This window comes from Phyllobates terribilis, unplaced genomic scaffold (genome assembly GCF_046119375.1).
Source record: "Phyllobates terribilis strain yellow unplaced genomic scaffold, ASM4611937v1 Scaffold_827__1_contigs__length_625462, whole genome shotgun sequence".
NCBI lineage: Eukaryota > Metazoa > Chordata > Amphibia > Anura > Dendrobatidae > Phyllobates > Phyllobates terribilis.
This window is the reverse complement of record NW_027363587.1, coordinates 1-59570: the sequence shown is the minus strand read 5'-3', so window position 1 is coordinate 59570 and position 59570 is coordinate 1. Positions and strand designations below refer to the sequence as shown.

Genomic DNA, 59570 nt, shown 5'->3' with positions numbered 1-59570 from the left:
TCTGGAGTATAATACAGGAGGTAACTCAGGATCAGTAATGTAATGTATGTACCCAGTGACTGCACAAGTAGAATAGTGAGTGCAGCTCTGGGGTATAATACAGGATGTAACTCAGGATCAGTAATGTAATGTATGTACACAGTGACTGCACCAGCAGAATAGTGAGTGCAGCTCTGGGGTATAATACAGGATATAACTCAGGATCAGTAATGTAATGTAATGTATGTACACAGTGACTGCACCAGCAGAATAGTGAGTGCAGCTCTGGGGTATAATACAGGAGGTAACTCAGGATCAGTAATGTAATGTATGTACACAGTGACTGCACCAGCAGAATAGTGAGTGCAGCTCTGGGGTATAATACAGGAGGTAACTCAGGATCAGTAATGTAATGTATGTACACAGTGACTGCACCAGCAGAATAGTGAGCGCAGCTCTGGAGTATAATACAGGATGTAACTCAGGATCAGTAATGTAATGTATGTATACAGTGACTGCTCCAGCAGAATAGTGAGTGCAGCTCTGGAGTATAATACAGGAGGTAACTCAGGATCAGTAATGTAATGTATGTACACAGTGACTGCACAAGTAGAATAGTGAGTGCAGCTCTGGGGTATAATACAGGATGTAACTCAGGATCAGTAATGTAATGTATGTACACAGTGACTGCACCAGCAGAATAGTGAGTGCAGCTCTGGGGTATAATACAGGATATAACTCAGGATCAGTAATGTAATGTATGTACCCAGTGACTGCACCAGCAGAATAGTGAGTGCAGCTCTGGGGTATAATACAGGAGGTAACTCAGGATCAGTAATGTAATGTATGTACACAGTGACTGCACCAGCAGAATAGTGAGTGCAGCTCTGGAGTATAATACAGGATGTAACTCAGGATCAGTAATGTAATGTATGTACACAGTGACTGCACCAGCAGAATAGTGAGTGCAGCTCTGGAGTATAATACAGGATGTAACTCAGGATCAGTAATGTAATGTATGTACACAGTGACTGCACCAGCAGAATAGTGAGTGCAGCTCTGGAGTATAATACAGGATGTAACTCAGGATCAGTAATGTAATGTATGTACACAGTGACTGCACCAGCAGAATAGTGAGTGCAGCTCTGGAGTATAATACAGGAGGTAACTCAGGATCAGTAATGTAATGTATGTACACAGTGACTGCACCAGCAGAATAGTGAGCGCAGCTCTGGAGTATAATACAGAATGTAACTCAGGATCAATAATGTAATGTATGTACACAGTGACTGCACCAGCAGAATAGTGAGTGCAGCTCTGGAGTATAATACAGGATGTAACTCAGGATCAGTAATGTAATGTATGTACACAGTGTCTGCACCAGCAGAATAGTGAGTGCAGCTCTGGAGTATAATACAGGATATACACCCATATCCACACACATACAGTAGATCAGACTTACACCAAGTACATAACACCCATCATCCCCTCCGCGTCCCTTATTTCTGACTATTGGGGATGTAGTCCTGCGTTGCAGCTTGTGTCGGCCCTGTGGCCCCCCGCTGTAGGACCCCAGGTTGTACACATCTTTCGGTGTTCGTAGCTTATTAACCAGTGATATCCTGGCAGCCATTGTCTGAGGGATTATGGGGGACAGAAGACCCCGCTGCTTTCGGCAGCCACATAAAGCCTGAGATCGCTGCGGCTCGACGCTCCATGAAGCCTCCGCAGACATTCCAGGGCGGCAGCAATGAGGGGGATTTCGTGCCCCCCACTGGTGCTGGGACTGCCGGAGACCACCGATTCCCAGGCCCCGAGCAGCAGGTAGCGCCCCCTCCCCACAGCCGCCTTTCATAACATTACATTAAGTGTGGAGATGTCAGGTGTCCGCAGTGTGTGAGGAGACTTAAGAAGCAGTGCATTGTGGGGGATGGAGATGCTGTATACTGGGGAAATCACAACATCTCCCACAATGCACTGCAGTCAGAGGTGCCAGACACAAAGTCTGACTGCAGCTCTGGATGTGACTGGAGGGACGGCCACTCCTCCTGTCCTCCCTGTCAGGAACATATTAATGTCAGGGACATATTAACAGAATATTAGCCCCCTCTCCCATGCCCTCTGCTGTAGTGTTTGTCCAGAGATGACAATTATACAGTGTCTTAATGCAAATTATCACCACCGAGCTGTCCCACTCTGCTCAGCACAAAAGCCCCAATTAGCACACGCCTGAGAAATAGCTTATGCAAACAATGCCAGCCAAGGAGTGTTATAACTTCGTTAGGAAGCAAGCATCTTGTCTCTGAAAGATGCAGGAGGTAATTAAAACGCAGGCTTGCACTAATTTGCGTGTAACCGTGAGGCTGCTTCCCGAGCCTCAAAGGGAAATTTGCAGACGCGCTGACTCCAATGTGAACTATGAAATATTGTGAGTTCCATACGTCCGACAGTAACGGGAGCCATATGTGTAGTGACCAAATCAGCCCAGGAACGTATTGTTAGTTTTCCAGGGCTGGAACCAAAATCAGGGAGCTGTAGCGCAAAAACACCATTATGGCAGACTGCAGCTATGTGATGTGTGATATCTAAATAAAGATAAAATCATAAGGGAAATAATGGCGTAGTTAGCAAGCTTCTGCGATCAACGAGCAATGACAGAAGTTAGCGGTTTTAATAAAAATGTACAGGCTGGAGACCAGCCCACATGATGTCACCACAAGGGGCGTGTGGCCAGATCTCACCCATGGACAGTACAGACTCACTCATTGCCAGGGGGGTATAAGGATTATAAGCAACAGGTCCTGTTCAATAACAGCATAATCTGGGGAGCCCCTCCTCCAACTATATTGAATAGTCTCCGCGATCGTATAGTGCAAGTTGTCTTCTTTTATCCTGTTTTATTTGTGTAACTGCCTATGTATTTTAATGTCCCCTTTGTAACATCCTTGTATATATTTTTCCTAGACACGGCCTCCCTTTTGGATTAAATATAAAGTTTAATAGTTCTGTTTCTTTTGTTCTGTAATCGTTCCCTTTCCCGAAGCCATAGGCGTCCAGCCAGGCCTGTATTATATTTTAAACTTGGCCGGTGGTGGCAGAGAGTATTAATAATTGTGCTATCGTGAAGCTGACAGTGACCGCACGGAGGGCGTTAAACACGGATTCCAGGCTTTGGAATCGCCGAGGTGTGACGCCATACGCTCACCGATACCTACGTAGAGAGTAGTCTGGATCGCGTGCTCGTGACTCCGGACGAAAGGCGGACGGCGTGACCGCAATGGCGAGATATTGCATTATCTCCCTGGTGTCGTCCGTCTGTGTGTGTTGGAATTCCTGATACTTCCCCCCCCCCCCCCCACGCCGTCCACTCCTCTACTCTTATCCACACTTCCCCGCACCATCCACTCCTCTCCGCGCTGTGTCCTCCTCCCCCACTCCTCACCGTGGCGTCCACTCTTCCACTCTTATCCACTCCTCCCTGCGCCGTCCACTCCTCCTGTCTTCCCTGTGGCGTCCACTCCTCCACTTTTATCCACACTTCCCGTCGCTGTCCACTCCTCCCCGCGCCATCTATTACTCGTGTCTTCGCCGTGGCGTCCACTCCTCCACTCTTATCCACTCCTCCCCGAGCCCTCCACTCCTCCTGTCTTCCCTGTGGCGTCCACTCCACCACCCTTATCCACTCCTCCCCCACGCTGTCCACTCCTCCCCGCGCCGTCCACGCTTCCCGTGGCTGTTCACGCCTAGTCTTCCCCACGCTGTCCACTCCTCCTGTCTTCCCTGTGGCGTCCACTCCTCCACTCTTATCCACTCCTCCCCGCGCCGTCCATTCCTCTCGTCTTCCCTGTGGCATCCACTCCTCCCCGTGCCCTCCACTCCTCCTCCATGCCGTCCACTCCTCCACTCTTATCCACTCCTCCCCCACGCCGTCCACTCCTCCCGTCTTCCCTGTGGCATCCACTCCTCCACTCTTATCCACTCCTCCCCCACGCCGTCCACTCCTCTCCCATGCCATCCACTCCTCCTGTCTTCCCTGTGGCATCCACTCCTATCCACTCCTCCCCGTGCCCTCCACTCCTCCTGTCTTCCCTGTGGCGTCCACTCCTCCACTCTTATCCACTCCTCCCCCACGCCGTCCACTCCTCCTGTCTTCCCTGTGGCATCCACTCCTCCACTCTTATCCACTCCTCCCCGACCCGTCCACTCCTCCAGTCTTCCCAGTGGCGTCCACTCCTCCACTCTTATCCACTCCTCCCCGTGCCCTCCACTCCTCCCCCATGCCGTCCACTCCTCCCGTCTATCCAGTGGCGTCCACTCCTCCCCCACGCCGTCCACTCCTCCACTCTTATCCACGCTTCCCGTGGCTGTTCACGCCTCTCGTCTTCCCCACGCCGTCTACTCCTCCACTCTTATCCACTCCTCCAGTCTTCCGTGGGGCCACTCCTCCACTCTTATCCACGCTTCCCGTGGCTCTTCACGCCTCTCGTCTTCCCCACGCCGTCCACTCCTCCCCCGCGCCGTCCACTCCTCCACTCTTATCCACGCTTCCCGTGGCTCTTCACGCCTCTTGTCTTCCCCACGCCGTCCACTCCAACCCCGCGCCGTCCACTCCTCCACTCTTATCCACTCCTCCAGTCTTCCGTGGGGCCACTCCTCCACTCTTATCCACGCTTCCCGTGGCTCTTCACGCCTCTCGTCTTCCCCACGCCGTCCACTCCTCCCCCGCGCCGTCCACTCCTCCACTCTTATCCACGCTTCCCGTGGCTCTTCACGCCTCTCGTCTTCCCCACGCCGTCCACTCCTCCCCCGCACCGTCCACTCCTCCACTCTTATCCACGCTTCCCGTGGCTCTTCACGCCTCTCGTCTTCCCCACGCCGTCCACTCCTCCCCAGCGCCGTCCACTCCTCCACTCTTATCCACGCTTCCCGTGGCTCTTCACGCCTCTTGTCTTCCCCACGCCGTCCACTCCTCCGTTCCCACAATTTCAACACCTTGCAATTTCATAAAAAAAAAAAAAGAAATCTCAGAAATCCTTTGATTCGAAGCGTTAGGGATCCGGTGCCGCCTAATGACGGGAAATAGCTGACCTGCTGTGGGAGATATCAAAGTGGAGAAGAGTGGTCTTTTTAGATGGGTGACCCCGCAGCAGCAGCACTGCCGCCTCCCCCCGTAATATGTGCTGCTTCCTCCACGTCTGAATTAGCGCAGGTTCTGCTGCCGTCGGCAAAAGTGAAGCCGATGCCTGGAAATCATGAGACGGTAATGAGAAAATGCAGAGCCGGTGAGTGAGACTACTGCCGGGGGTGGGCCGGTACCCCCCCAGGGAGAGGCGACTACTGCCGGGGAGGGGCGACTGCTGCCGGGGAGGGCCCGTACCCCCCCAGGGAGGGGCGACTACTGCCGGGGAGGGCCCGTACCCCCCCCAGGGAGGGGCGACTACTGCCGGGGAGGGCCCGTACCCCCCCCAGGGAGGGGCGACTACTGCTGGGGAGGGGCGACTACTGCTGGGGAGGGGCGACTACTGCCGGGGAGGGCCCGTACCACCTCAGGGCGGGGCGACTGCTGCCCCGGAGGGGCGACTACTGCCAGGGAGGGGCGGTACCCCCCCAGGGAGGGGCGACTGCTGCCCCGGAGAGGGGCGACTGCTGCCCCGGAGAGGGGCGACTACTGCCGGAGAGGGGCGACTACTGCCGGAGAGGGGCGACTACTGCCGGAGAGGGGCGACTACTGCCGGAGAGGGGCGACTACTGCCGGAGAGGGCCCGTACCCCCCCAGGGAGGGGCGACTACTGCCGGGGAGGGCCCGTACCCCCCCAGGGAGGGGCGACTACTGCCGGGGAGGGCCCGTACCCCCCCCAGGGAGGGGCGACTACTGCTGGGGAGGGCCCGTACCCCCCCCAGGGAGGGGCGACTACTGCTGGGGAGGGGCGACTACTGCCAGGGAGGGTCCGTACCCCCTCAGGGCGGGGCGACTGCTGCCCCGGAGGGGCGACTACTGCCAGGGAGGGGCGACTACTGCCAGGGAGGGGCAACTGCTGCCCCGGAGAGGGGCGACTACTGCCGGAGAGGGGCGACTACTACCAGGGAGGGGCGACTACTACCAGGGAGGGGCGGTACCCCCCCAGGGCGGGGCAACTGCTGCCCCGGAGAGGGGCGACTACTGCCGGAGAGGGGCGACTACTGCCAGGGAGGGGCGGTACCCCCCCAGGGCGGGGCAACTGCTGCCCCGGAGAGGGGCGACTACTGCCGGAGAGGGGCGACTACTGCCGGAGAGGGGCGACTACTGCTGGAGAGGGGCGACTACTGCCGGGGAGGGGCGACTACTGCCGGAGAGGGGCGACTACTGCCGGAGAGGGGCGACTACTGCCGGAGAGGGGCGACTACTGCCGGGGAGGGGCGACTACTGCTGGAGAGGGGCGACTACTGCCGGGGAGGGGCGACTACTGCCGGAGAGGGGCGACTACTGCCGGAGAGGGGCGACTACTGCCGGAGAGGGGCGACTACTGCCGGAGAGGGGCGACTACTGCTGGAGAGGGGCGACTACTGCCGGGGAGGGGCGACTACTGCCGGAGAGGGCCCGTACCCCCCCCAGGGAGGGGTGCAATCACGTGATCTGAAATTCTAGAATGAAGAATTGAGAAACAAAAAATGTATAAAATAAAAAAAGTTTTTTTTTTTTTTTTTTTATATCTCAGATTAAACATATAAATATAGAAAATATGGGGGAGGGGCACAGCCCGGGGGCGGAGGAGGGGGTCGCTGGCCGGGGCGGGGGGCACACACTGATGTCACCAATAAACACAACTCCTGATGGCGGTACACTTTATTACAGCTGGGTGGCGCTCACTGCGTGTGGGCGGAGTCCACTTCGGGTGCCGCCGCCTCCTCCAGGCCGCGGGAATCACAACCTGCAAAGAGTGAGAGGACTGTTAGCACAGCCATCATCTTCCCCTCCCCCAGAGGACTGGGCCCCGAAGACGGCTTACTGGGAGTGTAGGGGAGGGGCGCGGACTACCAGGGGGGCGCTGACACCTTCCATTAGACGTGGTCATGCTTACAGGGGTCTTGGGGCCCTTTGCTACCTCTGTTATGGCTTCCATCTCTTGGGGGTCTGTTGGAGCCAGGACCCCCATGGTCTTCTGAATGCTGTCAGTGACTAGACATATGCGTCACATTTTGTGACTGTCCTTGTCCTGCTCACGGAGCTGAGGGTCCGTCACAATGTGTCAGTGCACAGACCTCTGAACATTTCCATTCACTGACAGCAAACAGATCCTGAGCGCGGAGAGGATCAAAGCCCATAAGAGAGGGGACGACTGGCCAGAGGGTGTACCGGCGCCACCCCCCACCCCGGCGGAGCCCGATATGTGCCGGCGCCACGCCCCCCCGGCGGAGCCCGATGTGTGCCGGCGCCACCCCCCACCCCGGCGGAGCCCGATGTGTGCCGGCGCCACCCCCCACCCCGGCGGAGCCCGATGTGTGCCGGCGCCACCCCCCCACCCCGGCGGAGCCCGATGTGTGCCGGCGCCACCCCCCACCCCGGCGGAGCCCGATATGTGCCGGCACCACGCCCCCCCGGCGGAGCCCGATGTGTACCGGCGCCACCCCCTACCCCGGCGGAGCCCGATATGTGCCGGCGCCACGCCCCCCCGGCGGAGCCCGATGTGTGCCGGCGCCACCCCCCCACCCCGGCGGAGACCGATGTGTGCCGGCGCCACCCCCCCACCCCGGCGGAGCGCAATGTGTGCCGGCGCCACCCCCCACCCCGGCGGAGCCCGATGCCACCCAGCTCCTCTGCTCACCGTCTACCCTGATGGAAGGAGAGGTCGCCCTGCAGCACCTGCGCCCTCTTCTGGAGGAAGATCACCTGTGCGGAAAACCATATTAATGATCGGAGGGGCCAGCAGGGAGGAGGAGGGGGTCCGCACGAGGGCCAGCAGGGAGGAGGTGCCACACAATGCCGATCTCTGATCAGATTCAGGAGGGGTCCGTTCACATCGTATGTCCCCCAGCCGCCCCTGCTTGTCCAGTGTCTGTACAGTGCTCATTCTGCAGACCTACATTACAGGGGCTCCGCTGAGCTGTGGGGTCCGCGCATCAGCTCGTTGACCGTTTCCAGCAGCAGCACAAATGGTAAGCAGCCTGTAAATCTAGTGGTTGGAGGGGAAATTTCTTATGGGGTCCTCCACGGAGGGAGCGCAGGCGTCGGCCCCTTCCTTCCCTCTCGGAGGGAGCGCGGGCGTCGGCCCCTTCCTTCCCTCTCGGAGGGAGCGCAGGCGTCGGCCCCTTCCTTCCCTCTCGGAGGGAGCGCAGGCGTCGGCCCCTTCCTTCCCTCTCGGAGGGAGCGCAGGCGTCGGCCCCTTCCTTCCCTCTCGGAGGGAGCGCAGGCGTCGGCCCCTTCTTTCTCGGAGGGAGCGCCGGCGTCGGCCCCTTCCTTCCCTCTCGGAGGGAGCGCGGGCGTCGGCCCCTTCCTTCCCTCTCGGAGGGTGCGCAGGCGTCGGCCCCTTCTTTCTCGGAGGGAGCGCCGGCCCCTTCCTTCCCTCTCGGAGGGAGCGCGGGCGTCGGCCCCTTCCTTCCCTCTCGGAGGGAGCGCGGGCGTCGGCCCCTTCCTTCCCTCTCGGAGGGAGCGCAGGCGTCGGCCCCTTCCTTCCCTCTCGGAGGGAGCGCAGGCGTCGGCCCCTTCCTTCCCTCTCGGAGGGTGCGCAGGCGTCGGCCCCTTCTTTCTCGGAGGGAGCGCCGGCGTCGGCCCCTTCCTTCCCTCTCGGAGGGAGCGCGGGCGTCGGCCCCTTCCTTCCCTCTCGGAGGGTGCGCAGGCGTCGGCCCCTTCTTTCTCGGAGGGAGCGCCGGCGTCGGCCCCTTCCTTCCCTCTCGGAGGGAGCGCGGGCGTCGGCCCCTTCCTTCCCTCTCGGAGGGAGCGCGGGCGTCGGCCCCTTCCTTCCCTCTCGGAGGGAGCGCGGGCGTCGGCCCCTTCCTTCCCTCTCGGAGGGAGCGCGGGCGTCGGCCCCTTCCTTCCCTCTCGGAGGGAGCGCGGGCGTCGGCCCCTTCCTTCCCTCTCGGAGGGAGCGCGGGCGTCGGCCCCTTCCTTCCCTCTCGGAGGGAGCGCGGGCGTCGGCCCCTTCCTTCCCTCTCGGAGGGAGCGCGGGCGTCGGCCCCTTCCTTCCCTCTCGGAGGGAGCGCGGGCGTCGGCCGCTTCCCTCCCTCTCGGAAGGAGCGCAGGCGTCGGCCCCTTCCTTCCCTCTCGGAAGGAGCGCAGGCGTCGGCCCCTTCCTTCCCTCTCGGAGGGAGCGCAGGCGTCGGCCCCTTCTTTCTTGGAGGGAGCGCAGGCGTCGGCCCCTTCCTTCCCTCTCGGAGGGTGCGCAGGCGTCGGCCCCTTCTTTCTCGGAGGGAGCGCCGGCGTCGGCCCCTTCCTTCCCTCTCGGAGGGAGCGCGGGCGTCGGCCCCTTCCTTCCCTCTCGGAGGGAGCGCGGGCGTCGGCCCCTTCCTTCCCTCTCGGAGGGAGCGCGGGCGTCGGCCCCTTCCTTCCCTCTCGGAGGGAGCGCGGGCGTCGGCCCCTTCCTTCCCTCTCGGAGGGAGCGCGGGCGTCGGCCCCTTCCTTCCCTCTCGGAGGGAGCGCGGGCGTCGGCCCCTTCCTTCCCTCTCGGAGGGAGCGCGGGCGTCGGCCCCTTCCTTCCCTCTCGGAGGGAGCGCGGGCGTCGGCCCCTTCCTTCCCTCTCGGAGGGAGCGCGGGCGTCGGCCCCTTCCTTCCCTCTCGGAGGGAGCGCGGGCGTCGGCCCCTTCCTTCCCTCTCGGAGGGAGCGCGGGCGTCGGCCCCTTCCTTCCCTCTCGGAGGGAGCGCGGGCGTCGGCCCCTTCCTTCCCTCTCGGAGGGAGCGCGGGCGTCGGCCGCTTCCTTCCCTCTCGGAAGGAGCGCAGGCGTCGGCCCCTTCCTTCCCTCTCGGAGGGAGCGCAGGCGTCGGCCCCTTCTTTCTTGGAGGGAGCGCAGGCGTCGGCCCCTTCCTTCCCTCTCGGAGGGTGCGCAGGCGTCGGCCCCTTCTTTCTCGGAGGGAGCGCCGGCGTCGGCCCCTTCCTTCCCTCTCGGAGGGAGCGCCGGCGTCGGCCCCTTCCTTCCCTCTCGGAGGGAGCGCCGGCGTCGGCCCCTTCCTTCCCTCTCGGAGGGAGCGCAGGCGTCGGCCCCTTCTTTCTCGGAGGGAGCGCCGGCGTCGGCCCCTGTCATCCCTCTCGGAGGGAGCGCAGGCGTCGGCCCCTTCTTTCTCGGAGGGAGCGCCGGCGTCGGCCCCTTTCTTCCCTCTCGGAGGTAGCGCCGGCGTCGGCCCCTTTCTTCCCTCTCGGAGGTAGCGCAGGCGTCGGCCCCTTTCTTCCCTCTCGGAGGTAGCGCCGGCGTCGGCCCCTTCCTTCCCTCTCGGAGGGAGCGCAGGCGTCGGCCCCTTCCTTCCCTCTCGGAGGGAGCGCAGGCGTCGGCCCCTTCTTTCTCGGAGGTAGCGCCGGCGTCGGCCCCTTCCTTCCCTCTCGGAGGGAGCGCAGGCGTCGGCCCCTTCCTTCCCTCTCGGAGGAAGCGCAGGCGTCGGCCCCTTCCTTCTCGGAGGGAGCGCAGGCGTCGGCCCCTGTCTTCCCTCTCGGAGGGAGCGCAGGCGTCGGCCTCGCGGATCGCAGGGATCTATGACCCGTTACCTGGGACTTCAGAGAGCTGATGGTGTCCTCCAGCTCGTGGCGCAGGGCGGCCGGCATCAGGCCACAGATCCTCAGCTCGTACTCCCGACGGATGTGAGTGATCTGTGAGAGAAATGGTGGAGGGTGAGTTCACTGCGAGGAAACAGTCAGCATGGCAGTCATTGTCGTATCAGCCCCTCCCCCGGTCATGGACCACTCCGAGACCAAGGTAGGAAAATGAAGACCCCTTCATATAGGACTACAACGGAGCAGAATGTGGGGGGGTCATCTGGTCGGCAGATGTCCAGAGGATGAGAGCGGCCAGGAGCGAGCGGAGCACGAAGATCCTCTCACCCCACGGCAAATGATGGGGGGGATGATCCGAAGACAGACGGGGATACACACCCACAGAGCGCAGGGAAAGGAATCGCTGCGGCTACCATCATATCCATGTGCCATGCAGCTCTGGAGGTGACTGGAGGGTGAGCCTTGATGTAACAGCAGAATAGTGAGTGCAGCTCTGGAGGATGAACCGTGATGTAAAAGCAGAATAGAGAGTACAGCTCTGGAGGATGAACCGTGATGTAACAGCAGAATAGTGAGTACAGCTCTGGAGGATGAGCAGAGATGCAGAGCTCCCTGGTACAGATGTGTAGTTTCCAGCGCTCGCGGTCTGTGCTGTAATATCGGATATTCGCGGCCTGAGACCTGGATGTGACTGATCTCTGAAGCCCCCAGTGACGGAGGCATTCACCCCCCTCTTCGCTCTGGTGCAGCAGGACAAGAGCTTGCAATCTGAGCTGCCTGGTATAACGGACGTAAAGCAGTAGGAAATTGGGAAGTGGCAACCCTACTTAAAATGCAAGCAGCTCCTTTTGGAAGTGAAAGACCCCCGCAGTATCAACGAGGCTGTCAACGAGGCTTGCGTGTAGACAAAGAGTTATAGATTGGACTGGTAATTGAAACAGGAAAAGCCTTTTCAGAGGGTTGGACAACAAGAGAGACATGTGGTTACACATAGAGACAGACGTGGAAAAGCCCCTTCAGTCACAGGATACATTGGTAGACATACGTCTGGGGTCAAAGAAAATTATGATTATAGGAGTTTGTATAGATCCGATAGACATACAATTATGTGAAAGCATGCATCTTCTTCCCTGATTCATCCTGAAGATGAAAATGTAACAGATGCCTATAAGCCCCAAATCCATAGTGCCCAGATAACTGACACCAGACATGTCATGTTTGGTCTCTGGGGAAAGGTAAAATCCTGATTAAAACATCAATCCGAATTATGATCTTGGTTACTGTAGTGAGATGCACATCAGGTGTAAGCAGGAATCCCATCACTGAACGTCTCCAATCAAAGACGATTGGAGAGAACAGCGGCGGGCGCTGATTTGGCGGGGGGGGAGAAGGACGCTGACTAGGCGGGGGCGGTGCGCGCTGACTAGGCGGGGGCGGCCCTAAGCTGACAACCCTGGGAATGTTCCTGACTACACCCCGGTGATGATTGGCGCACGGTGGCCGCAGCCAGGGATGATAGGATGTGTCAGTGGCTGTGGTCCTCCTGCGGGTGGGAGATGGCGGCGGGGGTCTCACCTGCTCCTGCAGCTCCAGCTCCTTGTCCTGAAGATTCTTCTCCAAGAACCGCAGCCGCGTGCAGTAACCGCTGCCCTCGTCCTGCAGGAGCTGCAACACAGCACATGAGACATAACAACCGACTGTGAGACATGCACCAACCAACTGCGAGATGCAGAATAAACGGCCTACGAGAAACGCAACAACTGACGGCGAGACGCGCAACAACGGACCGTGAGCCCTGTAACAACCAACTGTGAGAAGCGCAACACAACACACGAGACATGTAACAATCGACTGCGAGATGTGCAACAAGTGATCGCGAGACAGGCAACAACAGACGGAGAGACACGCACTAACAACCAACTCTGCTGGTTGACCCTAGGGGGACGGGAACCGGTAACCACATCTCGCAGGAGCTGCAACACAACACACGAGACGCCCAACAAGCGGGCGGCCAGACGCCCAACAAGCGGGCGGCCAGACGCCCAACAAGCGGGCGGCCAGACGCCCAACAAGCGGGCGGCCAGACGCCCAACAAGCGGGCGGCCAGACGCCCAACAAGCGGGCGGCCAGACGCCCAACAAGCGGGCGGCCAGACGCCCAACAAGCGACTCTGCGGTCCGGGGTCTCGGCTGGCCAGCAATCACCACGTGCTGGGTTCTCAGCCCTAGGACTTGCACAAATCCGTGCGGTCACATAAAAGTACACCCCTAATGTCACCATATAAGACTCTAGGAGTCCGCGGGCCCCTCCTGGGGGTTCATGCAGAGGACCCCACAGTGTGAGAGCGTCCTGCACCGCCTGGTATAAGCTGATCCATGCGGCGGCCCCTCGCACGCGGCGGCCACATTCCTGCTGCCGGGAATCTTTCCTTTCGTGGTGTGTATACATGAAGCAGGAGGCTCAGGATGAGTGGAGCGCAGGGTCCCTCCCATGGTGACATAAAACCTGTGATCATCATCAGTGTGTGGAGTGCGGAGCAGACACCGCAGACCCTGCTGCCCCCAATCTCTTCCACAAGCTCTGCCAGGCAGCTTCCCACCGCCCTCAGGGGTCCGGCGTTATGGACAGCCATTCTGAGCCCTGACAGGAGGAGGACGGCTGCCCGCCAGGTCAGGAAGCGCTGAGGGGGGCACAAACTTATCCCAAGGACTGAACTGTGATGTCATCGCTCTAAAGATTACAGCTGCGGATATGACACGGGCTCGGCACCCGAGCACAAAACAATCAGCAGAGGACGGGTAAGATTGTACTTAGCAGCCGGCGGACCTTCTGATCTGTACAATCTAGTCTGTGCAATCTGACCCGCACCGCGTCATCAGCGCAACGGGACCCCGCACCGCGTCATCAGCGCAACGGGACCCCGCACCGCGTCATCAGCGCAACGGGACCCCGCACCGCGTCATCAGCGCAACGGGACCCCGCACCGCGTCATCAGCGCAACGGCACCCCGCACCGCGTCATCAGCGCAACGGCACCCCGCACCGCGTCATCAGCGCAACGGCACCCCGCACCGCGTCATCAGCGCAACGGCACCCCGCACCGCGTCATCAGCGCAACGGCACCCCGCACCGCGTCATCAGCGCAACGGCACCCCGCACCGCGTCATCAGCGCAACGGCACCCCGCACCGCGTCATCAGCGCAACGGCACCCCGCACCGCGTCATCAGCGCAACGGCACCCCGCACCGCGTCATCAGCGCAACGGCACCCCGCACCGCGTCATCAGCGCAACGGCACCCCGCACCGCGTCATCAGCGCAACGGGACCCCGCACCGCGTCATCAGCGCAACGGGACCCCGCACCGCGTCATCAGCGCAACGGCACCCCGCACCGCGTCATCAGCGCAACGGCACCCCGCACCGCGTCATCAGCGCAACGGCACCCCGCACCGCGTCATCAGCGCAACGGGACCCCGCACCGCGTCATCAGCGCAACGGGACCCCGCACCGCGTCATCAGCGCAACGGGACCCCGCACCGCGTCATCAGCGCAACGGGACCCCGCACCGCGTCATCAGCGCAACGGGACCCCGCACCGCGTCACCAGCGCAACGGGACCCCGCACCGCGTCACCAGCGCAACGGGACCCCGCACCGCGTCACCAGCGCAACGGGACCCCGCACCGCGTCACCAGCGCAACGTGACCCGCACCGCGTCACCAGCGCAACGTGAACCCGCACCGCGTCACCAGCGCAACGTGAACCCGCACCATCTCATCAGGGCAATGTGACCCGCACCGTGTGATCAGTGCAACGTGACCTGCACCACGTCATCAGCGCAATGTGACCTGCACCACGTCATCAGCGCAATGTGACCTGCACCACGTCATCAGCGCAATGTGACCTGCACCACGTCATCAGCGCAATGTGACACGCACCACGTCATCAGCGCAATGTGACCTGCACCACGTCATCAGTGCAATGTGACACGCACCACGTCATCAGTGCAATGTGACACGCACCATCTCATCAGTGCAATGTGACCCGCACCGTGTGATCAGTGCAACGTGACCCCGCACCGTGTGATCAGTGCAACGTGACCTGCACCATCTCATCAGTGCAATGTGACCTGCACCACGTCATCAGTGCAATGTGACCTGCACCATCTCATCAGTGCAATGTGACCTGCACCACGTCATCAGTGCAATGTGACCTGCACCACGTCACCAGTGCAATGTGACCTGCACCATCTCATCAGTGCAATGTGACCAGCACCACGTCATCAGTGCAATGTGACACGCACCATCTCATCAGTGCAATGTGACCCGCACCTTTATCGCCTTCTCGTACTCTCTGGTCATTTGCTTCTTGTCGTCCTCGTAGTTCTGTGCGGCCTCCTGCAGTCTCCTCTCGGCGTTGAGCTGCTGGTGGCCGCTCTCCTCTCGCAGGGAGGCGATGGTCGTCTGGAGGTCACTGACCACCTGGAAGGCGAGGAATGTGAGCCACGTTGTCATAGGAAATATTAAAATCTCTGTAGCCATATTCACCCCCCTCCCTCCTCTGTCAGCTCAGATTGCAAGCTCTTCTCCTACTGCTAATCTGTGTGACACTCTTGGAATAGACTAATACAAGTAGCAAATTGGATGTGAACCATCTTAATTAACATGCAAGAGCTCCTTTTAGGACAAAAGACCCCAGCAGTACTAACGAGGATGTCTATTGTGCAAACACAAAGAGTTATAGTTCGAACAGGTATTGAGACAAGGGGAAGCCTTTTCAAAAGGTTGGACAACAATAGGGTACAGGTGTTTACACATAAACACAGCAGTGAAAACCCTTTTGTCCACAGGAGATGCATGTTGGATTCAAGTGACACTGTGGTTATATTTACAATAGCCAGCCTAGACTTAAGGACTCTGAAAGAAAATGTTGAATATCAAAGTTTGTATAAATCCGATACTGATGGGACATACATTTTCAGCTGCAGGGCGAATCAGGGACGAAGATGCATATTTTCTCATAACTGTAACCCCTAGTCAATAAGCCACAAATCAACAGTGACCAGATAACTGACAACAGCCAGGTCATGTGGGTAATAATAATTATTCTATTTCTATAGCGCCAACATATTCCGCAGCACTTTACATTTTAGAGGGGATTTGTACAGACAATAAAAGACATTATTGTTATTCTATAATCACATAAATCTACAGATACCAGGAGGAGTGAGGACCCTGCCTGCAAGCTACAATCTATGAGGAAATGGGGAGACAAGAAAGGTGGATGGTAGCAATTGCTTGCGTTGTACGGTTAGCCATCAATGTAATAAATAGGGTAATCACCTAATGCAGCAATCGTCAACCAGTATGTGTACAGGACAGACATGGGGGTGTGTAACCAGACGATACGAGGGACTGGATTTGGAAGGAAGTGTTGTATGGGGGAAAAAAATGGATAGTTAGAGGTGAGGCGATAGGCCAGTCGAAAGAAATGCGCTTTTAGGGCAAGCTAACACTGTGGGTATTGGGGATTAATCGAAGTCTCCTGGGTAGTGCATTCCAAAGAATTGGTGCAGCACGTGAGAAGTCTTGGAGACGGGAGTGGGAGGTTCGGATTATTGAGGATGTTACTCTTAGGCTATTAGCACGGGTAGGGTGGTAGACTGACGAAGGAGGAGATGTAGGGCGGTAGTGAAGCATGGAACGCTATGTGGGTGTGAGTGATAAGTTTATATTGGACTCTGTAGTGGATGGGTAACCAGTGTAATGACTGGCACAGGGTGGAGGCGCCGGTGTAGCGGCTGGAGAGGAATATGATCCTGGCTGCCGCATTCAAGATGGACTTTAGAGAGGAAAGTTTAGTAAGAGGGAGACCGATTAGTAGAGAGTTGTAATAGTCCAGATGAGAAGGAATCAGTAAACAGTTATTACAGAGTCAAAGGTAAGAAAAGGTGGGATTCTGGAGATGTTTTTGAGGTGCAGATCCCGATAACTGGAGGTTTTCCATCGGAGTGCTTCCATCCGCTGCTGACTCGTCTCTGCGATCTGTGTAGGAAGTTTCTTCTGTTTTATCCCTTTTAATTTTATGTAACTGTATATTCTGTATTGTTTTATCCCTTTTATTTTATGTAACTGTATATTCTGTATTGTTTTATCCCTTTTATTTTATGTAACTGTATATTCTGTATTGTTTTATCCCTTTTATTTTATGTAACTGTATATTCTGTATTGTTTTGTCCCCATTGTAAAATCTTTTGTATATTTGTTATAAACGCTGCCCATCGTTCTGGATTAAATATAACATTTATAGTTCTGTTCCCCGCACCCCAAAGTCATCCGCTACCAGAACAAGAACCAGGCGTCCACCCAGCCGGCCGGTGGTGGCAGCTAATAACCTTTCTTGGGTTATCGTGGAATTCGCAGTGACCGTACCGGGGTATATATATATATTTTATGTGCTGGAATCGGAGGTGTATATACTATACGTTCACTGTTAGTTTCTCGATAACTGGCCTAGTAATGGAAGCAGCCGCGGCCTCCACAGTTAATCATCGGCCAATCGTGTAATAGTCCGGATGATAGGGGGCAGCAGAGAGCTGCGGGTCGTTCTGTGTGACCTTCCCGGGCTGAGATCTTTGCCCCATGTCCAGAAGTGAAGGCGACACCTCAGATCAACCATGAACTAAGCTACAGAACCGCCTGCCCCAGCAGTATCAGTCCTCCCTGCTGATCTGGCATCAGGTTCATGAACCAGAAGGCTCAGGATGAACAGGGCGACAAGGCCCGCCCAGTCACAGGAGAGGAGCAGGGCATTGTGGGAGTACTGAACGAGGTAGGACAATGGACACACAACAGTTCATTATCAATTAAATGTAAAGAGTCTAATGTGAAACACACAAACTTCTCCAGTCACCTCCAGAGCTGCAGTCACAGTAATGTCGTTACATCATGTCTTATCGTCCAGTCACCTCCAGAGCTGCAGTCACTATTCTGCCGTTACATCGTGTCTTATCCTCCAGTCACCTCCAGAGCTGCAGTCACAGTAATGCCGTTACATCATGTCTTATCGTCCAGTCACCTCCAGAGCTGCAGTCACTATTCTGCCGTTACATCGTGTCTTATCCTCCAGTCACCTCCAGAGCTGCAGTCACTATTCTGCCGTTACATCATGTCTTATCGTCCAGTCACCTCCAGAGCTGCAGTCACTATTCTGCCGTTACATCATGTCTTATCGTCCAGTCACCTCCAGAGCTGCAGTCACTATTCTGCTGTTACATCGTGTCTTATCCTCCAGTCACCTCCAGAGCTGCAGTCACAGTAATGCCGTTACATCATGTCTTATCGTCCAGTCACCTCCAGAGCTGCAGTCACTATTCTGCTGTTACATCGTGTCTTATCCTCCAGTCACCTCCAGAGCTGCCCTCACTATTCTGCTGTTACATCACGTCTTATCCTCCAGTCACCTCCAGAGCTGCAGTCACTATTCTGCTGTTACATCGTGTCTTATCCTCCAGTCACCTCCAGAGCTGCACTCACTATTCTGCTGTTACATCACGTCTTATCCTCCAGTCACCTCCAGAGCTGCACTCACTATTCTGCTGTTACATCGTGTCTTATCCTCCAGTCACCTCCAGAGCTGCAGTCACTATTCTGCTGTTACATCGTGTCTTATCCTCCAGTCACCTCCAGAGCTGCAGTCACTAGTCTGCTGTTACATCACGTCTTATCCTCCAGTCACTTCCAGAACTGCACTTACTATTCTGCTGTTACATCGTGTCTTATCCTCCAGTCACCTCCAGAGCTGCACTCACTATTCTGCTGTTACATTGTGTCTTATCCTCCAGTCACCTCCAGAGCTGCAGTCATTATTCTGCTGTTACATCGTGTCTTATCCTCCAGCCACCTCCAGAGCTGCAGTCACTATTCTGCTGTTACATTGTGTCTTATCCTCCAGTCACCTCCAGAGCTGCAGTCACTATTCTGCTGTTACATTGTGTCTTATCCTCCAGTCACCTCCAGAGCTGCAGTCACTATTCTGCTGTTACATCAGGTCTTATCCTCCAGTCACCTCCAGAGCTGCAGTTACTATTCTGCTGTTACATTGTGTCTTATCCTCCAGTCACCTCCAGAGCTGCAGTCACTATTCTGCTGTTACATTGTGTCTTATCTTCCAGTCACCTCCAGAGCTGCAGACACTATTCTGCTGTTACATCGTGTCTTACCCTCCATTCACCTCCAGAGCTGCAGACACTATTCTGCTGTTACATCGTGTCTTACCCTCCATTCACCTCCAAAGCTGCACTCACTATTCTGCTGTTACATTGTGTCTTATCCTCCAGTCACCTCCAGAGCTGCAGTCACTATTCTGCTGTTACATCGTGTCTTACCCTCCATTCACCTCCAAAGCTGCAGTCACTATTCTGCTGTTACATCGTGTCTTATCCTCCAGCCACCTCCAGAGCTGCAGTCACTATTCTGCTGTTACATTGTGTCTTATCCTCCAGTCACCTCCAGAGCTGCAGTCACTATTCTGCTGTTACATCGTGTCTTATCCTCCAGAGCTGCAGTCACTATTCTGCTGTTACATTGTGTCTTATCCTCCAGTCACCTCCAGAGCTGCAGTCACTATTCTGCTGTTACATTGTGTCTTATCCTCCAGTCACCTCCAGAGCTGCAGTCACTATTCTGCTGTTACATTGTGTGTTATCCTCCAGTCACCTCCAGAGCTGCAGTCACTATTCTGCTGTTACATCGTGTCTTACCCTCCAGTCACCTCCAGAGCTGCACTCACTATTCTGCTGTTACATTGTGTCTTATCTTCCATTCACCTCCAAAGCTGCAGTCACTATTCTGCTGTTACATGGTGTCTTATCCTCCAGTCACCTCCTGAGCTGCAGTCACTATTCTGCTGTTACATCGTGTCTTATCCTCCAGCCACCTCCAGAGCTGCAGTCACTATTCTGCTGCTACATCGTGTCTTATCCTCCAGCCACCTCCAGAGCTGCAGTCACTATTCTGCTGTTACATTGTGTCTTATCCTCCAGTCACCTCCAGAGCTGCAGTCACTATTCTGCTGTTACATCGTGTCTTATCCTCCAGCCACCTCCAGAGCTGCAGTCACTATTCTGCTGTTACATCGTGTCTTATCCTCCAGTCACCTCCAGAGCTGCAGTCACTATTCTGCTGTTACATTGTGTCTTATCCTCCAGTCACCTCCAGAGCTGCAGTCACTATTCTGCTGTTACATTGTGTCTTATCCTCCAGTCACCTCCAGAGCTGCAGTCACTATTCTGCTGTTACATTGTGTCTTATCCTCCAGTCACCTCCAGAGCTGCAGTCACTATTCTGCTGTTACATTGTGTCTTATCCTCCAGTCACCTCCAGAGCTGCAGTTACTATTCTGCTGTTACATCGTGTCTTACCCTCCATTCACCTCCAAAGCTGCACTCACTATTCTGCTGTTACATTGTGTCTTATCCTCCAGTCACCTCCAGAGCTGCAGTCACTATTCTGCTGTTACATCGTGTCTTACCCTCCATTCACCTCCAAAGCTGCAGTCACTATTCTGCTGTTACATCGTGTCTTATCCTCCAGCCACCTCCAGAGCTGCAGTCACTATTCTGCTGTTACATTGTGTCTTATCCTCCAGTCACCTCCAGAGCTGCAGTCACTATTCTGCTGTTACATCGTGTCTTATCCTCCAGAGCTGCAGTCACTATTCTGCTGTTACATTGTGTCTTATCCTCCAGTCACCTCCAGAGCTGCAGTCACTATTCTGCTGTTACATTGTGTCTTATCCTCCAGTCACCTCCAGAGCTGCAGTCACTATTCTGCTGTTACATTGTGTCTTATCCTCCAGTCACCTCCAGAGCTGCAGTCACTATTCTGCTGTTACATCGTGTCTTACCCTCCAGTCACCTCCAGAGCTGCACTCACTATTCTGCTGTTACATTGTGTCTTATCTTCCATTCACCTCCAAAGCTGCACTCACTATTCTGCTGTTACATTGTGTCTTATCTTCCAGTTACCTCCAGAGCTGCAGTCACTATTCTTCTGTTACATCATGTCTTATGCTCCAGTCACCTCCAGAGCTGCAGTCACTATTCTGCTGTTACATCATGTCTTATGCTCCAGTCACCTCCAGAGCTGCAGTCACTATTCTGCTGTTACATTGTGTCTTATCCTCCAGTCACCTCCAGAGCTGCAGTCACTATTCTGCTGTTACATCGTGTCTTACCCTCCATTCACCTCCAAAGCTGCAGTCACTATTCTGCTGTTACATCGTGTCTTATCCTCCAGCCACCTCCAGAGCTGCAGTCACTATTCTGCTGCTACATCGTGTCTTATCCTCCAGCCACCTCCAGAGCTGCAGTCACTATTCTGCTGTTACATTGTGTCTTATCCTCCAGTCACCTCCAGAGCTGCAGTCACTATTCTGCTGTTACATCGTGTCTTATCCTCCAGAGCTGCAGTCACTATTCTGCTGTTACATTGTGTCTTATCCTCCAGTAACCTCCAGAGCTGCAGTCACTATTCTGCTGTTACATTGTGTCTTATCTTCCAGTCACCTCCAGAGCTGCAGTCACAATTCTGCTGTTACATTGTGTCTTATCCTCCAGAGCTGCAGTCACTATTCTGCTGTTACATCGTGTCTTACCCTCCAGTCACCTCCAGAGCTGCACTCACTATTCTGCTGTTACATTGTGTCTTATCTTCCATTCACCTCCAAAGCTGCACTCACTATTCTGCTGTTACATTGTGTCTTATCTTCCAGTTACCTCCAGAGCTGCAGTCACTATTCTTCTGTTACATCATGTCTTATGCTCCAGTCACCTCCAGAGCTGCAGTCACTATTCTTCTGTTACATCATGTCTTATGCTCCAGTCACCTCCAGAGCTGCAGTCACTATTCTGCTGTTACATTGTGTCTTATCCTCCAGTCACCTCCAGAGCTGCAGTCACTATTCTGCTGTTACATTGTGTCTTATCCTCCAGTCACCTCCAGAGCTGCAGTCACTATTCTGCTGTTACATCGTGTCTTACCCTCCAGTCACCTCCAGAGCTGCACTCACTATTCTGCTGTTACATTGTGTCTTATCTTCCATTCACCTCCAGAGCTGCACTCACTATTCTGCTGTTACATTGTGTCTTATCCTCCTGTCTCCTCCAGAGCTGCAGTCACTATTCTGCTGCTACATCGTGTCTTATCCTCCAGCCACCTCCAGAGCTGCAGTCACTATTCTGCTGTTACATTGTGTCTTATCCTCCAGTCACCTCCAGAGCTGCAGTCACTATTCTGCTGTTACATCGTGTCTTATCCTCCAGCCACCTCCAGAGCTGCAGTCACTATTCTGCTGTTACATTGTGTCTTATCCTCCAGTCACCTCCAGAGCTGCAGTCACTATTCTGCTGTTACATTGTGTCTTATCCTCCAGTCACCTCCAGAGCTGCAGTCACTATTCTGCTGTTACATTGTGTCTTATCCTCCAGTCACCTCCAGAGCTGCAGTTACTATTCTGCTGTTACATTGTGTCTTATCCTCCAGTCACCTCCAGAGCTGCAGTCACTATTCTGCTGTTACATCGTGTCTTACCCTCCATTCACCTCCAAAGCTGCACTCACTATTCTGCTGTTACATCGTGTCTTATCCTCCAGCCACCTCCAGAGCTGCAGTCACTATTCTGCTGCTACATCGTGTCTTATCCTCCAGTCACCTCCAGAGCTGCAGTCACTATTCTGCTGTTACATCGTGTCTTATCCTCCAGAGCTGCAGTCACTATTCTGCTGTTACATTGTGTCTTATCCTCCAGTCACCTCCAGAGCTGCAGTCACTATTCTGCTGTTACATTGTGTCTTATCCTCCAGTCACCTCCAGAGCTGCAGTCACTATTCTGCTGTTACATTGTGTCTTATCCTCCAGTCACCTCCAGAGCTGCAGTCACTAGTCTGCTGTTACATCATGTCTAATCCTCCAGCCACCCCCAGAGCTGCAGTCACTATTCTGCTGTTACATCGTGTCTTATCCTCCAGTCACCTCCAGAGCTGCAGTCACTATTCTGCCGTTACATCGTCTCATCCTCCACAACCAGAGGGTGTGCGGGGGTCTGTAACAGTTGATACGGAGGCAGGGGGTCCCCGTTACAGATGGTACGCAGGCAGTATGGTCGCTGGACGGCGGGCAGCACAATGTACAGGACCCTCACACTGATAACCCGATACACTGTAACAACCCATCAGCACAGGATGGAGGTTTGTGCTGAGCTTCCCTCATAGAGGATTATCTCACTGACACACTGTAACAAGTCTTCAGCTGTGAGCTGTATCTGGTGAGGACAGGTATTCCTGCTGGTTGATGTACACAGGAAGGTTTCCATTCACTGACAGACAGCAGAGACTCGCGGGGCCGTACCTGTGCGCTGATGGCCGCGTCTGCGGCAGTGACTCGCGGGGCCGTACCTGTGCGCTGATGGCCGCGTCTGCGGCAGTGACTCGCGGGGCCGTACCTGTGCGCTTTTCTTCAGCTTCTCGCTGTATTCCTTCTCGATTTGGAGTAATCGGCTTCCGGCCTGAAAGAGAAAGTGCAGAGATCAGAAATCGGACAACAAGCGAGGGGTGACCAAGGAACAGAGGCTACGGAAAACCTGCCCAGGAGCGGAGGTTACAGAGAACCTGACCAGTGATGGAGGCCAGTCAGAAGATGTCCAAGACGAGAAGAAGACAGTGAGAACCTGACCAGTGATGGAGACCAGAGAGAACATGTCCAAGACGAGAAGACACTGAGAACCTGACCAGTGATGGAGACCAGAGAGAACATGTCCAAGACGAGAAGACACTGAGAACCTGACCAGTGATGGAGACCAGAGAGAACATGTCCAAGACGAGAAGACACTGAGAACCTGACCAGTGATGGAGACCAGAGAGAACATGTCCAAGACGAGAAGACACTGAGAACCTGACCAGTGATGGAGACCAGAGAGAACATGTCCAAGACGAGAAGACACTGAGAACCTGACCAGTGATGGAGACCAGAGAGAACATGTCCAAGACGAGAAGATACTGAGAACCTGACCAGTGATGGAGACCAGAGAGAACATGTCCAAGATGAGAAGACACTGAGAACCTGACCAGTGATGGAGACCAGAGAGAACATGTCCAAGACGAGAAGACACTGAGAACCTGACCAGTGATGGAGACCAGAGAGAACATGTCCAAGATAAGACACTGAGAACCTGACCAGTGATGGAGACCAATCAGATTTTCAAGAGGAGTAGACACTGAGAACCTGACCAGTGATGGACACCAGAGAGAACATGTCCAAGAGAAGACACTGAGAACCTGACCAGTGATGGAGACCAGAGAGATGTCCAAGAGAAGACACTGAGAACCTGACCAGTGACAGAGACCAATCAGATGTCCAAGAGGAGAAGACGCTGGACACCTGATCAGTGATGGAGACCAGAGAGAACATGTCCAAGAGAAGACACTGAGAACCTGACCAGTGACAGAGACCAATCAGATGTCCAAGAGGAGAAGACGCTGGACACCTGAAAAGTGATGGAGGCCAGTCAGAAGATGTCCAAGAGGAGAAGACACTGAGAACCTGACCAGTGAAGGAGACCAGAGAGATGTCCAAGAGAAGACACTGAGAACCTGACCAGTGATGGAGACCAGAGAGAACATGTCCAAGAGAAGACACTGAGAACCTGACCAGTGACAGAGACCAATCAGATGTCCACGAGGAGAAGACGCTGGACACCTGACCAGTGGTGGAGACCAGCCAGAAGATGTCCAAGAGAAGACACTGAGAACCTGACCAGTGATGGAGACCAGAGAGAACATGTCCAAGAGGAGAAGACACTGAGAACCTGACCAGTGATGGAGGCCAGTCAGAAGATGTCCAAGAGGAGAAGACACTGAGAACCTGACCAGTGAAGGAGACCAGAGAGATGTCCAAGAGAAGACACTGAGAACCTGACCAGTGATGGAGACCAGAGAGAACATGACCAAGAGAAGACACTGAGAACCTGACCAGTGACAGAGACCAATCAGATGTCCACGAGGAGAAGACGCTGGACACCTGACCAGTGATGGAGACCAGCCAGAAGATGTCCAAGAGAAGACACTGAGAACCTGACCAGTGATGGAGACCAGAGAGAACATGTCCAAGAGGAGAAGACACTGAGAACCTGACCAGTGATGGAGGCCAGTCAGAAGATGTCCAAGAGGAGAAGACACTGAGAACCTGACCAGTGAAGGAGACCAGAGAGAACATGTCCAAGAGAAGACACTGAGAACCTGACCAGTGATGGAGACCAGAGAGAACATGTCCAAGAGAAGACACTGAGAACCTGACCAGTGACAGAGACCAATCAGATGTCCACGAGGAGAAGACGCTGGACACCTGACCAGTGATGGAGACCAGCCAGAAGATGTCCAAGAGAAGACACTGAGAACCTGACCAGTGATGGAGACCAAACAGATGTCCAAGAGGAGAAGACACTGGAAATCTGACCAGTGACAGAGACCAAACAGATGTCCAAAAGGAGAAGACACTGGAAATCAGACCAGTGAAGGAGACCAGCCAGAAGATGTCCAAGAGAAGACACTGGGAACCTGACCAGTGATTGAGACCAATCAGATGTCCAAGAGGAGAAGACGCTGGACACCTGACCAGTGATGGAGACCAGCCAGAAGATGTCCAAGAGAAGACACTGAGAACCTGACCAGTGATGGAGACGAAACAGATGTCCAAGAGAAGAAGACACTGGAAATCTGACCAGTGAAGGAGACCAGCCAGAAGACATCCAAGACTAAAATACATTGACAACTTGACTAGTGATGGAGACCAGCAAGACATACAAGAGGAGAAGACACTGGGAACATGACAAGTGACAGAGACCAGCTAGAAGATGTCCAAGAGAAGAAGACACTGAAAACCTGACCAGTGATGGAGAACAAACAGATGTCCAAGAGAAGACACTGGAAATCTGACCAGTGAAGGAGACCAGCCAGAAGATGTCTGTGAGAAGAGGATACCGAGAACCTGACCAGTGATAGAAACCAGTCAGATGTCCAAGAGGAGGACACACTGAACATGACCAGTGACTGATACCAGCCAGATATCCAAGAGGAGGAGACATTGAGAACATGACCAGTGAAGGATACCAGCCAGATAATGTCCAAAAGAAGAAGATACTGAGAAATTGACCAGTGATGGAGACTGGCTAGAAGACGTCCAAGACGAAAAGACACTGAGAACTACATGACCAGTGATGAAGACCAGCCAGATGTCCAAGATGAGAAGACACTGAGAACCTGACCAGTGACAAAGACCAGTCAGATGTTCAAAAGGAGAAGACATTAACAACTTGACCAGTGATGGGACCAACCAGAAGACATCCAAAACAAGAAGCACTGGAAACCTGACAAGTGATGGAGACCATCGCTGATCAGGTTGTCAGTGCCTTCTACTCTTGTATATCTTCTGTCTGGAGACCAGTCAGATGTCTAAGAGGAGGAGATACAAGGAACATGACCAATGTTGGAGACCAGTTAGAAGACGTCCAAGAGAAGACACTAAGGATGGAGAGCAGTTAGAAGGTGTCGGAGAAGAGAGACTACAAGGGAGGTGGCTATGGAAGACCTAAATAGTGAAGGAGGAAACTATGGAAAAAAACCTAACAGCGGCAAAATAAAGACTAAGCCGAGGGTGAAGGTCCGCAATGTGCACAGGAAGCGAGGCCAGCAGCCAACATCTGACTGGAGTCATCATGCTACATAGGAGGACAGCTCACCTTCTCCAGGGCTTCTTGGCTCTGGGCAGCATGACTCTTCTGCAGGCCCAGCCTCATGCTCTCCATCTCGGCCCGCACTTTGCTCATGGTCTTCTGGTGCTCCTGAGCAGTCTTGTGCTTCTCCTCCTCCCGCAGGTGTCCGAGCTCCAGGATCTGCTGCTTGCGCTGAGCGTTGACTTGGATGAGTTCTTCCTTCACCTTGTACAACTGGTTCTCCAGATCTGAGATGGTCTGTGGAGACGAGGACAAGACGGACCGGTCAGTGATAGACAAAGGCAAAGGCAACCACCACAGAGCTGACAATCTAATGGTGTAATCTCCTCTCTCCTCCACCACAGAGCTGACAATCTAATGGTGTAATCTCCTCTCTCCTCCACCACAGAGCTGACAATCTAATGGTGGAATCTCCTCTCTCCACCACAGAGCTGACAATCTAAAGGTGGAATCTCCTCTCTCCACCACAGAGCTGACAATCTAATGGTGTAATCTCCTCTCTCCACCACAGAGCTGACAATCTAATGGTGTAATCTCCTCTCTCCTCCACCACAGAGCTGACAATCTAATGGTGTAATCTCCTCTCTCCTCCACCACAGAGCTGACAATCTAATGGTGGAATCTCCTCTCTCCACAGAGCTGACAATCTAATGGTGTAATCTCCTCTCTCTCCACCACAGAGCTGACAATCTAATGGTGTAATCTCCTCTCTCCACCACAGAGCTGACAATCTAATGGTGTAATCTCCTCTCTCCACCACAGAGCTGACAATCTAATGGTGTAATCTCCTCTCTCCACAGAGCTGACAATCTAATGGTGTAATCTCCTCTCTCCACAGAGCTGACAATCTAATGGTGTAATCTCCTCTCTCCTCCACCACAGAGCTGACAATCTAATGGTGTAATCTCCTCTCTCCACCACAGAGCTGACAATCTAATGGTGTAATCTCCTCTCTCCTCCACCACAGAGCTGACAATCTAATGGAGTAATCTCCTCTCTCCTCCACCACAGAGCTGACAATCTAATGGTGGAATCTCCTCTCTCTCCACCACAGAGCTGACAATCTAATGGTGTAATCTCCTCTCTCCACCACAGAGCTGACAATCTAATGGTGTAATCTCCTCTCTCTCCACCACAGAGCTGACAATCTAATGGTGTAATCTCCTCTCTCTCCACCACAGAGCTGACAATCTAATGGTGTAATCTCCTCTCTCCACAGAGCTGACAATCTAATGGTGTAAACTCCTCTCTCCACCACAGAGCTGACAATCTAATGGTGTAATCTCCTCTCTCCTCCACCACAGAGCTGACAATCTAATGGTGTAATCTCCTCTCTCCACCACAGAGCTGACAATCTAATGGTGTAATCTCCTCTCTCCACAGAGCTGACAATCTAATGGTGTAATCTCCTCTCTCTCCACCACAGAGCTGACAATCTAATGGTGTAATCTCCTCTCTCCACAGAGCTGACAATCTAATGGTGGAATCTCCTCTCTCCACCACCACAGAGCTGACAATCGAATGGTGTAATCTCCTCTCTCCTCCACCACAGAGCTGACAATCTAATGGTGTAATCTCCTCTCTCCTCCACCACAGAGCTGACAATCTAATGGTGTAATCTCCTCTCTCCTCCACCACAGAGCTGACAATCTAATGGTGTAATCTCCTCTCTCCACCACAGAGCTGACAATCTAATGGTGTAATCTCCTCTCTCCACAGAGCTGACAATCTAATGGTGTAATCTCCTCTCTCCACAGAGCTGACAATCTAATGGTGTAATCTCCTCTCTCCTCCACCACAGAGCTGACAATCTAATGGTGTAATCTCCTCTCTCCACCACAGAGCTGACAATCTAATGGAGTAATCTCCTCTCTCCTCCACCACAGAGCTGACAATCTAATGGTGTAATCTCCTCTCTCCTCCACCACAGAGCTGACAATCTAATGGTGTAATCTCCTCTCTCCACCACAGAGCTGACAATCTAATGGTGTAATCTCCTCTCTCCACAGAGCTGACAATCTAATGGTGTAATCTCCTCTCTCCACCACCACAGAGCTGACAATCTAATGGTGTAATCTCCTCTCTCCTCCACCACAGAGCTGACAATCTAATGGTGTAATCTCCTCTCTCCACCACCACAGAGCTGACAATCTAATGGTGTAATCTCCTCTCTCCACCACAGAGCTGACAATCTAATGGAGTAATCTCCTCTCTCCTCCACCACAGAGCTGACAATCTAATGGTGTAATCTCCTCTCTCCTCCACCACAGAGCTGACAATCTAATGGTGGAATCTCCTCTCTCCTCCACCACAGAGCTGACAATCTAATGGTGGAATCTCCTCTCTCCACCACAGAGCTGACAATCTAATGGTGTAATCTCCTCTCTCCTCCACCACAGAGCTGACAATCTAATGGTGTAATCTCCTCTCTCCTCCACCACAGAGCTGACAATCTAATGGTGTAATCTCCTCTCTCCACCACAGAGCTGACAATCTAATGGTGTAATCTCCTCTCTCCTCCACCACAGAGCTGACAATCTAATGGTGTAATCTCCTCTCTCCACCACCACAGAGCTGACAATCTAATGGTGTAATCTCCTCTCTCCTCCACCACAGAGCTGACAATCTAATGGTGTAATCTCCTCTCTCCACCACAGAGCTGACAATCTAATGGTGTAATCTCCTCTCTCCACCACAGAGCTGACAATCTAATGGTGTAATCTCCTCTCTCCTCCACAGAGCTGACAATCTAATGGTGTAATCTCCTCTCTCCACAGAGCTGACAATCTAATGGTGTAATCTCCTCTCTCCTCCACAGAGCTGACAATCTAATGGTGTAATCTCCTCTCTCCACCACCACAGAGCTGACAATCTAATGGTGTAATCTCCTCTCTCCTCCACCACAGAGCTGACAATCTAATGGTGTAATCTCCTCTCTCCTCCACCACAGAGCTGACAATCTAATGGTGGAATCTCCTCTCTCCACCACCACAGAGCTGACAATCTAATGGTGTAATCTCCTCTCTCCTCCACCACAGAGCTGACAATCTAATGGTGTAATCTCCTCTCTCCTCCACCACAGAGCTGACAATCTAATGGTGTAATCTCCTCTCTCCTCCACCACAGAGCTGACAATCTAATGGTGTAATCTCCTCTCTCCTCCACCACAGAGCTGACAATCTAATGGTGTAATCTCCTCTCTCCACAGAGCTGACAATCTAATGGTGTAATCTCCTCTCTCCTCCACCACAGAGCTGACAATCTAATGGTGGAATCTCCTCTCTCCTCCACCACAGAGCTGACAATCTAATGGTGTAATCTCCTCTCTCCACCACAGAGCTGACAATCTAATGGTGTAATCTCCTCTCTCCACCACAGAGCTGACAATCTAATGGTGTAATCTCCTCTCTCCACCACAGAGCTGACAATCTAATGGTGTAATCTCCTCTCTCCTCCACCACAGAGCTGACAATCTAATGGTGTAATCTCCTCTCTCTCCACCACAGAGCTGACAATCTAATGGTGTAATCTCCTCTCTCCTCCACAGAGCTGACAATCTAATGGTGTAATCTCCTCTCTCCACAGAGCTGACAATCTAATGGTGTAATCTCCTCTCTCCACCACCACAGAGCTGACAATCTAATGGTGTAATCTCCTCTCTCCTCCACCACAGAGCTGACAATCTAATGGTGTAATCTCCTCTCTCCTCCACCACAGAGCTGACAATCTAATGGTGGAATCTCCTCTCTCCACCACCACAGAGCTGACAATCTAATGGTGGAATCTCCTCTCTCCACCACAGAGCTGACAATCTAATGGTGTAATCTCCTCTCTCCACAGAGCTGACAATCTAATGGTGTAATCTCCTCTCTCCACCACCACAGAGCTGACAATCTAATGGTGTAATCTCCTCTCTCCACCACAGAGCTGACAATCTAATGGTGTAATCTCCTCTCTCTCCACCACAGAGCTGACAATCTAATGGTGTAATCTCCTCTCTCTCCACCACAGAGCTGACAATCTAATGGTGTAATCTCCTCTCTCCACAGAGCTGACAATCTAATGGTGTAATCTCCTCTCTCTCCACCACAGAGCTGACAATCTAATGGTGTAATCTCCTCTCTCTCCACCACAGAGCTGACAATCTAATGGTGTAATCTCCTCTCTCCACAGAGCTGACAATCTAATGGTGTAAACTCCTCTCTCCACCACAGAGCTGACAATCTAATGGTGTAATCTCCTCTCTCCACCACAGAGCTGACAATCTAATGGTGTAATCTCCTCTCTCTCCACCACAGAGCTGACAATCTAATGGTGTAATCTCCTCTCTCCTCCACCACAGAGCTGACAATCTAATGGTGTAATCTCCTCTCTCCACCACAGAGCTGACAATCTAATGGTGTAATCTCCTCTCTCCACAGAGCTGACAATCTAATGGTGTAATCTCCTCTCTCCTCCACCACAGAGCTGACAATCTAATGGTGTAATCTCCTCTCTCCACAGAGCTGACAATCTAATGGTGTAATCTCCTCTCTCCACCACCACAGAGCTGACAATCTAATGGTGTAATCTCCTCTCTCTCCACCACAGAGCTGACAATCTAATGGTGTAATCTCCTCTCTCCACAGAGCTGACAATCTAATGGTGTAATCTCCTCTCTCCTCCACCACAGAGCTGACAATCTAATGGTGGAATCTCCTCTCTCCACCACCACAGAGCTGACAATCTAATGGTGGAATCTCCTCTCTCCACAGAGCTGACAATCTAATGGTGTAATCTCCTCTCTCCTCCACCACAGAGCTGACAATCTAATGGTGTAATCTCCTCTCTCCTCCACCACAGAGCTGACAATCTAATGGTGTAATCTCCTCTCTCCACAGAGCTGACAATCTAATGGTGTAATCTCCTCTCTCCTCCACCACAGAGCTGACAATCTAATGGTGTAATCTCCTCTCTCCTCCACCACAGAGCTGACAATCTAATGGTGTAATCTCCTCTCTCCACAGAGCTGACAATCTAATGGTGTAATCTCCTCTCTCCTCCACCACAGAGCTGACAATCTAATGGTGTAATCTCCTCTCTCCTCCACCACAGAGCTGACAATCTAATGGTGTAATCTCCTCTCTCCACAGAGCTGACAATCTAATGGTGTAATCTCCTCTCTCCACCACAGAGCTGACAATCTAATGGTGTAATCTCCTCTCTCCACAGAGCTGACAATCTAATGGTGTAATCTCCTCTCTCCTCCACCACAGAGCTGACAATCTAATGGTGTAATCTCCTCTCTCCACCACAGAGCTGACAATCTAATGGTGTAATCTCCTCTCTCCTCCACCACAGAGCTGACAATCTAATGGAGTAATCTCCTCTCTCCTCCACCACAGAGCTGACAATCTAATGGTGTAATCTCCTCTCTCCACAGAGCTGACAATCTAATGGTGTAATCTCCTCTCTCCACAGAGCTGACAATCTAATGGTGTAATCTCCTCTCTCCACCACAGAGCTGACAATCTAATGGTGTAATCTCCTCTCTCCACAGAGCTGACAATCTAATGGTGTAATCTCCTCTCTCCTCCACCACAGAGCTGACAATCTAATGGTGTAATCTCCTCTCTCCACCACAGAGCTGACAATCTAATGGTGTAATCTCCTCTCTCCTCCACCACAGAGCTGACAATCTAATGGAGTAATCTCCTCTCTCCTCCACCACAGAGCTGACAATCTAATGGTGTAATCTCCTCTCTCCTCCACCACAGAGCTGACAATCTAATGGTATAATCTCCTCTCTCCTCCACCACAGAGCTGACAATCTAATGGTGTAATCTCCTCTCTCCTCCACCACAGAGCTGACAATCTAATGGTGTAATCTCCTCTCTCCACCACAGAGCTGACAATCTAATGGTGTAATCTCCTCTCTCCTCCACCACAGAGCTGACAATCTAATGGTGTAATCTCCTCTCTCCACCACAGAGCTGACAATCTAATGGTGTAATCTCCTCTCTCCACCACAGAGCTGACAATCTAATGGTGTAATCTCCTCTCTCCACCACAGAGCTGACAATCTAATGGTGTAATCTCCTCTCTCCACCACAGAGCTGACAATCTAATGGTGTAATCTCCTCTCTCCACCACAGAGCTGACAATCTAATGGTGTAATCTCCTCTCTCCTCCACCACAGAGCTGACAATCTAATGGTGTAATCTCCTCTCTCCTCCACCACAGAGCTGACAATCTAATGGTGTAATCTCCTCTCTCCTCCACCACAGAGCTGACAATCTAATGGTGTAATCTCCTCTCTCCACAGAGCTGACAATCTAATGGTGTAATCTCCTCTCTCCACCACAGAGCTGACAATCTAATGGTGTAATCTCCTCTCTCCACAGAGCTGACAATCTAATGGTGTAATCTCCTCTCTCCACAGAGCTGACAATCTAATGGTGTAATCTCCTCTCTCCTCCACCACAGAGCTGACAATCTAATGGTGTAATCTCCTCTCTCCTCCACCACAGAGCTGACAATCTAATGGTGTAATCTCCTCTCTCCACAGAGCTGACAATCTAATGGTGTAATCTCCTCTCTCCACCACAGAGCTGACAATCTAATGGTGTAATCTCCTCTCTCCACCACAGAGCTGACAATCTAATGGTGTAATCTCCTCTCTCCACCACAGAGCTGACAATCTAATGGTGTAATCTCCTCTCTCCACCACAGAGCTGACAATCTAATGGTGTAATCTCCTCTCTCCACCACAGAGCTGACAATCTAATGGTGTAATCTCCTCTCTCCACCACAGAGCTGACAATCTAATGGTGTAATCTCCTCTCTCTCCACCACAGAGCTGACAATCTAATGGTGTAATCTCCTCTCTCCACACAGCTGACAATCTAATGGTGTAATCTCCTCTCTCCTCCACCACAGAGCTGACAATCTAATGGTGGAATCTCCTCTCTCCACCACAGAGCTGACAATCTAATGGTGTAATCTCCTCTCTCCTCCACCACAGAGCTGACAATCTAATGGTGTAATCTCCTCTCTCCTCCACCACAGAGCTGACAATCTAATGGTGGAATCTCCTCTCTCCACCACCACAGAGCTGACAATCTAATGGTGGAATCTCCTCTCTCCACCACAGAGCTGACAATCTAATGGTGTAATCTCCTCTCTCCACCACAGAGCTGACAATCTAATGGTGTAATCTCCTCTCTCCTCCACAGAGCTGACAATCTAATGGTGTAATCTCCTCTCTCCACAGAGCTGACAATCTAATGGTGTAATCTCCTCTCTCCTCCACCACAGAGCTGACAATCTAATGGTGTAATCTCCTCTCTCCTCCACCACAGAGCTGACAATCTAATGGTGGAATCTCCTCTCTCCACAGAGCTGACAATCTAATGGTGTAATCTCCTCTCTCCTCCACCACAGAGCTGACAATCTAATGGTGTAATCTCCTCTCTCCACAGAGCTGACAATCTAATGGTGTAATCTCCTCTCCTCCACCACAGAGCTGACAATCTAATGGTGGAATCTCCTCTCTCCTCCACCACAGAGCTGACAATCTAATGGTGTAATCTCCTCTCTCCTCCACCACAGAGCTGACAATCTAATGGTGTAATCTCCTCTCTCCACAGAGCTGACAATCTAATGGTGGAATCTCCTCTCTCCTCCACCACAGAGCTGACAATCTAATGGTGGAATCTCCTCTCTCCTCCACCACAGAGCTGACAATCTAATGGTGGAATCTCCTCTCTCCACCACCACAGAGCTGACAATCTAATGGTGTAATCTCCTCTCTCCTCCACCACAGAGCTGACAATCTAATGGTGTAATCTCCTCTCTCCACCACCACAGAGCTGACAATCTAATGGTGTAATCTCCTCTCTCCTCCACCACAGAGCTGACAATCTAATGGTGTAATCTCCTCTCTCCTCCACCACAGAGCTGACAATCTAATGGTGGAATCTCCTCTCTCCACCACCACAGAGCTGACAATCTAATGGTGTAATCTCCTCTCTCCTCCACCACAGAGCTGACAATCTAATGGTGTAATCTCCTCTCTCCACCACCACAGAGCTGACAATCTAATGGTGGAATCTCCTCTCTCCACCACAGAGCTGACAATCTAATGGTGTAATCTCCTCTCTCCACAGAGCTGACAATCTAATGGTGTAATCTCCTCTCTCCACCACCACAGAGCTGACAATCTAATGGTGTAATCTCCTCTCTCCACCACAGAGCTGACAATCTAATGGTGTAATCTCCTCTCTCTCCACCACAGAGCTGACAATCTAATGGTGTAATCTCCTCTCTCCACCACCACAGAGCTGACAATCTAATGGTGTAATCTCCTCTCTCCACAGAGCTGACAATCTAATGGTGTAATCTCCTCTCTCCACAGAGCTGACAATCTAATGGTGTAATCTCCTCTCTCCTCCACCACAGAGCTGACAATCTAATGGTGTAATCTCCTCTCTCCACAGAGCTGACAATCTAATGGTGTAATCTCCTCTCTCTCCACCACAGAGCTGACAATCTAATGGTGTAATCTCCTCTCTCCTCCACCACAGAGCTGACAATCTAATGGTGTAATCTCCTCTCTCCACAGAGCTGACAATCTAATGGTGTAATCTCCTCTCTCCACCACAGAGCTGACAATCTAATGGTGTAATCTCCTCTCTCCACCACCACAGAGCTGACAATCTAATGGTGTAATCTCCTCTCTCCACCACAGAGCTGACAATCTAATGGTGTAATCTCCTCTCTCCTCCACCACAGAGCTGACAATCTAATGGTGTAATCTCCTCTCTCCACCACAGAGCTGACAATCTAATGGTGTAATCTCCTCTCTCCTCCACCACAGAGCTGACAATCTAATGGTAAAATCTCCTCTCTCCTCCACCACAGAGCTGACAATCTAATGGTGGAATCTCCTCTCTCCTCCACCACAGAGCTGACAATCTAATGGTGGAATCTCCTCTCTCCACCGAGCTGACAATCTAATGGTGTAATCTCCTCTCTCCACAGAGCTGACAATCTAATGGTGTAATCTCCTCTCTCCACCACCACAGAGCTGACAATCTAATGGTGTAATCTCCTCTCTCCACCACCACAGAGCTGACAATCTAATGGTGTAATCTCCTCTCTCCACCACCACAGAGCTGACAATCTAATGGTGTAATCTCCTCTCTCCACCACAGAGCTGACAATCTAATGGTGTAATCTCCTCTCTCCACAGAGCTGACAATCTAATGGTGTAATCTCCTCTCTCCACAGAGCTGACAATCTAATGGTGTAATCTCCTCTCTCCACAGAGCTGACAATCTAATGGTGTAATCTCCTCTCTCCTCCACCACAGAGCTGACAATCTAATGGTGTAATCTCCTCTCCACCACAGAGCTGACAATCTAATGGTGTAATCTCCTCTCTCCACAGAGCTGACAATCTAATGGTGTAATCTCCTCTCTCCTCCACCACAGAGCTGACAATCTAATGGTGTAATCTCCTCTCTCCACAGAGCTGACAATCTAATGGTGTAATCTCCTCTCTCCTCCACCACAGAGCTGACAATCTAATGGTGTAATCTCCTCTCTCCTCCACCACAGAGCTGACAATCTAATGGTGGAATCTCCTCTCTCCTCCACCACAGAGCTGACAATCTAATGGTGTAATCTCCTCTCTCCACCACAGAGCTGACAATCTAATGGTGTAATCTCCTCTCTCCACCACAGAGCTGACAATCTAATGGTGTAATCTCCTCTCTCTCCACCACAGAGCTGACAATCTAATGGTGTAATCTCCTCTCTCCTCCACCACAGAGCTGACAATCTAATGGTGTAATCTCCTCTCTCCTCCACCACAGAGCTGACAATCTAATGGTGTAATCTCCTCTCTCCACCACAGAGCTGACAATCTAATGGTGTAATCTCCTCTCTCTCCACCACAGAGCTGACAATCTAATGGTGTAATCTCCTCTCTCCTCCACCACAGAGCTGACAATCTAATGGTGGAATCTCCTCTCTCCACCACAGAGCTGACAATCAAATGGTGTAATCTCCTCTCTCCTCCACCACAGAGCTGACAATCTAATGGTGGAATCTCCTCTCTCCACCACAGAGCTGACAATCTAATGGTGGAATCTCCTCTCTCCACCACAGAGCTGACAATCTAATGGTGTAATCTCCTCTCTCCACCACAGAGCTGACAATCTAATGGTGTAATCTCCTCTCTCCTCCACCACAGAGCTGACAATCTAATGGTGTAATCTCCTCTCTCCTCCACCACAGAGCTGACAATCTAATGGTGTAATCTCCTCTCTCCACAGAGCTGACAATCTAATGGTGTAATCTCCTCTCTCTCCACCACAGAGCTGACAATCTAATGGTGTAATCTCCTCTCTCCACCACAGAGCTGACAATCTAATGGTGTAATCTCCTCTCTCCACAGAGCTGACAATCTAATGGTGTAATCTCCTCTCTCCACAGAGCTGACAATCTAATGGTGTAATGTCCTCTCTCCACCACAGAGCTGACAATCTAATGGTGTAATCTCCTCTCTCTCCACCACAGAGCTGACAATCTAATGGTGGAATCTCCTCTCTCTCCACCACAGAGCTGACAATCTAATGGTGTAATCTCCTCTCTCCACCACAGAGCTGACAATCTAATGGTGTAATCTCCTCTCTCCACCACAGAGCTGACAATCTAATGGTGTAATCTCCTCGCTCTCCACCACAGAGCTGACAATCTAATGGTGTAATCTCCTCTCTCCTCCACCACAGAGCTGACAATCTAATGGTGTAATCTCCTCTCTCTCCACCACAGAGCTGACAATCTAATGGTGTAATCTCCTCTCTCCACAGAGCTGACAATCTAATGGTGTAATCTCCTCTCTCTCCACAGAGCTGACAATCTAATGGTGTAATCTCCTCTCTCCACCACAGAGCTGACAATCTAATGGTGTAATCTCCTCTCTCCACCACAGAGCTGACAATCTAATGGTGTAATCTCCTCTCTCCACCACAGAGCTGACAATCTAATGGTGGAATCTCCTCTCTCCACCACCACAGAGCTGACAATCTAATGGTGTAATCTCCTCTCTCCACAGAGCTGACAATCTAATGGTGGAATCTCCTCTCTCCACCACCACAGAGCTGACAATCTAATGGTGTAATCTCCTCTCTCCACAGAGCTGACAATCTAATGGTGTAATCTCCTCTCTCCACAGAGCTGACAATCTAATGGTGTAAACTCCTCTCTCCACCACAGAGCTGACAATCTAATGGTGTAATCTCCTCTCTCCTCCACCACAGAGCTGACAATCTAATGGTGTAATCTCCTCTCTCCACCACAGAGCTGACAATCTAATGGTGTAATCTCCTCTCTCCTCCACCACAGAGCTGACAATCTAATGGTGTAATCTCCTCTCTCCTCCACCACAGAGCTGACAATCTAATGGTGGAATCTCCTCTCTCCTCCACCACAGAGCTGACAATCTAATGGTGTAATCTCCTCTCTCCTCCACCACAGAGCTGACAATCTAATGGTGTAATCTCCTCTCTCCACAGAGCTGACAATCTAATGGTGTAATCTCCTCTCTCCACAGAGCTGACAATCTAATGGTGTAATCTCCTCTCTCCTCCACCACAGAGCTGACAATCTAATGGTGTAATCTCCTCTCTCCTCCACCACAGAGCTGACAATCTAATGGTGTAATCTCCTCTCTCCACAGAGCTGACAATCTAATGGTGTAATCTCCTCTCTCCACCACAGAGCTGACAATCTAATGGTGTAATCTCCTCTCTCCACAGAGCTGACAATCTAATGGTGTAATCTCCTCTCTCCACAGAGCTGACAATCTAATGGTGTAATCTCCTCTCTCCTCCACCACAGAGCTGACAATCTAATGGTGTAATCTCCTCTCTCCACCACAGAGCTGACAATCTAATGGTGTAATCTCCTCTCTCCACCACAGAGCTGACAATCTAATGGTGTAATCTCCTCTCTCCACAGAGCTGACAATCTAATGGTGGAATCTCCTCTCTCTCCACCACAGAGCTGACAATCTAATGGTGTAATCTCCTCTCTCCACAGAGCTGACAATCTAATGGTGTAATCTCCTCTCTCCACAGAGCTGACAATCTAATGGTGTAATCTCCTCTCTCCTCCACCACAGAGCTGACAATCTAATGGTGTAATCTCCTCTCTCCACAGAGCTGACAATCTAATGGTAAAATCTCCTCTCTCCTCCACCACAGAGCTGACAATCTAATGGTGTAATCTCCTCTCTCCACCACAGAGCTGACAATCTAATGGTGTAATCTCCTCTCTCCTCCACCACAGAGCTGACAATCTAATGGTGTAATCTCCTCTCTCCACCACAGAGCTGACAATCTAATGGTGTAATCTCCTCTCTCCACCACCACAGAGCTGACAATCTAATGGTGGAATCTCCTCTCTCCACAGAGCTGACAATCTAATGGTGTAATCTCCTCTCTCCTCCACCACAGAGCTGACAATCTAATGGTGTAATCTCCTCTCTCCACCACAGAGCTGACAATCTAATGGTGTAATCTCCTCTCTCCTCCACCACAGAGCTGACAATCTAATGGTGTAATCTCCTCTCTCCACCACAGAGCTGACAATCTAATGGTGTAATCTCCTCTCTCCACCACCACAGAGCTGACAATCTAATGGTGTAATCTCCTCTCTCCACCACCACAGAGCTGACAATCTAATGGTGTAATCTCCTCTCTCCACCACAGAGCTGACAATCTAATGGTGTAATCTCCTCTCTCCACCACAGAGCTGACAATCTAATGGTGTAATCTCCTCTCTCCACCACCACAGAGCTGACAATCTAATGGTGTAATCTCCTCTCTCCACCACCACAGAGCTGACAATCTAATGGTGTAATCTCCTCTCTCCACAGAGCTGACAATCTAATGGTGTAATCTCCTCTCTCCTCCACCACAGAGCTGACAATCTAATGGTGTAATCTCCTCTCTCCACCACAGAGCTGACAATCTAATGGTGTAATCTCCTCTCTCCACCACAGAGCTGACAATCTAATGGTGTAATCTCCTCTCTCCACCACAGAGCTGACAATCTAATGGTGGAATCTCCTCTCTCCACCACAGAGCTGACAATCTAATGGTGGAATCTCCTCTCTCCACCACAGAGCTGACAATCTAATGGTGTAATCTCCTCTCTCCACCACAGAGCTGACAATCTAATGGTGGAATCTCCTGGTCACATGATGAGTCGCAGCCGCTTTGACAAAGACAAGTTTTAATCTTGAAGGTTCCGGCCATTCTGTGAAGTTGCAGTTTCCATGGTAACCACAGATTCGGGCGGTGACAGGATCCCCGGATACAACACGAGGAATGGAAGTGCGGAAACACATTGCAGGGGAGATATCAGGGCTGAGTGTGGGGGGTCCATGTGTACGAGCTGCCGGGATCAGAGCCGTCCCGGTCCACCCTGCCCCCCCGATCAGAGCCGTCCCCGTCCACCCTGCCCCCCCGATCAGAGCCGTCCCCGTCCACCCTGCCCCCGATCAGAGCCATCCCGGTCCACCCTGCCCCCCCCATCAGACCTATCGCTGACCACCCTGCCCCCGATCAGACCCGTCCCGGTCCACCCTGTCCCCGATCAGAGCCGTCCCGGTCCACCCTGCCCCCCCGATCAGAGCCGTCCCCGTCCACCCTGCCCCCGATCAGAGCCGTCCCGGTCCACCCTGCCCCCCCCATCAGACCTATCGCTGACCACCCTGCCCCCGATCAGAGCCGTCCCGGTCCACCCTGCCCCCATCAGACCTATCGCTGACCACCCTGCCCCCGATCAGAGCCGTCCCGGTCCACCCTGTCCCCGATCAGAGCCGTCCCGGTCCACCCTGCCCCCCGATCAGAGCCGTCCCGGTCCACCCTGCCCCCCGATCAGAGCCGTCCCCGTCCACCCTGCCCCCGATCAGACCCGTCCCGGTCCACCCTGCCCCCCGATCAGAGCCATCCCGGTCCACCCTGCCCCCCGATCAGAGCCGTCCCGGTCCACCCTGCCCCCCCATCAGACCCATCCCAGTCCATCCTGCCCCCATCAGACCTATCGCTGACCACCCTGCCCCCGATCAGAGCCGTCCCGGTCCACCCTGTCCCCGATCAGAGCCGTCCCGGTCCACCCTGCCCCCCGATCAGAGCCGTCCCGGTCCACCCTGCCCCCCCATCAGACCCATCCCAGTCCATCCTGCCCCCATCAGACCTATCGCTGACCACCCTGCCCCCGATCAGAGCCGTCCCGGTCCACCCTGCCCCCCGATCAGAGCCGTCCCGGTCCACCCTGCCCCCATCAGACCTATCGCTGACCACCCTGCCCCCGATCAGAGCCGTCCCGGTCCACCCTGCCCCCGATCAGACCCATCCCAGTCCATCCTGCCCCCATCAGACCTATCGCTGACCACCCTGCCCCCGATCAGACCCATCCCAGTCCATCCTGCCCCCATCAGAGCCGTCCCGGTCCACCCTGCCCCCCGATCAGAGCCGTCCCGGTCCACCCTGCCCCCCCGATCAGAGCCATCCCGGTCCACCCTGCCCCCCGATCAGAGCCGTCCCGGTCCACCCTGCCCCCCGATCAGACCCGTCCCGGTCCACCCTGCCCCCCGATCAGAGCCATCCCGGTCCACCCTGCCCCCCCCATCAGACCTATCGCTGACCACCCTGCCCCCGATCAGACCCGTCCCGGTCCACCCTGTCCCCGATCAGAGCCGTCCCGGTCCACCCTGTCCCCCGATCAGAGCCGTCCCGGTCCACCCTGCCCCCCCATCAGACCCATCCCAGTCCATCCTGCCCCCATCAGACCTATCGCTGACCACCCTGCCCCCGATCAGAGCCGTCCCGGTCCACCCTGCCCCCCGATCAGAGCCGTCCCGGTCCACCCTGCCCCCATCAGACCTATCGCTGACCACCCTGCCCCCGATCAGAGCCGTCCCGGTCCACCCTGCCCCCGATCAGACCCATCCCAGTCCATCCTGCCCCCATCAGACCTATCGCTGACCACCCTGCCCCCGATCAGACCCATCCCAGTCCATCCTGCCCCCATCAGAGCCGTCCCGGTCCACCCTGCCCCCCGATCAGAGCCGTCCCGGTCCACCCTGCCCCCCGATCAGAGCCGTCCCGGTCCACCCTGCCCCCCGATCAGAGCCGTCCCGGTCCACCCTGCCCCCCGATCAGAGCCGTCCCGGTCCACCCTGCCCCCCGATCAGAGCCGTCCCGGTCCACCCTGCCCCCCGATCAGAGCCGTCCCGGTCCACCCTGCCCCCCGATCAGAGCCGTCCCGGTCCACCCTGCCCCCCGATCAGACCCATCCCAGTCCACCCTGTCCCCCAATCAGACCCATCCCAGTCCACCCTGTCCCCCAATCAGACCCATCCCAGTCCACCCTGTCCCCCAATCAGACCCATCCCAGTCCATCCTGCCCCCAATCAGACCCATCCCAGTCCATCCTGCCCCCAATCAGACCCATCCCAGTCCATCCTGCCCCCAATCAGACCCATCCCAGTCCATCCTGCCCCCAATCAGACCCATCCCAGTCCATCCTGCCCCCAATCAGACCCATCCCAGTCCATCCTGCCCCCAATCAGACCCATCCCAGTCCATCCTGCCCCCAATCAGACCCACCCCAGTCCATCCTACCCCCGATCAGACCCATCCCAGTCCATCCTACCCCCGATCAGACCCATCCCAGTCCATCCTGCCCCCAATCAGACCCATCCCAGTCCATCCTGCCCCCAATCAGACCCATCCCAGTCCATCCTGCCCCCAATCAGACCCATCCCAGTCCATCCTACCCCCAATCAGACCCATCCCAGTCCATCCTGCCCCCAATCAGAGCCATCCCAGTCCATCCTGCCCCCAATCAGACCCATCCCAGTCCATCCTGCCCCCAATCAGACCCATCCCAGTCCATCCTGCCCCCAATCAGACCCATCCCAGTCCATCCTGCCCCCAATCAGACCCATCCCAGTCCATCCTGCCCCCAATCAGACCCATCCCAGTCCATCCTGCCCCCAATCAGACCCATCCCAGTCCATCCTGCCCCCAATCAGACCCATCCCAGTCCATCCTGCCCCCAATCAGACCCATCCCAGTCCATCCTGTCCCCATCAGACCCATCCCAGTCCATCCTGCCCCCAATCAGACCCATCCCAGTCCATCCTGCCCCCAATCAGACCCATCCCAGTCCATCCTGCCCCCATCAGACCCATCCCAGTCCATCCTGCCCCCAATCAGACCCATCCCAGTCCATCCTGCCCCCGATCAGACCCATCCCAGTCCATCCTGCCCCCGATCAGACCCATCCCAGTCCATCCTGCCCCCGATCAGACCCATCCCAGTCCATCCTGCCCCCATCAGACCCATCCCAGTCCATCCTGCCCCCGATCAGACCATCCCAGTCCATCCTGCCCCCGATCAGACCCATCCCAGTCCATCCTGCCCCCAATCAGACCCATCCCAGTCCATCCTGCCCCCAATCAGACCCATCCCAGTCCATCCTGCCCCCAATCAGACCCATCCCAGTCCATCCTGTCCCCATCAGACCCATCCCAGTCCATTCTGCCCCCGATCAGACCATCCCAGTCCATCCTGCCCTTGATCAGACCCATCCCAGTCCATCCTGCCCTTGCTCCTACCTATCGCTGACCATCCTGCCCTTGATCAGACCCATCCCGGTCCATCCTGCCCTTGATCAGACCCATCCCAGTCCATCCTGCCCTTGCTCACACCTATCGCTGACCATCCTGCCCTTGCTCATACCTATCGCTGACCATCCTGCCCTTTATCAGACCCATCCCAGTCCATCCTGCCCTTGCTCACACCTATCGCTGACCATCCTGCCCTTGCTCATACCTATCGCTGACCATCCTGCCCTTGATCAGACCCATCCCAGTCCATCCTGCCCTTGCTCAGACCTATCGCTGACCATCCTGCTCTTGATCAGACCCATCCCAGTCCATCCTGCCCTTGATCAGACCCATCCCAGTCCATCCTGCCCTTGCTCACACCTATCGCTGACCATCCTGCCCTTGATCAGACCTATCGCTGAACATTCTGCCCTTGATCAGACCCATCCCAGTCCATCCGACCCCCGATCACACCAGCGATAAGTTATCCCAAAAGTTAGAGATTCTAATAAAAATATGAAGGCTGGAGCCCACGTGAGGTCATTACAGTGGGTGGGGGCAGGTCTCTCCCTTCAGCATAAAAGACACAGGGGTGGGGGACAGCGTTCATTGCCGGGGGGGGGGGGGGGGTATAGAGTCTATAAGCAAAGGCTCATGTTGGATAACGGTCAAATCATTGGGGAGCCCCCCCCCCCAGCTATACTGAGTCGTCTCTGCGATCTTATAGTAAGCTTTTTCTTTAATCCTTATTTTATGTAACTGCCTATGTATTTTAATGTCCCCTTTGTAACATCCTTTTATATATTTTTCCTAAACATTGCCTCCCTTTTGGATTAAATATAAAATTTAATATTTCGGTTTCTTTTGTCCTGTAATCGTTCCCTCGCCCGAAGCCATATACGCTACCAAAACGCAGGTGTCCGATCAGGCCAGTATCATAGTTCAAATCTGGACGGTGGTGGCAGCGAATAGTAATAATCGAAGCCGACAGTGACTGTACGGAGGCGTATACACATATTCCATGCGCTGGAATACGGAGGTGTGACGCCATACGCTCACTGGTCGCTTGCCGATAGCTTCTTAGTGAGCAGTTGGGTTCGTGTGCTCGCGATGGCTTGATGCCATTGGAGATCTACATAACTTTGTACAATATCTTCAGAGATAAATGGAGATGTACCAGTCTATGAAAAAATGAAGGGGTGCCAATAATGGTGAGCAGCACTGTAGGAGGAGGAGAGGTGAGACGAGGACAGGATCCAGGAGGAGGAGGACAGTGAGGTGCGGAAAGGATCCAGGTTACCGCGCCATCACCGCACTGGTGTGATCTCCACAGTACAATGTGCAGGGATGACCCATGGAGGACGCTGCCCGCACCATGTCCGTTCTATCATCTCCTGCTCCTGCCCCTCGTCACGCTGCCCTCTGTGCCGGAGCGAGGAGGTGCCGGGGGTCTTACACCCCGGATGCAGCACAGATCACAGCAGCAGTACACGCCACTCCGCCGTCTCCACAGCCAGGAGCCATATGGAGGGTGCGAGGGGCATTGTCCTGGCTGACAGCGCGCATCAAACAAGACCCCAGCGTGGGGCGACAGTGAGCAGCGGCTTCCCGCAGGGCGGCACAGATGGTTCATCCAATACTATCCTAATCCGCAGAAGACGGCGGGCTCACCTGTGCGTCCCGCTCCCTCCAGCCTTGTGCCTTCTGCTCGTGCTCCGCCATGGCGCCCTGCAGCTGCCGCTCCAGCCGCTGGATCTCCTGCTGGTGCTCCTGCAGGTGGCGCTCCTGCTCGGCGCGGTGCTGCTGGTGGAGGCGGCTCTTCTCCTGCTCCTGCTCCAGCTTCAGCTCCACCACCTGATTGGTCAAGAGACCCCGTCACCATGACAACTGATCCCGGCTGACCCCAATACATGCCACCGCCAAGTTCCCTCTGCACCGCCGGCATGAACCCCAAAACATTGCTGTATGGTAATGGGGGGAAAGCTGCGAGAAAGAATAACAGGCTGGAGGCCGTCTGCGGGGGGCGCTCTCTGGGCGGATGCACTGGGCTGCAGGGGGCGCTCTAAGCTGCGGGGAGGGAGCTCTCTGGGCGGATGCACTGGGCTGCAGGGGGCGCTCTAAGCTGCGGGGAGGGAGCTCTCTGGGCGGATGCACTGGGCTGCAGGGGGCGCTCTAAGCTGCGGGGAGGGAGCTCTCTGGGCGGATGCACTGGGCTGCAGGGGGCGCTCTAAGCTGCGGGGAGGGAGCTCTCTGGGCGGATGCACTGGGCTGCAGGGGGCGCTCTAAGCTGCGGGGGGCGCTCTCTGGGCGGATGCACTGGGCTGCGGGGGGAGCTCTAGGCTGTGGAGGGGCGCTCTCTGGGGGGATGCACTGGGCTGCAGGGGGCGCTCTAAGCTGCGGGGGGCGCTCTCGGGCGGATGCACTGGGCTGCGGGGGGCAGTCTAGGCTGTGAGGGGGGCGCTCTCTGGGGGGATGCACTGGGCTGCAGGGGGCGCTCTAAGCTGCGGGGAGGGAGCTCTCTGGGCGGATGCACTGGGCTGCAGGGGGCGCTCTAAGCTGCGGGGAGGGAGCTCTCTGGGCGGATGCACTGGGCTGCAGGGGGCGCTCTAAGCTGCGGGGAGGGAGCTCTCTGGGCGGATGCACTGGGCTGCAGGGGGCGCTCTAAGCTGCGGGGGGCGCTCTAAGCTGCGGGGGGCGGTCTCTGGGCGGATGCACTGGGCTGCAGGGGGCGCTCTAAGCTGCGGGGGGCGCTCTCTGGGCGGATGCACTGGGCTGCAGGGGGCGCTCTAAGCTGCGGGGGGGCGCTCTCTGGGGGGATGCACTGGGCTGCAGGGGGCGCTCTAAGCTGCGGGGGGGCGCTCTCTGGGGGGATGCACTGGGCTGCAGGGGGCGCTCTAAGCGGATGCACTGGGCTGCAGGAGGCGCTCTAAGCTGCGGGGGGGCGCTCTGGGCGGATGCACTGGGCTGCAGGGGGCGCTCTAAGCTGCGGGGGGGGGGCGCTCTCTGGGCGGATGCACTGGGCTGCAGGGGGCGCTCTAAGCTGCGGGGAGGGAGCTCTCTGGGCGGATGCACTGGGCTGCGGGGGGCGCTCTAGGCTGCGGGGAGGGAGCTCTCTGGGCTGATGCACTGGGCTGCAGGGGGCGCTCTAAGCTGCGGGGGGGCGCTCTCTGGGGGGATGCACTGGGCTGCAGGGGGCGCTCTAAGCGGATGCACTGGGCTGCAGGAGGCGCTCTAAGCTGCGGGGGGGCGCTCTGGGCGGATGCACTGGGCTGCAGGGGGCGCTCTAAGCTGCGGGGGGGGGCGCTCTCTGGGCGGATGCACTGGGCTGCAGGGGGCGCTCTAAGCTGCGGGGAGGGAGCTCTCTGGGCGGATGCACTGGGCTGCGGGGGGCGCTCTAGGCTGCGGGGAGGGAGCTCTCTGGGCTGATGCACTGGGCTGCAGGGGGCGCTCTAAGCTGCGGGGGCCGCTCTCTGGGCGGATGCACTGGGCTGCAGGGGGCGCTCTAGGCTGCGGGGAGGGAGCTCTCTGGGCGGATGCACTGGGCTGCGGGGGGCGCTCTAGGCTGCGGGGAGGGAGCTCTCTGGGCTGATGCACTGGGCTGCAGGGGGCGCTCTAAGCTGCGGGGGGGCGCTCTCTGGGGGGATGCACTGGGCTGCAGGGGGCGCTCTAAGCGGATGCACTGGGCTGCAGGAGGCGCTCTAAGCTGCGGGGGGGCGCTCTGGGCGGATGCACTGGGCTGCAGGGGGCGCTCTAAGCTGCGGGGGGGGGCGCTCTCTGGGCGGATGCACTGGGCTGCAGGGGGCGCTCTAAGCTGCGGGGAGGGAGCTCTCTGGGCGGATGCACTGGGCTGCGGGGGGCGCTCTAGGCTGCGGGGAGGGAGCTCTCTGGGCTGATGCACTGGGCTGCAGGGGGCGCTCTAAGCTGCGGGGGCCGCTCTCTGGGCGGATGCACTGGGCTGCAGGGGGCGCTCTAGGCTGCGGGGAGGGAGCTCTCTGGGCGGATGCACTGGGCTGCGGGGGGCGCTCTAGGCTGCGGGGAGGGAGCTCTCTGGGCTGATGCACTGGGCTGCAGGGGGCGCTCTAAGCTGCGGGGGGGCGCTCTCTGGGGGGATGCACTGGGCTGCAGGGGGCGCTCTAAGCGGATGCACTGGGCTGCAGGAGGCGCTCTAAGCTGCGGGGGGGCGCTCTGGGCGGATGCACTGGGCTGCAGGGGGCGCTCTAAGCTGCGGGGGGGGGGCGCTCTCTGGGCGGATGCACTGGGCTGCAGGGGGCGCTCTAAGCTGCGGGGAGGGAGCTCTCTGGGCGGATGCACTGGGCTGCGGGGGGCGCTCTAGGCTGCGGGGAGGGAGCTCTCTGGGCTGATGCACTGGGCTGCAGGGGGCGCTCTAAGCTGCGGGGGCCGCTCTCTGGGCGGATGCACTGGGCTGCAGGGGGCGCTCTAGGCTGCGGGGAGGGAGCTCTCTGGGCGGATGCACTGGGCTGCGGGGGGCGCTCTAGGCTGCGGGGAGGGAGCTCTCTGGGCTGATGCACTGGGCTGCAGGGGGCGCTCTAAGCTGCGGGGGGGCGCTCTGGGCGGATGCACTGGGCTGCAGGGGGCGCTCTAAGCTGCGGGGGGGCGCTCTGGGCGGATGCACTGGGCTGCAGGGGGCGCTCTAAGCTGCGGGGGGGGGGCGCTCTCTGGGCGGATGCACTGGGCTGCAGGGGGCGCTCTAAGCTGCGGGGAGGGAGCTCTCTGGGCGGATGCACTGGGCTGCGGGGGGCGCTCTAGGCTGCGGGGAGGGAGCTCTCTGGGCTGATGCACTGGGCTGCAGGGGGCGCTCTAAGCTGCGGGGGCCGCTCTCTGGGCGGATGCACTGGGCTGCAGGGGGCGCTCTAGGCTGCGGGGAGGGAGCTCTCTGGGCGGATGCACTGGGCTGCGGGGGGCGCTCTAGGCTGCGGGGAGGGAGCTCTCTGGGCTGATGCACTGGGCTGCAGGGGGCGCTCTAAGCTGCGGGGGGGCGCTCTGGGCGGATGCACTGGGCTGCAGGGGGCGCTCTAAGCTGCGGGGGGGCGCTCTGGGCGGATGCACTGGGCTGCAGGGGGCGCTCTAAGCTGCGGGGGGGGGGCGCTCTCTGGGCGGATGCACTGGGCTGCAGGGGGCGCTCTAAGCTGCGGGGAGGGAGCTCTCTGGGCGGATGCACTGGGCTGCGGGGGGCGCTCTAGGCTGCGGGGAGGGAGCTCTCTGGGCTGATGCACTGGGCTGCAGGGGGCGCTCTAAGCTGCGGGGGCCGCTCTCTGGGCGGATGCACTGGGCTGCAGGGGGCGCTCTAGGCTGCGGGGGGGCCGCTCTCTGGGTGGATGCACTGGGCTGCAGGGGGCGCTCTAAGCTGCGGGGGGCGCTCTCTGGGCAGATGCACTGGGCTGCGGGGGGCGCTCTAGGCTGCGGGGAGGGAGCTCTCTGGGCTGATGCACTGGGCTGCAGGGGGCACTCTAAGCTGCGGGGGCCGCTCTCTGGGCTGATGCACTGGGCTGCAGGGGGCGCTCTAGGCTGCGGGGGGGCCGCTCTCTGGGTGGATGCACTGGGCTGCAGGGGGCGCTCTAAGCTGCGGGGGGCGCTCTCTGGGCAGATGCACTGGGCTGCGGGGGGCGCTCTAGGCTGCGGGGAGGGAGCTCTCTGGGCTGATGCACTGGGCTGCAGGGGGCGCTCTAAGCTGCGGGGGCCGCTCTCTGGGCGGATGCACTGGGCTGCAGGGGGCGCTCTAGGCTGCGGGGGGGCCGCTCTCTGGGTGGATGCACTGGGCTGCAGGGGGCGCTCTAAGCTGCGGGGGGCGCTCTCTGGGCAGATGCACTGGGCTGCGGGGGGCGCTCTAGGCTGCGGGGGGGGGGGGGGGGGCGCTCTGGGCGAACTTTTTCCACTTGTCACTGGTAACCAGCAGTTATAAAGGGTCTCTATGTCGTGGTCACCACATAATGGTATGCGCCTGATTGTGGGGGTCCGCTGCGCCTTTTCTCATCAGTGGCAGCCTCCCCCCAGCGCCGGCCTCCCCCCAGCAGGCTGTCAGTGGCGGGGCAGGGTCGGTGCTCCGGCTTGTCGTCCCCCTCTTTGATGCTAATTCTGGCAGACGGGTGGAGCGGCCCCCTACCTGGCCGGAGCTCGCAGGCTTCCCGGCCGCCTTTGATGCGGAGCTGCAGGACGTCGCTCTCCGCGCTGCGGCCGCTGCCTCCAGTCACTTGAGCTTCTCTTCAGTGTCGGTGGATTTGGGACAAATGCTCAGGACGAGGGGCGGCAGCATCAGGGGGCGGCAGCATCGGGGGGCCACATCAGCTCCAACCTTCCGTCTATGCAGAAAAGGAGCCAAACCTGAGGGCGCAGCTGCCACGACCGGACGGAGGGAGCGAGGCGGCATCAGCGCTGTACAGCTGTGGGAATGATCCAGACCTCCGCTACTGCACATTTACATAGGACTGCACAGGCTACACAGGCGGACGGCGTCCAGGATCCACAGCGGGGGCCGAGGAACGAAGAGCCATCTGTGTCTCTCAGGACGGGGGGCTCCGCCTGACACCTCCGGACTACAGCGAAACCCCAAAAATACCAACCAGACCTGCCAGATATTAGCAGAGTGCAGAAGTGCGAGCGCAGCTCTGGATGTGATGCACACAGGCGCTGGGTGCGGAGCCTCGCAGTCACTTACCTGCTGCGCGCAGCGCTCCTTCACCTCCTGCAGCTGGCGGCTGAACTCCTCGCTCTGCTTCTCGCGGAGGCTCCGGGAGCGGTTCAGGTCGGCCTCCACCTTCCCCATCTGTAGGGGAAGCAGAGAGCAGCGGAGGCTCGTCATTAGAGCGCGGGCGGAGGCTGCTCATGACAGCAGAGCTGAGCGTGCACGAGTACGGGGGGGCCGGGAGAGATGACAGCAGAGCTGAGCGTGCACGAGTACGGGGGGGCCGGGAGAGATGAGAGCAGAGCTGAGCGTGCACGTGTACGGGGGGACAGGAGAGATGACAGCAGAGCTGAGCGTGCACGTGTACGGGGGGACGGGAGAGATGACAGCAGAGCTGAGCGTGCACGAGTACGGGGGCCGGGATAGATGACAGCAGAGCTGAGCGTACATGTGTACGGAGGGCGAGAGAGATGACAGCAGAGCTGAGCATGCACGTGTACGGGGGGGGGGGCCAGGAGAGATGACAGCAGAGCTGAGCGTGCACGTGTACGTAGGGCAAGAGAGATGACAGCAGAGCTGAGCGTGCACGTGTACGGGGGGGCCGGGGGAGATAACAGCAGAGCTGAGCGTGCACGTGTACGGGGGGGCCGGGAGAGATGACAGCAGAGCTGAGCGTGCACGAGTACGGGGGGGGGGGGGGGGGGGGCCGGGAGAGATGACAGCAGAGCTGAGTGTGCACGTGTACGGGGGGGCCAGGAGAGATGACAGCAGAGCTGAGCGTGCACGTGTACGGGGGCCGGGAGAGATGACAGCAGAGCTGAGCGTGCACGTGTACGGGGGCCAGGAGAGATGACAGCAGAGCTGAGCGTGCACGTGTACGGGGGGACAGGAGAGATGACAGCAGAGCTGAGCGTGCACGTGTACGGGGGGGCCAGGAGAGATGACAGCAGAGCTGAGCGTGCACGAGTACGGGGGGGGGGGGGGGCCGGGAGAGATGACAGCAGAGCTGAGTGTGCACGTGTACGGGGGGGCCAGGAGAGATGACAGCAGAGCTGAGCGTGCACGTGTACGGGGGCCGGGAGAGATGACAGCAGAGCTGAGCGTGCACGTGTACGGGGGCCAGGAGAGATGACAGCAGAGCTGAGCGTGCACGTGTACGGGGGGACAGGAGAGATGACAGCAGAGCTGAGCGTGCACGTGTACGGGGGGGCCAGGAGAGATGACAGCAGAGCTGAGCGTGCACGAGTACGGGGGGCCGGGAGAGATGACAGCAGAGCTGAGCGTGCACGTGTACGGGGGGGCCAGGAGAGATGACAGCAGAGCTGAGTGTGCACGTGTACGGGGGGGCCGGGAGAGATGACAGCAGAGCTGAGCGTGCACGTGTACGGGGGGGCCGGGAGAGATGACAGCAGAGCTGAGCGTGCACGTGTACGGGGGGACAGGAGAGATGACAGCAGAGCTGAGCGTGCACGTGTACGGGGGGACGGGAGAGATGACAGCAGAGCTGAGCGTGCACGAGTACGGGGGCCGGGATAGATGACAGCAGAGCTGAGCGTGCACGTGTACGGGGGGACAGGAGAGATGACAGCAGAGCTGAGCGTGCACATGTACGGGGGGACAGGAGAGATGAAAGCAGAGCTGAGCATGCACGAGTACGGGGGGGCCGGGAGAGATGACAGCAGAGCTGAGCGTGCACGTGTACGGGGGGACAGGAGAGATGACAGCAGAGCTGAGCGTGCACGTGTACGGGGGGCCGGGAGAGATGACAGTCATGCATTAGATGACTACCATTCCATGTTGTGTCCACTAGGGCGGCGATCAGGGCTTCTGATACGGGGACAGGACTACACGACTAGTCGGGGGGCTGACACGAGATGCTGATCGTCTGCAGCATGTTCTGCACAATCTCCAGATCTCACCAGTTGTGGCCGGATCGCTTGGTGGTCTGCAGAGTATCTCATGTGCAGGGCCAGCGTGACTCTGGCACAGGGGGCCGTCTGCTGCATGCTGCTGCTGATCCCTGCCACTGATCTCCGCAGAGCCGGAACCTCTCCTCAGTGATGTCATCAGCGGAATCCAGGACAATGATAATGAGATCACACTCTAAGCCCCGCCCCACAGCCGCCATGCTTTACCTGCTCCTTCATCTCGCCGTACGCCTTCTCCGTGTTGCGCTCCACCTGACGCTTGAACTCGTCTGTGGCCTCCGCCTGCAGCCGCTGCACCTCCATCACCCGACTCAGCTGCTCCTCCCGCTCCCTGCAAGACACAGGCTGCACTATACTCCGGAGCTGCACTCACAGAACGTGCTCAGGCTGCCCGGGCAGAGTACCATCTCACAGGTCACACTAACACCAGCAGCACAGAGGATGTCAGGAGAGGAGGAGATCACAGGCTGAGAGTTACATGGAGAGAGGAGCAGGATCCCCAGCAGCACAGAGGATGTCAGGAGAGGAGGAGATCACAGGCTGAGAGTTACATGGAGAGAGGAGCAGGATCCCCAGCAGCACAGAGGATGTCAGGAGAGGAGGAGATCACAGGCTGAGAGTTACATGGAGAGAGGAGCAGGATCCCCAGCAGCACAGAGGATGTCAGGAGAGGAGGAGATCACAGGCTGAGAGTTACATGGAGGGAGGAGCAGGATCCCCAGCAGCACAGAGGATGTCAGGAGAGGAGGAGATCACAGGCTGAGAGTTACATGGAGGGAGGAGCAGGATCCCCAGCAGCACAGAGGATGTCAGGAGAGGAGGAGATCACAGGCTGAGAGTTACATGGAGAGAGGAGCAGGAGCCCCAGCAGCACAGAGGATGTCAGGAGAGGAGGAGATCACAGGCTGAGAGTTACATGGAGAGAGGAGCAGGATCCCCAGCAGCACAGAGGATGTCAGGAGAGGAGGAGATCACAGGCTGAGAGTTACATGGAGAGAGGAGCAGGATCCCCAGCAGCACAGAGGATGTCAGGAGAGGAGGAGATCACAGGCTGAGAGTTACATGGAGGGGGGAGCAGGATCCCCAGCAGCACAGAGGATGTCAGGAGAGGAGGAGATCACAGGCTGAGAGTTACGTGGAGGGAGGAGCAGGTTCCCCAGCAGCACAGAGGATGTCAGGAGAGGAGGAGATCACAGGCTGAGAGTTACATGGAGGGAGGAGCAGGATCCCCAGCAGCACAGAGGATGTCAGGAGAGGAGGAGATCACAGGCTGGAGTTACGTGGAGAGAGGAGCAGGATCCCCAGCAGCACAGAGGATGTCAGGAGAGGAGGAGATCACAGGCTGAGAGTTACATGGAGAGAGGAGCAGGATCCCCAGCAGCACAGAGGATGTCAGGAGAGGAGGAGATCACAGGCTGAGAGTTACATGGAGAGAGGAGCAGGATCCCCAGCAGCACAGAGGATGTCAGGAGAGGAGGAGATCACAGGCTGAGAGTTACATGGAGGGAGGAGCAGGATCCCCAGCAGCACAGAGGATGTCAGGAGAGGAGGAGATCACAGGCTGAGAGTTACATGGAGAGAGGAGCAGGATCCCCAGCAGCACAGAGGATGTCAGGAGAGGAGGAGATCACAGGCTGAGAGTTACATGGAGAGAGGAGCAGGATCCCCAGCAGCACAGAGGATGTCAGGAGAGGAGGAGATCACAGGCTGAGAGTTACATGGAGGGAGGAGGAGGATCCCCAGCAGCACAGAGGATGTCAGGAGAGGAGCAGATCACAGGGCTGAGAGTTACAGGGAGGGGGGAGCAGGATCTCCAGCAGCACAGAGGATGTCAGGAGAGGAGGAGATCACAGGCTGAGAGTTACATGGAGGGAGGAGGAGGATCCCCAGCAGCACAGAGGATGTCAGGAGAGGAGGAGATCACAGGCTGAGAGTTACATGGAGGGAGGAGCAGGATCTCCAGCAGCACAGAGGATGTCAGGAGAGGAGGAGATCACAGGCTGAGAGCTACATGGAGAGAGGAGCAGGATCCCCAGCAGCACAGAGGATGTCAGGAGAGGAGGAGATCACAGGCTGAGAGTTACATGGAGGGAGGAGCAGGATCCCCAGCAGCACAGAGGATGTCAGGAGAGGAGGAGATCACAGGCTGAGAGTTACATGGAGAGAGGAGCAGGATCCCCAGCAGCACAGAGGATGTCAGGAGAGGAGGAGATCACAGGCTGAGAGTTACATGAGAGAGGAGCAGGATCCCCAGCAGCACAGAGGATGTCAGGAGAGGAGGAGATCACAGGCTGAGAGTTACATGGAGGGAGGAGGAGGATCCCCAGCAGCACAGAGGATGTCGGAGAGGAGCAGATCACAGGCTGAGAGTTACAGGGAGGGGGAGCAGGATCTCCAGCAGCACAGAGGATGTCAGGAGAGGAGGAGATCACAGGCTGAGAGTTACATGGAGGGAGGAGGAGGATCCCCAGCAGCACAGAGGATGTCAGGAGAGGAGGAGATCACAGGCTGAGAGTTACATGGAGGGAGGAGCAGGATCTCCAGCAGCACAGAGGATGTCAGGAGAGGAGGAGATCACAGGCTGAGAGCTACATGGAGGGAGGAGCAGGATCCCCAGCAGCACAGAGGATGTCAGGAGAGGAGGAGATCACAGGCTGAGAGTTACATGGAGGATGGAGCAGGATCCCAAGCAGCACAGAGGATGTCAGGAGGAGGAGCAGATCACAGGCTGAGAGTTACATGGAGGGAGGAGCAGGATCCCCAGCAGCACAAAGGATGTCAGGAGAGGAGGAGATCACAGGCTGAGAGTTACATGGAGAGAGGAGCAGGATCTCCAGCAGCACAGAGGATGTCAGGAGAGGAGGAGATCACAGGCTGAGAGTTACAGGGAGGGGGGAGCAGGATCCCCAGCAGCACAGAGGATGTCAGGAGAGGAGGAGATCACAGGATGAGAGTTACATGGAGAGAGGAGCAGGATCCCCAGCAGCACAGAGGATGTCAGGAGAGGAGGAGATCACAGGCTGAGAGTTACATGGAGGGAGAAGCAGGATCCCCAGCAGCACAGAGGATGTCAGGAGAGGAGGAGATCACAGGCTGAGAGTTACATGGAGGGAGGAGCAGGATCCCCAGCAGCACAGAGGATGTCAGGAGAGGAGGAGATCACAGGCTGAGAGTTACATGGAGGGAGGAGCAGGATCCCCAGCAGCACAGAGGATGTCAGGAGAGGAGGAGATCACAGGCTGAGAGTTACATGGAGAGAGGAGCAGGGTCCCCAGCAGCACAGAGGATGTCAGGAGAGGAGGAGATCACAGGCTGAGAGTTACATGGAGGATGGAGCAGGATCCCAAGCAGCACAGAGGATGTCAGGAGAGGAGGAGATCACAGGCTGAGAGTTACATGGAGGGAGGAGCAGGATCCCCAGCAGCACAGAGGATGTCAGGAGAGGAGGAGATCACAGGCTGAGAGTTACATGGAGGGAGGAGCAGGATCCCCAGCAGCACAGAGGATGTCAGGAGAGGAGGAGATCACAGGCTGAGAGTTACATGGAGAGAGGAGCAGGATCCCCAGCAGCACAGAGGATGTCAGGAGAGGAGATCACAGGCTGAGAGTTACATGGAGGGAGGAGCAGGATCCCCAGCAGCACAGAGGATGTCAGGAGAGGAGGAGATCACAGGCTGAGAGTTACATGGAGAGAGGAGCAGGATCCCCAGCAGCACAGAGGATGTCAGGAGAGGAGGAGATCACAGGCTGAGAGTTACATGGAAGAGTAGCAGGATCCCCAGCAGCACAGAGGATGTCAGGAGAGGAGGAGATCACAGGCTGAGAGTTACGTGGAGAGAGGAGCAGGATCCCCAGCAGCACAGAGGATGTCAGGAGAGGAGGAGATCACAGGCTGAGAGTTACATGGAGGGAGGAGCAGGATCCCCAGCAGCACAGAGGATGTCAGGAGAGGAGGAGATCACAGGCTGAGAGTTACATGGAGGGAGGAGGAGGATCCCCAGCAGCACAGAGGATGTCAGGATAGGAGGAGATCACAGGCTGAGAGTTACATGGAGGGAGGAGCAGGATCCCCAGCAGCACAGAGGATGTCAGGAGAGGAGGAGATCACAGGCTGAGAGTTACATGGAGAGGGGAGCAGGATCCCCAGCAGCACAGAGGATGTCAGGAGAGGAGGAGATCACAGGCTGAGAGTTACATGGAGGGAGGAGCAGGATCCCCAGCAGCACAGAGGATGTCAGGAGAGGAGGAGATCACAGGCTGAGAGTACATGGAGGGAGGGAGCAGGATCCCCAGCAGCACAGAGGATGTCAGGAGAGGAGGAGATCACAGGCTGAGAGTTACATGGAGGGAGGAGCAGGATCCCCAGCAGCACAGAGGATGTCAGGAGAGGAGGAGATCACAGGCTGAGAGTTACATGGAGGAAGGAGCAGGATCCCCAGCAGCACAGAGGATGTCAGGAGAGGAGGAGATCACAGGCTGAGAGTTACATGGAGGGAGGAGCAGGATCCCCAGCAGCACAGAGGATGTCAGGAGAGGAGGAGATCACAGGCTGAGAGTTACATGGAGAGAGGAGCAGGATCCCCAGCAGCACAGAGGATGTCAGGAGAGGAGGAGATCACAGGCTGAGAGTTACATGGAGAGAGGAGCAGGATCCCCAGCAGCACAGAGGATGTCAGGAGAGGAGATCACAGGCTGAGAGTTACATGGAGGGAGGAGCAGGATCCCCAGCAGCACAGAGGATGTCAGGAGAGGAGGAGATCACAGGCTGAGAGTTACATGGAGAGAGGAGCAGGATCCCCAGCAGCACAGAGGATGTCAGGAGAGGAGGAGATCACAGGCTGAGAGTTACATGGAAGAGTAGCAGGATCCCCAGCAGCACAGAGGATGTCAGGAGAGGAGGAGATCACAGGCTGAGAGTTACGTGGAGAGAGGAGCAGGATCCCCAGCAGCACAGAGGATGTCAGGAGAGGAGGAGATCACAGGCTGAGAGTTACATGGAAGAGTAGCAGGATCCCCAGCAGCACAGAGGATGTCAGGAGAGGAGGAGATCACAGGCTGAGAGTTACATGGAGGGAGGAGCAGGATCCCCAGCAGCACAGAGGATGTCAGGAGAGGAGGAGATCACAGGCTGAGAGTTACATGGAGGGAGGAGGAGGATCCCCAGCAGCACAGAGGATGTCAGGATAGGAGGAGATCACAGGCTGAGAGTTACATGGAGGGAGGAGCAGGATCCCCAGCAGCACAGAGGATGTCAGGAGAGGAGGAGATCACAGGCTGAGAGTTACATGGAGGGAGGAGCAGGATCCCCAGCAGCACAGAGGATGTCAGGAGAGGAGGAGATCACAGGCTGAGAGTTACATGGAGAGAGGAGCAGGATCCCCAGCAGCACAGAGGATGTCAGGAGAGGAGGAGATCACAGGCTGAGAGTTACATGGAGGGAGGAGCAGGATCCCCAGCAGCACAGAGGATGTCAGGAGAGGAGGAGATCACAGGCTGAGAGTTACGTGGGAGAGGAGCAGGATCCCCAGCAGCACAGAGGATGTCAGGAGAGGAGGAGATCACAGCTGAGAGTTACATGGAGGGAGGAGCAGGATCCCCAGCAGCACAGAGGATGTCAGGAGAGGAGGAGATCACAGGCTGAGAGTTACATGGAGGGAGGAGGAGGATCCCCAGCAGCACAGAGGATGTCAGGATAGGAGGAGATCACAGGCTGAGAGTTACATGGAGGGAGGAGCAGGATCCCCAGCAGCACAGAGGATGTCAGGAGAGGAGGAGATCACAGGCTGAGAGTTACATGGAGGGAGGAGCAGGATCCCCAGCAGCACAGAGGATGTCAGGAGAGGAGGAGATCACAGGCTGAGAGTTACATGGAGAGAGGAGCAGGATCCCCAGCAGCACAGAGGATGTCAGGAGAGGAGGAGATCACAGGCTGAGAGTTACATGGAGAGAGGAGCAGGATCCCCATGCAGCACAGAGGATGTCAGGAGAGGAGGAGATCACAGGCTGAGAGTTACATGGAGGGGGGAGCAGGATCCCCAGCAGCACAGAGGATGTCAGGAGAGGAGGAGATCACAGGCTGAGAGTTACATGGAGAGAGGAGCAGGATCCCCAGCAGCACAGAGGATGTCAGGAGAGGAGGAGATCACAGGCTGAGAGTTACATGGAGGGGAGCAGGATCCCCAGCAGCACAGAGGATGTCAGGAGAGGAGGAGATCACAGGCTGAGAGTTACATGGAGGATGGAGCAGGATCCCCAGCAGCACAGAGGATGTCAGGAGAGGAGGAGATCACAGGCTGAGAGTTACATGGAGGGAGGAGCAGGATCCCCAGCAGCACAGAGGATGTCAGGAGAGGAGGAGATCACAGGCTGAGAGTTACATGGAGGATGGAGCAGGATCCCCAGCAGCACAGAGGATGTCAGGAGAGGAGGAGATCACAGGCTGAGAGTTACATGGAGGGAGGAGCGAGGATCCCCAGCAGCACAGAGGATGTCAGGAGAGGAGGAGATCACAGGCTGAGAGTTACATGGAGGGAGGAGCAGGATCCCCAGCAGCACAGAGGATGTCAGGAGAGGAGGAGATCACAGGCTGAGAGTTACATGGAGGATGGAGCAGGATCCCCAGCAGCACAGAGGATGTCAGGAGAGGAGGAGATCACAGGCTGAGAGTTACATGGAGAGAGGAGCAGGATCCCCAGCAGCACAGAGGATGTCAGGAGAGGAGGAGATCACAGGCTGAGAGTTACATGGAGGGAGGAGCAGGATCCCCAGCAGCACAGAGGATGTCAGGAGAGGAGGAGATCACAGGCTGAGAGTTACATGGAGGGAGGAGCAGGATCCCCAGCAGCACAGAGGATGTCAGGAGAGGAGGAGATCACAGGCTGAGAGTTACATGGAGGGAGGAGCAGGATCCCCAGCAGCACAGAGGATGTCAGGAGAGGAGGAGATCACAGGCTGAGAGTTACATGGAGGGAGGAGCAGGATCCCCAGCAGCACAGAGGATGTCAGGAGAGGAGGAGATCACAGGCTGAGAGTTACATGGAGGGAGGAGCAGGATCCCCAGCAGCACAGAGGATGTCAGGAGAGGAGGAGATCACAGGCTGAGAGTTACATGGAGGAGGAGCAGGATCCCCAGCAGCACAGAGGATGTCAGGAGAGGAGGAGATCACAGGCTGAGAGTTACATGGAGGGAGGAGGCAGGATCCCCAGCAGCACAGAGGATGTCAGGAGAGGAGGAGATCACAGGCTGAGAGTTACATGGAGGGAGGAGCAGGATCCCCAGCAGCACAGAGGATGTCAGGAGAGGAGGAGATCACAGGCTGAGAGTTACATGGAGGGAGGAGCAGGATCCCCAGCAGCACAGAGGATGTCAGGAGAGGAGGAGATCACAGGCTGAGAGTTACATGGAGGGAGGAGGCAGGATCCCAGCAGCACAGAGGATGTCAGGAGAGGAGGAGATCACAGGCTGAGAGTTACATGGAGGAGAGCAGGATCCCCAGCAGCACAGAGGATGTCAGGAGAGGAGGAGATCACAGGCTGAGAGTTACATGGAGGGAGGAAGCAGGATCCCCAGCAGCACAGAGGATGTCAGGAGAGGAGCAGATCACAGGCTGAGAGTTACATGGAGGAGGAGCAGGATCCCAGCAGCACAGAGGATGTCAGGAGAGGAGCAGATCACAGGCTGAGAGTTACATGGAGGGGAGAGGATCCCCAGCAGCACAGAGGATGTCAGGAGAGGAAGGAGATCACAGGCTGAGAGTTACATGGAGGAGGAGCAGGATCCCCAGCGCACGAGGATGTCAGGAGAGGAAGGAGATCACATCTATACATGGGAGGAGCACAGCAGCACAGAGGATGTCAGGAGAGGAGGAGAATCACATCTCTCAGTTACTAATGGATGTGG

The 59570-nt window shown here is 55.7% G+C and overlaps 1 protein-coding gene across 2 annotated transcripts; it reads right to left on the bottom strand.

The window, feature by feature from the left end:
• Positions 1 to 4823: 4823 nt before the first annotated feature.
• On the bottom strand, positions 4824 to 52020 carry LOC141240299 (centrosomal protein of 112 kDa-like). 2 transcript variants are annotated; one of them, XM_073668629.1, is made up of 11 exons: positions 51878 to 52020; positions 49776 to 49883; positions 44774 to 44956; positions 26441 to 26671; positions 23150 to 23212; positions 14980 to 15129; positions 12228 to 12317; positions 10647 to 10748; positions 6827 to 6887; positions 5068 to 5222; positions 4824 to 4971 (listed from the first exon to the last, which is right to left on the bottom strand). In XM_073668629.1, the coding sequence occupies exons 1-10, from the start codon at positions 51971 to 51973 to the stop codon at positions 5107 to 5109; spliced, it is 1200 nt and encodes a 399-aa protein (XP_073524730.1). In that variant the 5' UTR covers positions 51974 to 52020; the 3' UTR covers positions 4824 to 4971; positions 5068 to 5106. The 2 variants fall into 2 exon arrangements, with proteins under 2 accessions (XP_073524730.1, XP_073524731.1); XM_073668630.1 differs by lacking the exons at positions 4824 to 4971; positions 5068 to 5222 and adding an exon at positions 7782 to 7846 and having other exon boundaries at positions 6754 to 6887.
• Between the last annotated feature and the right edge of the window lie 7550 nt (positions 52021 to 59570).

Bases quoted from the DNA above. Each gene is read 5' to 3' on its own strand.
- LOC141240299 (XM_073668629.1), bottom strand. From the start codon at position 51,973: ATGGAGGTGCAGCGGCTGCAGGCGGAGGCCACAGACGAGTTCAAGCGT. The intron at 44,957-49,775 runs GTAAGTGACTGC...TTGACCAATCAG, and splicing joins AGGAGCGCTGCGCGCAGCAG to GTGGTGGAGCTGAAGCTGGA. The intron at 23,213-26,440 runs GTGAGCTGTCCT...TTTCTCTTTCAG, and splicing joins GCCAAGAAGCCCTGGAGAAG to GCCGGAAGCCGATTACTCCA.